Source organism: Marmota monax, unplaced genomic scaffold (genome assembly GCF_021218885.2).
Source record: "Marmota monax isolate L192 unplaced genomic scaffold, Marmota_monax_Labrador192_F-V1.1 WCK01_AAM20220418_F8-fsc00196, whole genome shotgun sequence".
NCBI classification, from domain to species: domain Eukaryota; kingdom Metazoa; phylum Chordata; class Mammalia; order Rodentia; family Sciuridae; genus Marmota; species Marmota monax.
The window spans coordinates 176,261-248,349 of record NW_026694390.1 but is presented as its reverse complement, the minus strand read 5'-3'; the positions used below and the strand labels follow the sequence as shown (position 1 = coordinate 248,349).

Below are 72,089 nucleotides of genomic sequence, written 5' to 3'. Positions count from 1 at the left end.
TCTAATAATGCTAAACAGATTAGCAGTTGCTAGGGCAGGGAGTGGGGTGTGACCATAAAGGGGTAAAACAAGGGAGATCTTTGTGCTAGTAGAAGAGCTCTTTATCGTGTTTGTGATGGTAGTTACAAGAATCTAATCTAAATAGAATTATACCCAAACATTGTACTAATGTAAAATTTCTGGTTTTGTTATACTATAATTATGTAAAATGTAGCTATTGCTTGAAATTGGCCACACTGGGACTTTTTAATTCTCTGTGACTTCCAGTGAGTCCATAATTTTAAAAAAAATTATCTGTTTCCTACATACTAGGTGTCATCATAACCCCCTGCAATTATAATCCAGGCAGAAGCCCACTTCTGGCATCCCAAAGTTCTTTCTGTTTTATCAATGACATACAACATAAACTGTTTCTTGTTATGCTTATTTTGTTATATGTCTGAGTTCCTAAGCTTGTCTCCAAGTTCACTGTTGAAAGGAAAGTGTCCACAACACTCGGAGCAACCAAAAGATCTTTATTGCAGCAGTGCAACAAAGAGAAAGGAAAGAAGGAAAGAGAGAGAGAGAAAAGAGAAGAGATGAACAGGGAGAGAGCAAGAGCAAAAGAGAGACAGAGAGCGCGCGTAAGAAAGATAAAGAGCAAGAGAGAGAGAGCAAGAGAGAAAGAGCAAGAGAGAGAGGGAGAGAGAGGGGGGCCTGGCAGGAGGGAGTTTTTATAGCCCAAATCTAATGGGGCCTCTGGGTCTGCAAGCTGCCTTGTTGACCCAAGGGGGGGTTAAGTGTTCAGCCTTGAGCAGGGTTGAATGTTCAGACTTGAGGCAAACAGGTGATAAAGGACCAGATAGAGGGGGGTTTGAGTGCATGGGCTATCTTGCAGCCAACATCTGTTCAGCCTGCCCTGCAGACAACACAGTTCAGCCTGCTCTGCACCCAACAACTGTGGTAAGGATTTCAGTCTTGCCTGCCAGATTTCAGAGCTGTTATCAGAGTGGTTGTTTAATGCATGTGAATTTAATGTGTGCGGTGAGACAGTGGGGACTGTGAGACTGTGGTGCCAATGGCTCCTGTGCAGCTGAGCTTCAAGTGAGGGAGGGGACAGATAATTACACTCTCTAGGGAGGTAATTGGGGAATGGGTGAGTCAGTCCTGAGAAACAATTTGCCCTGAGGCCTCAAGATTCCCTACATAGTCCTTTTGGGTATGCTCTGAATGTAAGGTCCTGACCACTCTTTGCTAGTACTGTTTCTCAGGGTTGTGTTTTAGCAGCAACCTTGGAGGATAAAAAGTGCCTATAAAAAGAGCTGGGGATGTAGCTCAGTGGTAAAGTGCTTGCCTTGCATGCACAAGGCTCTGAGTTTGATTCCCAGCAAGGGGAGAAAAAAAAAGTGGTTAACCTTCACCCCCAAGAAAAAGCAGGCTTGCATGAATTAATATTGTTAAACTCTCTGAGTTAAACTCACACTGAGCTTAGTGCTCCTCAGCTTCCATACAAGTCCATTATCTACCAGGATCCCTCTATCTTGCCCCCTTGGGACTTGGGAAGTTCTTGCAGCTGTGGCCTCTGTCTCTAACTCATGAGTCTTGTCAGCTTCCATGAAAACTTGACAAGCTCATTTGTTAGACTGCAACTGACATAAAATTCTAGGCCCTGTTAGAGTGGTTTTTCCTGAGTAGCAGCATGCTGTTCTTAGTTTTAGGCTCTAAACAGAAAGTCAGTATCTCAGGTGGTTCTGAAGGCCTTCCTGAAGGTACCTTGTTCCCCTTGATGATAAACTGTCCCCTAACTTCATAGCCACCTGGCCTCTTCCTGTGGCCTTTGAGTGATGAACTCATACCACAAGAGGTCTTTTAGGGACAAACTCAGGCCAGGTCACTGCCAAATGATGGACTTCTCTAGATCTCATTCATACCCTGTCATTTCATTATCCCTGTGCTTGAAAGTTATCATCAGTATCAACTCCATCTGTTTACTTCTTCACAGGACTGCCAGTTGAGAAGACTCCATGGGGGCGGGGAAAAGTATAGGAGGCAGAAGACAGCCCCCTGCCTTCTGAGAACATTGAATTCATTCAAACACTTCAGATGTTAATTGAAGAAGTCTGCAAAGTGAATTGTTAATTGTTTTGGGAGCACCAAAAAAAATAAATAAATAAAAAAAAATAAGACCAAGAAGCTGAGCCTAGAAGAAGCAAGAGGATTTGTAGTTATATTTAGAGTTAGGTTGAAGTTTAAACCACTTAGGAGCAGCATTTGTGACCTCTTGGAAAATCAATTTTCATAATCTGTAATATGGAGTAGTACTGGAGTATATACCTCAAGGGCTATTGTAATAATTTGGAAAAAGCATTGAGCAGGTTGTTCCAGGTAACTAAATTTCTACCCTCTCTTAAAATTCATGGGCCTGGCCAGGCATTGCAGCAATCCCTAGTACCACAGGGAAAAAAAAAAAAAAAAAAAAAAAGGAATCAGCCATGGAAGGAAGAGGAGGGGAGGGGAGCTAGTGATAGACTCAGATTAAGGGAACAGAAATCAGAGCAAAGGACCCCAGGAGACGGCATTAGAAGGCAAGAGTCTCTGTGGCCTTCCGAACTCAATTCTAAAATTATTTGGATGCCACTGAAAGGGTAAAGTTTCTAAGATGCAAAGCCTGAGTTAAAATGTAAAGGACCAGGCATTGTAAACCTGCTTCTAAACTGCAAAGCATGGGTTAAATTCCTGATGCAGTTAAGACAAGACCCTACTGGCCATTTAGTTGATTTATAGCCTAGGACCCTGTGCAACTAGTCACGTAAGCATACAGGGCCCAAACCAATCAGTTTAAATGTAACCCCCTCCTTAGGAATGACCTATCACTCCAGCTCGCCCTGTTCCCGCCAATGAATGTACTAATCAAGTCTAGGAGTTGTTGTTTGATTTTCCCTCGGTGTAAGGTGATTTGTTAAAGGAGACTGTGATGTATGCAAAGCCCCCGTCCTCCCCAAAAAGTGTACTTAAGCATTGTTCAACCCCTGCTCTGGGCTCTGGGCTGCTCTCTCCTCTTGAGTGGGCACGGAGCCCCAGCATGCTGGAATCTCAATAAATCCCCTTCTGCTTATTGCATGAGTGGTCTCTTGGTGGTCTCTTCCTCCGGTGTTAGCTGGGCCCTTACACCACTCAGATAAAACACTTAATTTTAGTCTTAAATTCAACAAATGCTTTATTGTTTTAATCATTACAACAAATATTCTTGTTGTTCAAATATTGTCACTACATCCAAGGTCACCGGTGGTCAAATATTGTAGGGACTCCGTTCATTGGCCTTGATTTGGCATCTTTGGGCAAAGGTGAAGATAAAATGAGAGAGTAGGTTTTGAGGGTTTTCCTATGGATCAAGGTGATTGGAATCACCCCAATTCTTAGGTGCTACAAGCTGATTATAGCTCACTTTTGGAGTAGGCCTTTTTTGTGTCCCCAGGATCCTTTGTCAAAGCCAAATCCACAGACTCTTGGATGCTCTTTGCTGCCCTGAGCCCTGATTTGATAGCTGTGTCAATCCAGCCATGGGGCAGGGCTGTGTGTTCACCAGCAAAGTGGACCCGCCCTTCTGGATGGCTGAGCTCCTGTGCATAGTCCACATATTGGTAGGGAGGGAAGGAGGTGAACGCTCCCATGGAATAGGGGTCTTGGCTCCAGTGCTTGACCGTGGAAGAGGGGCAGGGCCTGGAGCTCTTCTTTGGGGCGGTCATGGACAGCAGCTAGGTCATCCAAGATGATATCTACCACCTGGGCATCATCCATGGCAGCGAAGAACATGGAATCATCATGCACAGTATAGGAAGCCAGGATGACACCTGTGCCATTGGGTAAGATGCGACTGGGATAGTGGATAAAGTGGGTGGGGCGGTCGGTGCTAGACTTGCCACCGAATATGCCTTCTTGCTCCCAGAAACGCTGTGTGCAGGCCAGGATCACTTTGGTGGCGCTGGTGTAGTGGACTGAACGTAATGAATTCTCCTTGTTGAGAGAGAGGGGTGGCCGAAAACGGAGGAGCCGGGCAGCCTTGCCAGTGCTGGCCACCACCACAAAATCGGCAGTCAGACGTGACCTGGGCTGCAGAGGGTCAGCTGTCCTGAAAGTGACATGGACATGGTCTCTAGATATCTCTACTTCCTCTGCTGGTGAATGAAACAAGACTGTCCCTGGCAAGAGGGCATCAAGAAGAGCCTGAGGGAGTTGGTCAAAGCCTCTGATGATTTCATAGAACCTGAGAATGAGAAAGCAAAAGGAGGAAAGAGAAACAAGTAGTTGGACAAGGCATGCAGAGGACAGGTCATTTGGACTGGACAGAGGTGAGTTCCCTAATGGACTGTACCGGTCATGTGTTAGGGAGATTTAACAGTTGGCAAAAGGATTAACAGCAGGCAGAATGTCAGCTTTAGGGAACTAGACAAAAGTGTTGCTTTGCGTTGATCAATCAGAAAAATGTAACCCTCTGAGCCTCTATAGCCCCTTACTCTTTGTTACTTTCCTCTGGTCCCCTTGGTGGTCACCTCCATGGAAGATGCCTGGTCTCGTGGCTGACAAAGACCCAGGATTCTTACGTATGGATTCAACCCCTTCCATGATGTCCTTACAGAGTGCAGCACAGGGTAGCCTTAAAGACTGCAGCCTAAACGCCACCAAGAACCTTCACTTGACCTTGATCTGTCTTCAGACTTCCTCACCTTCCTCTCTCCCCCTATGGCAGCTGTTGGCTTGAATTTAAATTGATTAATTCTGAATAAAAATGATGAGGGGAAGTGGGAGGATGCAGGTGGGGAAAGAAGAGGTCTGTAATCCATCAGGGCTCTCCCAGGCTTAGTTCTCCTCTGGCAAATGTCAGTACCTGTTTCGTCTGAAATGGGTCACAGAACCCCAAGTGAGAGTAAATCTCAGTTCATTTGATCTTCATTAGCTACAGATCACATAGCCAGTTACCCAGGGTGACTAGGGTCTGAGTTTGGTAGCCCTGATTATCTTTCAGATCTGAAAGATAGCAAGTTCCTCTTGCATGAACCTCTAAAGTAGGACTGAGGTCATGCTCTTTGTCACAGAAGAATAGGTAAGGGCCAGAGTAAAGCAGATCTATTGGCTCCTAAGAGCCCCTTAGCTAGAGGTTCTCAAAGTGGACTCCCAAGTCAGATAGCAACGGCATCACTGGAATATGTCAGAAATGCATGTTCTTTTGTCTCAGCGAAGGTTCATTGACTTTGGAAGTGATGCCCCATGTTTAAGAAGCACCCTCCCTCTGGTGGTTCTGAGGGGCACTGGAGTTGGGAAACCCCTGCCTCCCCTCCTGTCACTCCCACTTTTCTTGGAGTTATCACCTGATTTATCTTGTCCTTCCTTCTACCCCTGTCCTCACTAGTAACTGGCCACCCAGTGCCCATTCTCTCCCCCCATTTCCCACTGAGATTCCTGAGAGAAGATGATCAGGTCACGCAGAGTTTCTATGAAGGACTCGTAGTAGAAAGAGTCTGTGTTCATCAGGTCCCCGATCATCTGCACTGCCCCATGACTCAGGTTCCCCACCTTGATCAGGTACTCCTGGGATCACATTCAGGAAAAGAAGGCAACCAGGTCAGAATGTTTAGGGAACTGACATGAGAGGAACAGAACTGGACAGGGTGGAATGACAGAAGTGCACTCAGCTGGGTCCCAGGTGCCTGGTTTGCACACAGGGCTCTGAGGACAATGCTCCAAATGGTCTCCACAGTCCTAATAACAGGGACAAATAGCTAACGTTTGGTATGGATTTTAACCTACAGACCCTCTTCCAAGCCCTTTACATGTATAATCCTCTTATATAATCCAAAGAAGCCCTATTTTACAGATGGGAAAGCTGAGGTCCAGTCTTCATGTCCATCTGTAACTGTATGGGGCCTAGACTGGCCTCTCTTTTCTACCCAAAACACCAAGCCAGGAGGAAGGTGAATACCAAGTATTGCTTCTCATCCTGCCCTGACCCTCTACTCCTACCCATTACCTGGCTGTCCTGGCCCCTGCACCAGAAAGTGACTATGAGGTTCTACTTCTAGTATATCCATTGGCCTGTGATTGTGCCCTGTGGTTTGCCCCTGCTCCTTTCTCCCAGGCAAGTCCTGGACATGGCAATCTGGCTGGAAAAGTTTCACCAATCAGGGTGGCTGATCAGATATCACAGGACTTTGACCACCCAACTTCTGAAGCACCCAGTTCTGAAAGGCAAACCGCCACCTCTATTGGAGCAGTCAGCCATGAATGGTTAGGATCTCCTCATAACCATTCAGCTTCCTCCTCAGCTGTCCAAATTTATGCACCCCCTTGCCCTCTTTGCTCCCATCTCGGGAACAATCACTAGAGGCCAACTATCCTCCCCTAGCCAATCACATAGGTGCTCCCTTTCCAGTTAACTGCCTCCAGCTTCTCCATGCCAATAGCCTCCGATTGAGGCACATCTGAAACCTTCCCCTTGTGGCTGTGTGTGTGTGTGTGTGTGTGTGTGTGTGATGTGAGGATTGAACCCAGGGCCTAGCACATGTCAGGCAAGTGTTCTTCCTCTGAGCTATTCCTCCAGCCCCAGTCATCTCTTTTTGCACTATAGCCATGAGTACATCAATGATGGACCACGTATAGGACAGTGGTCCCAAGAAAGTATATAGCCTTGTGACATTGTAGCCATCTTTGTGTAACTAAGCATTATGATTTTTACTGAACTATGTCATCATCTAAGGATGCACTTCTGCGACGTTATCCCCCTCATTAAGCAACACATAACTGTATAAGGGATTTCCCATACCTCTACCTGCCTTTGACTCTCTGCAAAAATGCAAGTGATGGTGGCAACTTCCTTGAAATAGCATGCTCTGACTTGCTATATCTTTGACCTTTATCCTTGGGGTGGTCTTTTTTAAAATTTTCTTTCTTCCCTCCCTTCCTACCTTCCTCTCCACTCTCTCCTGTCCTAATGGAGCTTACATTCAAGTAAAGGATAGAGATTATAAAAAAGATAAACAAGTAAGGTGCAGTGTAGTAAGTACTAGGGTGGGTCGTCCCACTGGGGTGGTTTCTGGGTAGCTGTGACAGGGTGGCATGGTTAGCCATGGTTAGAGGGGAGCTTCAGGACTGACCTTGGTGGAGAAGGAGTCATACTTCTCCAGAATCTGGCTGCAGGTATTGTTCTTCAGCTCCTCCACCAGCTTGGCATGGAAGAAGTGTCGGGACCCCTCGCCGGCAAGGGAAAACACGACACAGGATTCTTCTTTCAGCAGTTTATTCAGGCCTTGATTCAAGTATCATCTTCTAGTGACCCCCGCCGAGCGCCCAAGCACAGCCTAATAAAGCCTCCCGCATAGCAATCCCAAGCTGCCACGTGGATCTCTCTCATAGGGTGGTAAGGGATTGCATGCCAACTCTCCAAAAAAGGAGTTGTTTATCACAGGCCACAGTGGAAGCCGGTGCCATCTTCTAATAGCGGCCACGGTCTATAAGAATGGCTCACCACAGTTCCCCCTTCTATTTTATAAAACAATGTAGGCGAAAGTAGAGGTCCTATCCCACTGTGCAGAAGTGGCTGCAATGTATGGTTCAGTCCTAAGGAGGGCCCTTCCCTAGACCTGGTCCCATATCAGCCGACGCCTTTTTTCGTAGGGCGGGGCGTGGACGTCAAACCCGCATGCAATAGGACATGCTTTCCTTGAGGTCCGTTGAGGGATCACTCAAGTGCAGTGCCTTGCCTCGCATCCTGCATCGTGATGACGGTGAGAAGTAGGATAACACAAGTAGCCTGGTAGTAATGACAAAATTTAAGTTGGCAACACAATCCCTAAACCCCAGAGGAAGGTAAAGAGTCTGTAGCCGAGAAGAAAGACCAGTCCTGAAACCCATCTGCGTGCAATGGTAACAAGACCTGCAGAGTGCAAGGGCTATTCAGCACTGGGAGAGAATAAGGAAGAGGACATGCCAATCCCAGTGCAATGTGAAACTAACTTGGGGTGCAATGGCCATGCCCAGAAATCACTGTTTAAGATGTGCAAGCCAGATTTGTGGAGAAATGCCATTTTTTAAGGCCACAAGAGCCTGTACAATCATAGCCTTTTCTTGTGCATGGCGAATTTTAAGGCGACAGAGAAGCCACAAACAAAGCACAACACTGAAGCAACACATAGCACCAAAAATGCCCACTCCCACCCATTCCTTAAAAAAGGAAAAGGCAGAGGATAGCCAACTGGTGAATTGACCCAAAGTCACTGGTTCGACACAGGTGCTATACAAAACAGCAATCTGAGTTAGTTGAGACTGGATCAAGTTTTCTGCTTCCATGGACCAGGTTCCGGATAGATATTCCCCGATGATGCAGGAGGCATTTCTGGAATCATAAAATCTGACAGAGGTTATACATAAATGTGCACGTTGATCAATACAACCCAAATGTACTAGGTCTGACAATTCCTCAATCTGAGCTTGGAGGAGATCCACCCTTTGATTAATGGCCAAAATTCCTGATAAAATATGTTGATTGATTTTACTTTGAGACTCTAAAATGCTGGAAGTTTGTTGGATGACCTGATTAACCATGGCCGCAGTTTGTACTTGGCTGGCCATGGCTACTCCAGCTGTAACTGCTGCAGCAGCAGACACTGCCACAGCTGTCACTATAGCTGCCGTAATTCCAAAATCTCTACGGGCTCTAATCAGTTCAACAATAGGAAAAGACTCTGGATCTGCAGTAACCGGGATCGGGACAAAGGTTGGAATTTTCATAATCACTGCCGTAGTCCAGGAGCCATTCCAACACTCAGACAAATAACAGGTAATATTAGAACAATTAAGCATCCCCTGTGATGTATCATTAGCCAAAAGAAACAGGAACGGAGATTGGAGACAGACTGCTGCGGAGGGTAATGTAGCATTAGATAATTGTGAATTATTTGCAGTAATTTTAAGCCTCCTACCTCACTCCGAGTCTTGGGTACTGCCAGAAACATTAAACAGCCAACTTTGGACTCCTAATATTTCCCTGGGGAAACACAAGCGCGGACTAGACTAGCCCAATCTGAGGGAGTCATGCAAAATCTAGTAAGTCCCTCCACCTGAGTGAGAGTGAAAGCGGCATCTATGCCATAAGTGCGGACAGATTCTGCCAAGGTTTTAATTATCTTAAAGTCTAAAGGCTCATGATATCTTCCCCTGTTATTGTCCTGAAATACAGGGTATGCAAGTCCCATATCTGTATTAACTGTCCTCCAAACTTGTGCATGAAAAGATCTCCTGGAACCTTGGTTCCCCCCCACATACGGAGGTGGGGCAATCGGCACCATATCTTCTTCTAGATATTCTACCTCCTCCTCCTCAGAGTTTTGTTGACCGATGTTAACTCCCTTCCCCTTCTTACAGTAGGCCTGCGTGCCCTGTGTCTCCTTTTTCTTCTTTTTCATTTTTATCTTATGTAGTTGTTGTAACAATATATCAAGGTCCTCAGAACTCTCTGAGTCGCTTGTGTTCTCAGGCGTTTTTAATTTGGTCAAGTCTGGGTAGAGCCTTCTCCTATTTTTATCTTCAGGCTCTTTTGCCTTCTCACTACTGTTACTTTTAATACTCTCTGCCACTTCACTACATGATCCTTCAGATTTTTCCTCATGCAGTTGCTCAAGAATAGCTTGACCCTCACTCACAGCTTCCTGGCATTTACCATCTGTTATACATCCTCTAACTAACTTCCAAAGTGGTATAACGCCACCCTCTAAGGTGCCTTGCTCACGAGCGAAATCTAGATCTTTCCCTAATTTTTCCCAACTAGGAATCGTAAGACTCCCTGAAAAAGCAAACCAAGGAGCCGCTATATCAGCTTCTCTTAAAAACATCTGCAAAGTACTCTGCTTTATCTTAAGTCCTTTTGAATGTAACAACCCATCTAGGGCCAACAAAATTGGGCTTGAAGAGGTAGCGCCCATAATGTTTTTAGAGCTATAAAGAAAGTGAAAGTACAAAAGTCCCCGCTCTCTTCCTTTTACAGGGGAGCATTCCGTTCTATGAATTCCCCGCTCTCTTCCTTTTACAGGGGAGCGTCCCTTTTTCCCGCTCTCTCTCTCTTTACAGAGAGAGCGCCCCGCTATTTGCTTGCAGATTCCCACTTTACCTGGGAACTTACCGGTGCACCACCCTGACTGCTGAAAGTTCTGGATCCTGGGTTCGAGGAATATAATTCCCCGTACGGGCCACCAATTGTTGTGACCCCTCGCCGGCAAGGGAAAACATGACACAGGATTCTTCTTTCAGCAGTTTATTCAGGCCTTGATTCAAGTATCATCTTCTAGTGACCCCCCGCCGAGCGCCCAAGCACAGCCTAATAAAGCCTCCTTCATAGCAATCCCAAGCTGCCATGTGGATCTCTCTCATAGGGTGGTAAGGGATTGCATGCCAACTCTCCAAAAAAGGAGTTGTTTATCACAGGCCACAGTGGAAGCCGGCGCCATCTTCTAATGGCGGCCACGGTCTATAAGAATGGCTCACCACAAAGAAGGAGGAGGGGAGGACATTTTAGTGAAGGTCAGTTCCACACACACCCTAGACCCTGCTCCCACATACCCCCATGTTCCATGCTTGGCACTTGCTTCCACTCATCCTGGGTGTGTCTGAGGCATTCTTTATATTAGTCCTGAATGCAACACTCAGTCCTTCAGCTGGACTGGGACGCTTGAGGGTGGAAACATTATCCCCTGTCTTGGACATATTCTGAGGTGTATAAAGCTGGAGCCAGGCTCCCTGTCAGCCTTGGAGCCCCCAGAATTGGGGAAGTCTATCTCCTTGTCCTTGTCTGAGGACATTTCTGCAGGCCTCTGGGGCCACTGTGAATGGTGTGGATGCCTAAGGGCTTGGTCCCACTGAGCTGTTAAGTGATACTGGATGAGGTCCAAGAGCTGCGGAGTGCATGCTGAGCTTAGCAGGATATCACTCCAGCAAAGGCAGGGCATCTGGACAGAGGCCTCCTGTGGAAGCTATGTCCCAGAGCTCAGCTGTCACACTGAGGTCCTTTTGGGACACAGATCAGGAAAGAAAAAGGCACTGTCAGTGCTGAGTAAACATTGGTCAGTTAGAAAAAGGTGTGCAGGTATTCCAGACAGGCCCATCATTGATTTTCCTCCTTGACCACATATCAATAATGATGACAATTATAATTCAAGATTGGCCATATGCCTTGCAAAGTTCTTATCACTTTATATGCATTTTCTCACTTAATCTTCACAACCAGGCTGGGAGAGAGGCTCTAGCCTTATGATTGTTTTATAGAAGTTGGAACAGAGAGATGGCAAGCATCTTGTCCAGGGTCACACAGTACATTCAAATAGAGTCCAGCTTGTAGGTCTCTCTCTGCCTTAAACCTAGATCTGCCATGATGATCTCAAAGGCAGCTAGCTTTGCACATGTTTGTACATGTGAAGACCTTTGGGATCTGAAAATGCACAATGACTGCTGAGATGGGAGGTCACGGGAGGGAGGCAAGGTTGACAGACCAAGCTAGTGGAGCCCTCCTGCACATGGGCCTGGGGTCCACGGAGAGAAACTTTAGGAAGTTTGCACAAGATGTCTTTGAAGAAGGTGATGGCCTGCATGGAGGTCACTGATTCCTACTTTGGCTTACCTTTCTGAATGCTTCATCAAAGAGCTGGTCACCTGTCTTCCCCACCTCATCTGCTTTGACTGAGTACCCTAGCAGGCTGGGGTTAGCCTGCACAATCCCCGTGCACTGCCGCACTCCATTGATCAGCACCCAGGTCTGGTTGTTGGAGGGGAAAAACTCCTTGAGGGTCAGCCCCAATTTCCTGATAAACTCATGACAGAGCCTGTGGAGTGAGTCAGAGACTGATCCAGGATGAGGAAGCAACCAGTCTTCCCTGCTCCCTGTGCTCACGTCCTGCCCCTACTGGATTCCCTGGGGCCCTCTCTGACCTCCCTGCACAGAAGGAATGCTAGGCTACCTAGTTGCTATGCCAAGTTGCTATGCCAAGCTATGGCTATGTGACCAAGAGGAAACTGGGTACCCATTCTTGTGGTCACAACACAACAGGCTGGCCCTCTTTGCTGGCTGAGATCTCTCTCACTTTGTTTGAGGCTTGTAGTCTTCAGACTTTTAGGTGTGGCCCCTCCAGGTCCAGGAGATACTATGAAGATGTGTAGAGGGAGTGTCCCCTGGATTTATCCTCCCTAGAGGCTGTGTGTATCATGAGTCTTCCAGTCTGCATTCTCCTTATTCCTGCTCACCCACCCCTTCAGGATGGCCCTCCCGAAGTGGGCTCCCACAAGACACCACTTTCTCCCAGAAGGATGTTCATATTTCTATCGTTAGCAGGCCTCACAGACTGCCTTTTGACTTTCCTAGGTGTTCTCCTATCCCAATTATCTTTTGTGATCCTCATCAGGTGCAGTTATGTCTGTTCTCTATATTAGAACATTGAGGCTGGGAGAGGTTTCGAGGTAGCTGTGGAGCTATGAAATGAGTTGGCATAGGTCCTGTCCTTGTTGTTAGCAGCCTATATCCTGGTCTTCCCCATCCACCCCCACTTCTCTCAATCATACCTGTGGTTGATGGGGATCCTCATGGCACCCAACTCTATGTACAACTGTGTTCCAGGAACTCTATGGGTCTCAATTCTGCCACCTACACGCCCTGAAGCCTCCAGGACAGTCACCTAGAAAGATAAGTATTTATAGAAATCAACTAGGCCAGCCGTGTCCCCGCCATACAACCCCCTCTTCCTCCCTCCAGGCAGGCCCAGATTTGCCTCTTTCTGAAGTGTGTCTCTGTCACAGATACAGACCAATTGCTCTCCTACCCCTTCCATCCCAGCCTGGAGTCCTAGACTTAGTCTTTGGCTCCAGTTCCACTGGGCTATCCACCACCTGCAGCCACCTCCCTGCTCAGAGCCCAAGATCCCTATGAGGTACTCTCCCAAGCACCATTGTGTACCTGGTGGACAGCATCCTGAAAAATCTTGGCAGCTGTGAGTCCAGCCATGCCTTCCCCAATCACCACTATCTGTTTCTTTTCAGCTGTCTGCCCCAGCCCGTCTTGAGCCAGCTGTAGTAGTTCTTCATACTGGGGGTCTTCAAAGCATTTGACAAGGTCGTCATGGAAGGCCTGGGTACTCGCGCCCAGCAAAGACAGAAGGGCCAGAGCCAGAAAGCCTGGGAACATAGTTGTGAAGATGGCAGTCAGGCAAATAGCTGGGGACCAAGGAAGCCAGCCTTAATCCTTGATCAGTGGAGGATCATATCACTGAACCTGTAATGCAACATCCTGGGAATTCCTGTTTCATTCCTCCCTACCAGAGTGTGCATTAGCCATGGACCCTCCCATTCTTGCTTTCCATGGGGAGATCAATGCCCTCCATTCAGGGAGAGACACAGGCTGCATATCTCCACCATGCAGCCTGCGCATTGGTTTCATTAATGAGGTTCTTGGCATAAAAGTTAGCTAGCAGAGATCGAAATAAAACACACAGACTCAGTTACCTTTTTCTATGACGAGGTCCGAGACGGCTACCCTCTGTGGCTCCAACCTCGAACCACCCATAGGGCAGCAAGGATTACTCAGGGCTAGCAGAAGAGAGAGAGCGAGCACGCCAGGGAGTAGCCTTTTATTGGGGAACAAGAAATTCAGGGGATAATTCCATCCAATGAAGGTTGAGGGGGGCCGCACTTCAAGGTTAGGGTCAGTGATTGGGCCCCTGGGGTCAGTGGTCAGTCACACCCCCACACGGATGGGTTCTCTCATCAGGAGAGGGCCGGGAAAGTTCTGACACAGCCAGAAGCCTCAGACCCAAACGGGGAGTCGCCCAGTCACGCGTGAGGATGGCTCTCCACATATTCCCCCTTTCTATTCTTAAAAATGAGGCGGCGGTTCACTCTTTGGAGTTTCTGTATTCTTGTTCCGAAGACTCGCCATCCTATAATTACAACACAAAAGAGAATTAACAGCAAAGAGAATAATCCAATAATGTACCAGGCCGAGTGTTTAAGAATATTTCCAGGGTTGAATCCATTCAACTCCTTCAATATTTGGTTTGCCAAAGAAGAAGGATCTGAAAAATCAGCTCTACTATTTTGAATGTCTTGGATATGGTGATGAAGTTCCAGAATATCCAAGCTATTATTACTATTTTGCCAAATACCTAACAAATGGTTTTTAACCTTCTCCCAATCCCAGAGAGAAGCATTGTACTTGGCAGCTGTAACACAAACATACTTATAATTAGCATGGCATTTAAGCCTTTCCTTAAATTTTAGGGCTGAAAGTTCATTACCTATGTCTATAACAGTCACCTCTAGGGTGTTTAATTTAGTTTCAATCCTTTCATCAATATTTACTTGATTACGCAGAGCCTTGTAAGTATTTTGAGCTAAATTATTAAGAAATTTTGCATGCTGAATATTTTGAGACAATGTCAGAGACGCAGAGACAGTTGAGGCAATAAAGGAGACTAGCGCCAAAACACCAACAATTAAAACTCCAATAGCACGTTTAGGTCTTGCTAACTGGGCATGAATTTGCTGCAAGACTTGTAAACAAGTATCAGCATACCATGGCTCTGAAATATTAGCAGGCAATAAAACAAAAGAGGGCTGATGTAGGATCATCACTCCTTTTCCTCCATTATACCTAGTAATACAATTGGTTAGGTTACATTTATTACAAGTAACAATATATCTGTCATCTATCCATTTAACTTTTACATTTCCAATAATTAAAACATAAGGAGATTGGACACAGGCTCGTAAGCCATAGCAAGATCCCTCTTTACATTTCTTGCCAACAAATTTTGGTAAAGGTTTGTCTGTAAAATGTAAGAATTCTGAGGCAGCAATTAAATGCCAAACATCCTTTTGAACACCACCTTCACTATAAGTTAAAATATTACTAACAAATCCTGCAGGAGTCATAGCAGAATTTCTTCATAATTGTCTCTTATCAATTTTTGAAGACCAGTCTAAAATATACCCACTATCTTTAGACACCTTATGTTGTACAGGAAAGGTATTTACACAATCTATCCATCTAGGAAGGGTGCCAATCGCAATTGTAGAACTATTTGGACAGTGGTGTATCTGTGGAGGTTTTGCAGAAATGACTGGCTTGTTATGGGAAAGTCCCATCTTAATTACTGATCTAGTATAAGGTCTTAAGTCCCCATAAATAGAGTTATTTGTCAGTCTAGGTCTACCAATCGCTGTCTTTTCTTCGAATGATACTTTCAGACAGCCAGCATGTTTATCGTGTGACCAACACAAAGGTAATTGGGCACTGTAGCCAGAATAATTAAATCTAGTCACATGATTGGGAGTAATATGAGTGTCTGTAAATCCTCCCATCATGAATGAGTCATTAGTAAATACTGGAATAGATTCTCCAGTCCACACAGCTGGGTTTACCAGGGGTGGATCTGGGAAATATGTCCAGTAAGTGTCTACTTGATCCCCCTTTACCTGACAGCCCAGCAGGGCAATTACTGTTGCTACCATCATCACTGGGGTCCTGTTCTCTCCTAGGTGTCGAAGTATTCGGGAAGCCTGGGTTGTTAGCTTCTTCACATCTTCCCATGAAATCAGCTTTTCGGCTGGGTCAATCTGGTCTTTCATCATCCTTTTCCGATATCTCCTCCTTCTGGATAGGGGCTCCTCCGGGTCGATCCTCAGTTGCTTGAATCTGGGTTCTATCTCTTCCATGTCTGAAAGCATGTTCAGGTACCCAAATAGGATGAAAAGAGCTTTCTGGGAAAATACAAGCATGACCTCTGCCCCACATAAGCACCGGATCTGGGCCTTTCCACTGACCAGTCTGTAAATCTTTCCACAAAACTCTGCCTAAAGGGCCTGTTACTGAGGGAGACATTTGCCTCTCAGCAGCAGTGTGACCTTCTGCATCACAGTTTAAAAAATTTAAAACAAACAAAGCACGATTAAGGCTATTTTGGGGAGTCACAACCCTATAACCCCCTTTTAATTTTGTAATTGAAGCTTAATAGATAAATGAGCTCGTTCCACAATGGCTTGGCCTTGGGGGTTATAAGGAATTCCTGTTTTATGATTAATTTTAAACTCTTGGCAAAATTGTTGAAAAGAAGAGCTTACATAAGCTGGAGCATCATCTGTTTTAATCTGCATAGGGCACCCTAGAACAGAAAAAGCTACTAGGCAATGAGAAATTACATGTTGAGTATTTTCCTTAGTACGTGCTGTGGCAAAAATAAATCTAGAATAAGTGTCCACTATGACATGTACATAACACTGCTTACCAAATTGAGGAATATGAGTTACATCCATTTGCCATATTTGATTTGGTTTTAATCCATGGGGATTTACCCCTGATGGCAGAGATGGAGTGTGAATAACACACTTAGGGCATTGGCTTACAATCTGACGAGCTTGTTCTCTAGTAATATTAAATTTTTTACATAAGCTAGAAGCATTTTGATGATGCAAGGAATGGGAAGCTAGTGTACAGTCATATGAGAACATCTGTTGACAAAAAGTTACTAATTTATCAATCTTGTCATTACCTGAAACTAAGGGTCCTGGAAGATTAGTATGAGCCCATATGTGCCCTATGAAACATGGGTACTTTTGCATTAGCACTGCCTTTTATAAATTATGAAATAATTTAAATAACTTCTGTAATGAAGTATACCCAATAACTGAAGTCTCAATGTTTTTAGTAACTCCGACTGCATATAAGCTGTCAGAATAAATATTAATAGGCTCATTAGAAAAGTAATTTAAGGCACAAATCAGAGCTTGAAGCTCTGCTCTTTGGGCAGAAGTATAAGAAGTTTGTATTACCTCTGTGTGAACACGACTATGAAAACCTGCTTTACCTGAGTTAGAACCATCCATGAACACCGATAAAGCTTCATCTGTGGGATGTGCACGTACAATCTTTGGAAAAATAAGTGACGTTAATGATGCAAATTGTATAATCTTATCACGAGGATAATGGCTATCTATCTGGCCAGGAAAATCAGCAAAGGCTATCTGCCATGAGCTAGAAGTTTGAAAAAGCCAATTAGTCTGCTGAAGAGAAAATGGAATGATTATGATATCAGGCTCAGATCCAATTAATTGTAAAATCTTAGTTCTGCCCTTAATTACTAATTGAGCTATAGAATCATGAAAAGGGATTAATGTTTTTTGAGGGGAGTGGGATAAATAAATCCACCCAATAACTCCTAATCTTTGCCATATGGCTCCTGTTGGGGTATGCTCAGTTGGAAATATTAACAAATACACTATTTCTTTAGGATCAACTCTAGTAAGCTGTGCATTTTTAATTGCACGTTCAACTCTCCTTAAGGCCGTTCTAGCCTCTAAGGTCAGCTGGTGTGGAGAGGTTGGAGAGGGATTTCCTTGTAATATCTGAAATAAAGGACTTAACTCAGAAGTAGTTAGTTTTAAGGATGGCCTCAGCCAATTAATATCTCTTAAAAGCCTTGAAAATCATTAGGGGTTTGTACGGAAACTGCTTGTTTCGCTCCGGTAAAATTAAAGATGGCGGCCCCCATGGTCGGCGCGATGACGTCACATTGCGCGACCATCACCTACTTCCTCATTCTCGGCCCGGGGCGGGCCGACCGGAAGTTTGTGTTCTGGCCAGGCGGAAATGATGACAAGAAGGTGGGCTCATCCGCACCATCTTGATTCGCCATGTGAGGTTAAGTCCTGCAATATCTATTATCACCAGTAGATGGAGCCCTGAACTTAAAATTGCGCATGTGACACTCTCGTGCAAAATGATTATTTCTCCCGCAAAAGTAACATTTTTCGCGGGGTTTTTGTACTAAATCCTGTGGTTTCAAAGTTTCCTTTAGTGCCGCGGCTAGCGCTACTGTCTGCAAATGGGTAGAGTCTATGTCAGAACATAAGCGAATAAACTCGGAAAATGTCCCTTTTTTATGGTGTGGCCTAAGAACATCTTGACAATACTTATTTGCATTTTCAAATGCCAATTGCCTAACAATGAACTCACTCGCTCCTGAGTCCCCGATTGACCTGTTTGCAGCCTGGTACAATTGGGCTACGAAATCTGAGTAAGGTTCACTTGCACCTTGCCTGATTTTGGTAAGAACTAAATTGGATTGGTCCTTAGGGACAATCTGCCTCCAGGCACATTTCGCACAATCAGTTATTTGATTGTATACTACAAATTCATAATTTAACTGTCTTTCTATGTGAGTAAATTCACCTGTCCCTAGAAACATTTCTACTGGCGTTTCTATATCCTGTCTTTTGTTCTTTTCTGCCTGTTCAGTACAAAAATCAGTCCAATAAGTTCTCCAGAGTAAGAAATCTCCCCCACTCAGACAGGATCTGGCTAAAGAAATCCAATCACTAGGAGGAAGGGGCTGTGAGCAAATATTTTTTATCAGGCTCTGTATGAAAGGCGAATTTGGACCATACGTCTCACATGCATTTTTTAGTTCCTTAATGGTTTTAAACGGGATTACAGCATGAACTCTAACTCTCTGATCTTGCTCATTAACTTGCTCAAAAACTGGAAAAAGTTGAAAACCGCTAGTATCCTCCCCATCTTCCTGTGCTTTCTTAATACTTCACTGGAACGGGGTAAGAAAAGTCATTGTTAATCCAGCATACCTGTTAAATTTTGTCCTTTTAGCAGGCACTGGCCGAATTCGAATAGCCTGGGCAGGCAGTGTTAAACGCAGCCTGTTAAGATTTCTCTGTAAGTCCTGAATTTCAACGTCTGATTCTTTTCCCTCAGACTGTGATTCATGGTCAGACTCTGCACTGTCGCCATTTTGAAATTGGGCTTCTAAGCCATGTGGCTGAGAAGAACTCTGAGCCCCTCTAGGAATCTCTTCTGGATTCTCCTCTCCAGGAAGATCCTCTACCTCTTCCGGAGGGCTTTTTAGGATTTTGGAGGTTTCTCCTCTATGATATTCATCCCTAGAATCTCCTTGCGGGCTAGCCTGGTCTTGCAAGTTTAAGGTCACATTCCTAACCTTTGGTTTGGCCCCTAGGGTCTTTGTTTTTAAATGGCTTAATGGAAAGGGAATTAACTTAGCCTCAGGCGGATTTTCCATTTGAATAGACTTAATAGCCCTCTGCAAGCCTTTTAACAGGTCTTCAGGGGGCCATGAACTTTGGCCCATATACTCAAAAAGACAAACTTCCAGAGCTGTCCAAGTTTTCTGAATACTTTCTATGCCTCCAGGTAGTTCATTAGAGAGATAAACCTTTTGTAACTTTCTTCCTAATTTCTCTCAAGTAGATAAATTTGGAGACTCTTGTTCACAAAACCAAGGACAATATTCGCCTACAATCTTTAAGAATTGTAATAACTGAGCTTTCTTTATCTGTTTTCCTTTCTGATTAATTATACTGTCTAAAATAGTCAGATACATTTCCTTATCCGTAGAAGTTGAATTTCCCATTTTAATTAATTTAACGTCTCTTTCCTTCAATATCTCCAGGTACTTTTGTGACTCTAAATTGTCACCACTTCCTTTATCTTATCTTTATAGCACGCTCCCACTCAATCTAACTAATCTAGAATGCCCCCCTCGTGGGTGCCAATTCCACCATGCGGCCTGCGCATTGGTTTCATTAATGAGGTTCTTGGCATAAAAGTTAGCTAGCAGAGATCGAAATAAAACACACAGACTCAGTTACCTATTTCTATGACCAGGTCTGAGACGGCTCCCCTCTCTGGCTCCAACCTCAAACCACCCATAGGGCAGCAAGGATTACTCAGGGCTAGCAGGAGAGAGAGAGAGTGAGCACACCAGGGAGTAGCCTTTTATTGGGGAACAAGAAATTCAGGGGATAATTCCATCCAATGAAGGTTGAGGGGGGCCACACTCCAAGGTCAGGGTCAGTGATTGGGCCCCCGGGTCAGTGGTCAGTAACACCTCCACATGGACGGGTTCTCTCATCAGGAGAGGACTGGGAAAATTCTGACACAGCCAGAAGCCTCAGACCCAAACAGGGAGTCACCCAGTCACGCGTGAGAATGGCTCTCCACACATATCTGTCCCTGAGGACCTGCCATCACCTCAGCCAGCTGGACTTCCATGTAGGAGGCCAAGCCCTCCGCTGAATAGATGACAGGTGAGATAGCTCTACCCTTCCCATTGGGTTTCCCTATCTCCTCCTTGGGGTTGATAAAATGTTTGTTACAATGGGAAGACCTTAATTCACAGCAGCTATGGAAGGATGGGGTAAGGATGGAGAGTCTGAAGACATTGTTTAATAAACTTACTTTCTCTGAGGTGTGCATGGTAGGCTACCAGCTTTCCAAGACCCAGAGGAACATCCTGGGGTCATCTCTTAGAGATCACCAAGGGTTATTGAGGTTAAAGAATTTTCTAGACTGAGCCTCCATTTCCACACTTGTCTTCCATTTTATTCTGGCTCTGTTCTGAGAGAGATGTGCCATAACTTCCCCCTAGGGTCCTATAAAAGGTGTATGTCTTATGATTGTTTTGTTCCTATTTTCAAAACTATTTATCTGTGTTATGGGCTGAATTGCATATTCCCAAAATTCATATGTTGAAGCCTTAATCTCTAGTACTTCATAATAGTGACTCTATTTATAGATGGAAGACCTTAACAGTTGATTAAGGTAAAAGGAGGCTGTTAGGATAGATCCTATTCCAATCTGATTGATGTCTTTATAAGAAGAGGAAATTTGGACACAGAAAGAGACACCAGGGATGTGTACACAGAGGAAATAACTTGTGGGGGCACAATGAGAAGATAGTTATCAGGAAGCCAAAGAGAGGTCTTAAATCAAACCTGCTGATGCCTTGATCTGGGACAGCCAGACACCAGAATCATGGGAAAATAAATTTCTCTTATTTAAGCCACTCAGTCTGTGGTATTTTATTATGGCAACCTGAGCTGACTAATATAGTCTATTCCTCTTCTCCCCTCCTTGTGGAGAAGAAAAGATGATTGGTTCTTACCCAACTCTCTCAGGTCAGATAGCCACAGACTTTGGAAGAAAATTTGTATTCATTTTTCTTCTTAAAATTTTTTTGGTGCTAGGTATCAAAGCCAGGGCCTTGCAAATGCTAGGCAAGTGCTCTATCAACTGAACTATATCCCCACCCATATTTGCTTTTCATGTAAATCCACACAAGGAATGTGTGAATGTCCCCTGAACTTCAAACTCAGGATTTTTATTTAATTTGGGCTATCCTTCTTTCTTGGTTTGCCATAGGATTGGTATTCACATTACAGAAAATAAAGGCACAGAGGGACCCATCATTTGTCTCCTTCTGGGTATAATTTCTCACTCTCCCATTTCATTTCAATCATCACCATTAAGTTTGTGTGGTCCTGCTGATTCTTGCACGGAGTATGTTAGATAATTGCTAACGTCTTGTCTTCTCCATCTTGAAACAGAAATCAATCCCTACTGCACAGAGTGTGCCTCCTGAGAAGCACCTAATGTATTTGTGGAATACAGGGATGGTAGAAAAACTAATGGATGGAAAGATAGGGGCACAAATAAATGAGTGCATGGATGGACAGTGGGATAGACAGTGAGAAGGATGCATGCACAGAGAGGCTTTGGGCCTCTAGCCTCTGTATTTCATCACAGATTCCAGCTGGTGGGCAGTGCCCATCCTGGACTTGTGCTCTCTAGTCCTTGAGACCACCATTTAAAAAATATTTATTTTTTGGTTCTTTTCAATTATATATCCATTTTGCTATGATTATGTAAACATGGAGTATATGTTACTCTAGTTTGAATCCCAGTCTTAAGGATGGACATGGTGGTGAGATTCACTGTGTTGTTTTTACACATGTACGTGGGAAAACTATGTCAGATTCATTCTACTGTCTCCTTTGCTCATCTCCCCTCCCTTCCCTCAATTCCTCTTTGTCTACTGCTCTTCTAGTCTTTCCCTCACTCCTCCTTCTATTGTGGGTTAGCATCCACCTATCAGAGAAAACATTCCCCCTTTTTTTTGTGGGGATCCTTCTGTCCACCTTTCCCCTGTCTCTGGCCGAGGACTTCACCTGCTTCTCCAGCTTCCTTCTGTGAACCTGTGTGTTTGGCTTTCTCATTCCTTTTACTCCATCCACACACATGCACACTTCTCAGAATTCAGCCTCTCTCCACCCTCAGGAATCGTACATCTTTTCTTTCTTCAAGGAATGGGAATAGGGCTTATTCCTTGTCTCTTTCTTTGAAAAGAGAGTAGAATCTGACTCATTCTGAATTCCCAAGTTTTGGTCTTTTTCCCCCCTTGGGATGTTTATAATTATTTCATTACTTACTTATTTGTGGTACTTACTGATTGAATACAGGGCCTCTCACATGGTAGGCAGGTGCTGTACCACTGAGTTACATACCTAGTCTTCCAAAAACATTTTTATTGTTATTATTTATTAATTAATTTATTTTATGGTACTGAGGATTGAACCCAGGACCTCACATATGCTATGCAAGGACTCTGCCACTGAACTATATCCTTAACCCTTCCAAATTAAAAAAAATTAATTTTTTATTTTGCCAAGTTGCCCAGGCTGGCCTCTAATTTAGAATCCTGTAGCTTCAGCTTCCTGAATAGCTGGGATTACTGGCATGTGCCACATACAGTCTATTTTATTTTTTGATTAATATATATTGATTTTACATATTCATAGGATTCAGTGTGATGATTCCCACACATGCATACATGCACTGCTCATTTCAACAGCATCTCTATATGACTTGAAAATGGTACTTGAAATTGTCAGCAATTCCATTCTTTAAGGAAACCATAGATTCATGGCTGGACCTTCTTGGAAACACAAATGCTTTGAGGTGTTTTCTCAAAGGTCGGGGGGAAGTTTCCATGGAGAAAGCCCCCTCTTCTGTCAGTTGCTTTGCCCTGTAGAGTCAGCTCTGCAGAGTCAGCTCATTAGGGCAGACGGCTCCTCCTTGGCCATAGAGAACAGAACAGAGCATCTTTGCTTGAGGAGCTATCAAAACAATCCAGAATAGCCTTGATTTCACACAGAAGAAACCAGACCCAGAAATCCATGGAGACACACAGGTATTTACTATTTGCAAAGAGAAACCAACACCAGACCCACAGCCCTAGCACCCCTCCACATGCCTCCTGAGTGAATCAACAACCTGCCTTAAAGAATTGCTGTGTTCTGTTTTGAAGGTGGGGGGACTACTAAGCAGCCCAGATGCCTGCTCTGAGAGTTAAAAATCAGATATTTCCTGTTCACTCTGAATAGAAGCTGTGCACAATTATTACATGTCAATTAAAAAGAAAAAAACCTCCATAATTTCTGACCTTTTGTCCCCTATTGGTTTGGAAAGCAGGATCACCAGAGCAGGTTAATGGGAGATAAGAATGGAAGACTGGGAGGAAGAGGGATGGCCCAGAATCCTGGCCTTGTGGGCTCCCTCTGGGTACTCACAGAAGCTCAGCATGGTTCTCAGTTCCCCAGGATCTGGAGCTGGATCAGGTCCTGATAGGGCTCTGAGGATTGTCTGAAAGATGTGAACAGAGTTAGAGATATATTTATGGCCTGTTTCTGCCTCTCAACTTCTTAGTTCCTACCCTTAAGTCACAATACCCACTGGAAGCCTGCCAGGGAGGAGGCTCTGGACAAGAGAGGCTTGGGTCCTGGGGGAAATACGCATAATCTAGTGCTCTTCTTATCTCCACTTACCAGATCTGCCCACCTTGCCTCCCACTACTCTGTCAAATGGCCCTTACTCTGTCAGTTTCCTTGGCTAGAAACCCTAAGGTAGGTTTGAGTCCTCCTTTCCTAAGTCTCTGTGTTCAGGGTTTCCAGCTTCCTTAAGCTCTGCCTTCCCAGGGCACTTACCATAGTACCCATTCTTTGCTTAGGTTCCCTCTCCCACCTAGCTTGTGGGGTTCTCTCCCTCTGCCCCTTCACAGTCACTGCAGCTGGGCCCTTCTTTGCCTTGGCCACTGCTAGAGTGACAGTTGTAAATGCAAATCAGGTTTGGCAGCTCCCTCTCTCCCTCTCTTTTTAATATTTTTTGTAGTGGGGATTGAACACAGGGCCACATGCATGTTAAAGCAAGAACTCTACCACTGAGCTACCCCCTCAACCCCAAATTTGCTCCTGGAAACCTTTGATACTTTTATTTATTCTGCTGGCTAAAGAATAACCTATCAAAGAACTTGTTACTTTAGCAAGGATGCCTATTGGTGTGCTGGGTAGGCAGTGGTGCCTCAGTGAATACTCTCTCAATGAACACATAAAGGAGGTGTGAGGTTTGGTACCCAACACTGTGGCCAGCAGGGACTCTGGTTTCCAAATTGACAACCTCCAGAAGACAGCCTATCCCATCCTCTTCTCCCACATTTATCTCTTCATAAACTTGTCTTCTTGGCCAACCCCTCACGGTGCTTCAGGATGTTTACAACAGAGATTTCTCTACCTGGGACTTAATTAGTCCTATGCTTCCTGCTCCCAAGTGCATTTTATCCCCACCCACCCAACTTCCAGGAATCCGGTCTTTTCCTTGTAGCCTTTAGGGAACTGTCACTTTCCTCCTTTACCATGCCCTTTGGAGGGTGGTGAGGGTTTGGGCTGTCAGGGGTGTGGCAAGGGCATGCAGAGACTGGAATAGTCTGGGCTGGAGAGAAGGGGTAGGGCTTGAGCTGGTAGAAAGTGGAGGTGGGTGAGGGGGAGTAAATGTGTTAAGGCATAAGCACTAGCTGCTGTCACCCAGTCTTGCTGTCTGCCCTCTGAATCCCAGGGCTGTGAAGGAGTTCCTTAAGCTTGGCCATACTCAGCAATGAGCTAGCAAAGCTATTCAGCAGGAATGCTGGCATCCAGTTTTAGGCCTTTCCAATTCCTTCTAGAAGTGCTCCAACTCTATCACCTCTCTTATGCACAGTAACCAGACTGGACAGATCCTCAATGAGCTGGGTATATTTAGAGACAGGCATAGCACCAGCCAACAAGTAGGTCAGCCCTGTCACCTCTTAAGCAGACAGTACTTGTTGGGAGTCTCCCTGAGAACTCCCCGGGCCTTTCAAACATGGCGGTGGGCAAATTGCCAGTGGGCGGCTAAAACTCCCTGGGACTTTCAGATAAGGAGCCCCTAATGCAACATGGCAGCAGGCAAGTTGCCAGTGGGTGGATAACAAGTTGTTTTGAAAATCTTCTAATTGGCCTTCCCATCTTCTGTACTCGTGGACAGTTCATGCTCCCCACGAACCTTATGCAGGGTGGACGTGCGTGCACCATATGTGATGACCTGATCTTTACTATGATTGGCCCTGGGAGCTTCCTGGTTTAAGATAACTGACTCTCACTTTCTATATAAGGTAGCAGCAGTTTGCAGTAAAGCGCTTCATCTTTGTCACTGCTATCTGTGTGTGTGCATTTTAATCTCCAACGACGAACCTTGGCCTTTCATTGGTGCCGAGACCCGGGAGGGGAAATTCCTCATTCTGAGGACCCCCTCTCTCAAGATTCGCGGTCCTCGTTCACCTTTTTGAGCACTGCTACATTCCACCCAACACTGGCCCTCCAATAGGTAACTCCTTCTGATCAACAACCGGTGAGTCCCCCTCCCCCTCTTTGGCAATCCATCTCCAAACGGCTATATGCAAAGGCTTTGGCTGTGAACGTCCAGCAAGGCCCTTGATGCCTAGTTTGGAGGAGAGAACGCACCCCACCACAACTTTCACAGTTACGATGGACTCTCTGGATGCCCATTTCATGGTTGATGAGCTATAAGGGACAGAAGAATAGGCACTCCCTGATTCTCTTTATCTCCTTCTCCTCTCCTGGAAAAACCCTGACGTCAGGTGGCCTGTGACTCCTGGCCTTCAGAAGGTCTTGCTGATTGGGCTATTGGGTGACAACTCATTTGCCCTCCCGACCCTCGCTCTCCCGAGTCTCTTTGGCTGACTTCTCCTTTCGGGGACACCTGTAGGAAACTCAACCAAATTCTGTTCCAGTCCAGGCCATTCACCTCTTCTCTTCCTGCCGAGAGTCATCATGGGAGCCTCTTCTTCCCTCCCCACTGATTCCCCTCTCAAATGCCTCCTGGCTAACCTTAACTGGTTGTCCCTCACTCCTGACTTCAAACCCAAACTCCTCATCAAATTCAGTACATAGAATTGGCTATATTACCAATTAGAGGGGTCTCTAGATCCTCAAATTCTGCATGACCTTTTTAACTTCTGCAAGTGCTCAAAAGGGTGGAAGGAGATTCCCCTATGTGGAGGTATTTTCCTTCCTTCGCTTCCACCCTGAACTATGCTTCTCCAATAGATCCTCACCCTCAGCCTTCTGTCCCAGACTCTCTGCTGTCACTCCCACCTCAGCAACCTTATTTCTCCCTTCCAATTACTAGATCAAAAACCCAAACCTCCGCCAGTTCTAAGACCATTGCCCCCTTGCTGAGGTAGCAGGTACTGAGGTACCCCTCAACCCACTCACTCCTCTCCTGTCAGTGCCCACACCGGGTCCCACCAGATCCTCTTTCCAGCTAACCTAAAGCTCAAACCAGCTGAGGAGAGCCCTCAGACCCCTATTCAAGATCTGGTGAAAATGGCCTTTAAAGTTGCTTGGTCATCACTGAAAACAGGTTACTAAGAATTTAATGTCCCTCACAGGCTTTTTGGGATACTTACTCCCATCTTCCCCTCTGCTCTACCTGTTCTACTTCTCAAGTTTTCATTGCTAGGGAAAATCCCCAACACCTTTCCCATCATTCCTTTACATCTCTTCTTCCTCATTCTCAGATCCACAAGAGCTGCTCTCAGCCCCGCCTTCCTGTCTTCCCCCTCCCTACCCAGGCCCACAGAAAAGTCTTAACTGACCTTCTCCAGAAGTCTTCACCATAGCTGATTTTAGGGATTTCAGCAAAAGAATCCCTATAAAAGAGTTCAGTGTAGATAAACTTTCTCTTTTCATGTTGCCCTGTTCTACTTGGCCACTGGCTGGAAAAGTCAGCACTCCAAAAGCTAGACACCCCCTTACTAGTTTTTCACAAAATATGTGAACAAGGCCTCTGGCCTTGAGCTGGGCTTCACAGAGATGGCTACATTTCTAAGATAAGGAAGTTACCAACTGGGCTCCATGGGAACAGCTGGCAGGGGGAGGAAAGAAAGGGAAGAAAAAGCTCCCCCCCTCCCAGGTGTCCTTGAAAAGTTAACTTGCCCAGAACAGAAAAAACAAACAAACAAAACAAAACTGCTTTTTGTGAACTTCTGCAGACTGTGAACTTCTGAGCCCCTCCCCTTACATGCTGGATGCAAAATTCTGAAACTACCTAACCTTGGGGTTCAGGGATTAATTGATTACAACAGAAGCAGTGCCCTCTGAATCCAGTTGCAACCAAATAGGACTGTTTCCCTATCTTCGGTGCTATCTTAGGTGCCTTGCTTTGTCTGTCCCTACAACAGTATAATTCCATATACTTAAACATTGTTTATGTTTTCATGAAATGGTCAACAGATGTGATTAATTGTGTACTGCAAAACGCAAAAGTACTTTGCTACTTTTCTACAAAAGGTTAAAAGCTTTCAGCCTTTCTTTAATTCATGTTTAGATGTGATATTATATTGTATTGCCTAGTATTCATGTGAACTTGAGCAACAATTTATTTAAGCTTTGTAAAATGATATTTAAAAAGTGAATATCAGCTTCAGAACTATAGCACTTAAGATTTATGAAGAGCCCTGCCTTACCTGAGATAAAGCTGTGCCTCCCATCTTACTACATGTAAGAATGACTCCAAAGTAGGCCCGACTTCAGGTAAAGCCCAGTACTCTTAATTTAAAGTGAAACTGACTTTGCTGGATGTTTATGATCAAGATTTAAAAGGGCCAAGAAAACCAATATTTGGCTCTGGCCCTCTGAGTCAGTCTAAATCCAGGGAACAGGGAACTTCTCTAAAGAGCTTTGCAACTCTGGGCCACATAACCTCCTGATCAGGGAGATTAATGAGACCACTGGAGAATGAAAAGCCAATCCGTGCATTTGCTGTGAATAGGAGGGTCATTGGAGACAGTATACATCCCTGACGCTTTCAAGGGAAGCCACATGGTCAAGCAAGACCTGGACCCATCCTAGCGCAAATGGCACTAGCACAACTAAGAAGCTGCTCTCAAGTTCCCCCACAAGCGACCCCTATGGGAACTCAGCTGACTCTTAAAAATAGATAGAAACAAAATCAATTTTGACCAGCTTGATCTTAAACACCTACTAAAAACAATTAAGCCAAAAAGTCATTCCTAGGAGTAATGAAAGACAAGAACAGCTAGAAAAGAGGAGACAGCAACTAGCCAACAGTCTCCATGGGGAATGTTCAGTCACGTATGGCCTTGGCTCCTCCCCCTCGCAGGACCCCTATTAGTCCTCTTTATGTTTCTCCTAATAGGACCACTAATAGGACCAAGTCTGTTAAACTGCCTACAGAAGTTCCTGCAGGATCAGATATATAGATTCACCAACCAGACAGTCAATCAACTACTTCTTTAAGACTACCAGCCCTGGTGCCCAAGTTGGAGACCTATGACTCATGACCAACTCCTCTGGCTCCAGAGACTCTGTGCCCATCTAAAACCCTCTATAACCCCTTTTTCCAGTTTTCACAACCCCTCTTTCACTTCATAGGAATGAGAACTACTCTCCAGCAGGTCCACTCTGCTTATTCTGTCTGCTCTACAGCATCCCCACAAGGAAGCATCAAACATAAACTCCCCACACCTCAGATGAGGAGCCACTAGCCAAGCAAAGACTGGTAGATCAACTTCACTCATGTGCCTAGGCACAAAAAGCTTCGCTACCTACTTACTTTGGTTGATACTTTTTCAGGTTGGATAGAAGCCTTCCCTACATCCATGGAAACTGCTGACACTGTTGCCTCCATCCTCATTGAGCAGATCATTCCCAGGTTCGAACTTCCTGCCTCCGTCCAGTCAGACAACAGTCCTTCCTTCACTTCTCAGGTTGTTCAACTAGTCTCCAAAGGCCTCAACATCACTTGGAAGCTCCACATCTCCTACCAAACCCAATCCTTGGGTAAAGTTGAAAGGCCTAATGGCATTCTCAAGGATCATCTCACTAAACTTGCTATTGAACTTAGTCTCTTCTGGCCCAATCTCCTGCTGTTGGCCCTCACCTGAATTCAGGCAGCCCCAAGGGCCCCCTGAGGCCTTAGCCCCTTTGAGCAACTCTATGGGTGCCCTTTCTTAACCACCCAAAGCTTTTCAATCACTTCTCCTCCCCCTGTGTCCTACCTGCCCTATCTCACACTTCTACACAAACTCCTAAGGGAACACGCAGACTGGTGCCTTCCTGTGCCATTCATTGCTTTAATCCCAACACAACCAACCAACAAGCAGAATTTATAGCTGCCTCAAGAGCATGTGAACTAGCAAGAGGGAAAAAGCTTTCTCTATACACCAATGAAAGGCCAAGTAGTTGTCGGAGATTAAAATGCACACACACAGATAGCAGTGACAAAGATGAAGCACTTTATTACAAACTGCTGCTAGCTTATACAGAAAGTGAGAGTCAGTTATCTTAAACCAGGAAGCTCCCAGGGCCAATCATAGTAAAGGTCAGGTCATCACTTATGGTGCACCCACGTCTGCCCTGCATAAGATTCATAGGGACCACGAACTGTCCACGAGTAAGGAAGACAGGAGGGCCAGTTAGAAGGTTTTCAAAACAACTTGTTATCCGCCCACTGGCAACTTGCCCGCCACCATGTTGCATTAGGGGCTCCTTATCTGAAAGGCCCAGGGAGTTCTAGCTGCCCACTAGCAATTTCCCACCGCCATGTTTGAAAGGCCCAGGAGTTCTCAGGGAGACTCCCAACAGTACTCTGCTCATCTCCAAAGATCCCTGGGCATAATGTTGAACAAAAGACACCAGAAAAATGACACCTACTTGTTACTCTCCTTACATGATGTTTAAACACAGGAAGAACTAACCAGTGGGGATAAAAGTGATAACAGGGCTTATCTTTTGGAAGCATTTCCTGGAATGGAGCATAGCAGAACTTTCCAAGAGTAATGGAAATCATTTTACCTGAGCAGTAGTTAATCTCAAGTGTTTCACCAATTAAGATGTCTGTGTTGTAGTCAATGTAAATTACTCCTGTATAAAAATTCAAAACCATAAAAAGGCACCCGCCCCATGCTAAATTGTTTTTTTTTCTAGGTTAAAAAACCAAAAAAAAAAAAAAATGAAGGAGAGAGACAAGAGAGGAGATAGAAGATAAATACAATAACTATATAGTATGTCAGATGGTGAAAAGCATTCTGGAAAAAGTAAAGTGGGCAGGGAGCTGGGCAGGACGGTGGATCCCAGAGCAAAAGGGGGAGCCAGAGGCCAAGGAGTCAGAGGCTGCTGGGGATTTGGGCTCACATGTGTTGAGAGCCTTCTTGGGCTGTGCCTTGCCTGCCTTGCTTCTAGGAACTGATTAAGGCCTGAGAAGCCCTAAGCACTGATAGGTGGAATTCTAAGTAAAACATGGCTAAACTCCTATAGATGAAAGTCTACAAAGTTCTTTTTTAGTTTGTTTATTTATTTATTTATTTATTTATTTATTTTTAAAATCCAATATTAAATTGCTGGGGAAACCTCATTCTCTTGTGGGGGGTGTTTTTTTGTGGCCAGGGCCTGGGATGGGAGTTTGACCTCACTCTTACTATTCCAGCTCTGATGATTTTACTCACCCCACATCCCACACACCTGGAAGCAGGTCCTCTTATTACTGTTGTTTCTTGATGAGGAAAATAAGACTTACAGGAATGGGGAACTTGCTAAGATGGCCCAAATCACATCACAAGTGTGTGTCAGAAATGAGACACACATGAGCTTCCTTTTGGCTTTTCCTGGCTTCTGAAAATGTGTCAAACACTGGGGGTGGGGTGGGGTGGTGGGGACTCTGGCAGGGCCACAGAACCAGAAGAAATAAGTCAAACATCTTGTTCAACCTCTGGTGCTGAGGTTGCAACACAGCCTGACGCACAAGCACGCATTAAGGCTCAGTGAGCAAGTCAGCTTTCAAGGGTGGGCTGTTGGGATGGAGCTGCCTCAGAAACTTCTGGCTGCAAGGTAGGCACCCTCCAGGAAGGTGGGAAATGGCTGCTACAAGTGTGTCCTGAGGACCTGTGTTTTGACTGAGGGGCACTAGCTATGTATGTTAGTGCTGCTGGCTCTCCCAGTCACTGGTGTGTTGGTGGAGGTGAGTCCACTCGGGGCCTCGCCCAATCAAGCCTCTGTTCTCTGATCCACTCAGAGCAGAGCCTGGAGCAAGGCTGCATGTAGAAGTGTTGTCCAAGTGAGGGCCTGACCAGACCACTGGCATGTGGCTGGGAGACTGTCCTGGGGGACCCTATCCTAGGGGTCCTGTTTTGGAAAATCTTGTCCTGGTGGCCTTGTCCTAGGAGATCCTGTTCTGGGGGGCCTGTCCTAGGGGGCCTGTCTAGGAGAGATTGTCCTGGGGGAGCCTGTTTTGGGAGCCTGCCCAAGGAGGCTTGTCTTAGGGCAGCCTGACTTGCTTGTCCTCTGATGGGAGGGAAAAGAGCTTGGAGAAGGGAACTCTCTTGAGGACTCTGATCTCCCCAAAATCATCCCCATGGGTGAATCTGTTTACTGTAGGAGAACTGGTGGAGGTGGGAAGAGAATGGGAGGAGGAGAAGAAGGATGCAGGAGCAGGAAGGAGCAGGGTACTGAGTTAGTAAAGGGGGAGACCTCAAGCAAGTTCCCTGCCTGGCAGCCCTTTGAGGACCTGCCATTAGCCCCCAGCTTGCCTTCCTCTTTGTGTACCTTGTCTGTCTCCTCCACAGCCACTCCTTGGGGTAGGTGAGAATCACCGAGAGCCCTGTCTTCTCATGTTCCTCTGCATCATATACACAAAAAGCAATTGTCACTAATCCTTGCCCTGGCTCCTTCCTTTTGGCACTGCTGCCCTGCCCTGCCCTCCACAGAGGTATCAAGTGTGTGAAGTGAGGCCCAACAATGGGACTATGTGGGTCACGGTACCCCAAGCACACCGCCACTGCCTTTGCCTCTCCACTTGAGGACTCTACCCACTTTCTACTGCAAGAACAGTAGGGGACCTCAAAAAACTTAATGGAGGTGGGAGTTGGGGTGAAGCATGCAGAGCAGGAAGGAGGAAGAGAGAACAGGGACCCAGGAGAACAGATTGCTACCCATAAAACATAGTGGGGCAGACACAACTTACACTTCCAGACCACACCTCCTCCCCACACACATACACCCTTCTTCTCTGGGCTACTCTAGGACCATCTTACCTTTATGAGAAGATGAAATGACAAGAGGCAGAGAGAAGGGACCCTCCTTGGATCACAGAAGTGGGGGCTTACTCCACCCCAATCCTCATGCCATCCTTTCTCACTGGCACCCTGTCTGATTCCTCACCAAGAAAACAGCTCTATGGATGATGTGGCCAATGGGGGTCCTGGTCCAGGTGGAGAAGGACTGGACCTCAGGCACACATACCTCCTTCTGGGAAGGCAGGACAATTAGAGGAAAGAAAAGAGTCTTTGCATGTTTATCCTAAAAGTTTGTGCTGTGACAAAATATAGGGATCGAGACACCTGGGAGCTTGCCTGGGGCCTGTAGCACCCATGTCTACAAAGCCAGGGCTTGAGCCAAGTCATGGGTGTCTGGGAGGGTAGGTGTAGATCAGAGTCCTGGATAAGGACTTTCCTGTTGTGCTCCTCATAGTCAACCTATGGTCTGGATCTTCATGCAGTTGAGTTTCCTGATCTCTCCCCTGATTTCCAGATCTTTGCTGACAGGTCCTACCAGAGAAGTTTGGGGAAGAGAAAGGAAGCGGGTGGGATTTAGATTGTGCTGTTAATCCAAACCAAATGCCAGTGCCTCTGTACCAGACATCCAATAAGATGTTCTCATCCTGATGCAATTGTTGGCCTGGTTCAAGAGAGTGGACCAATCTTTGGCTCATCAGGATCAGATAGCTTGGGCCTGAGTAGATGTGTGCCTACGCTCAGTTTCTACCTCCCACCTTCTCTGTGACTCAGCTACTGGGCGCTGTTTCCCAGCATCCTAACGGAAGTGGACCTGAGTGACCAGGTATGGTCTCATCCATGTCTCCTCTCTGCACCTTTAAACCTGGTCTTCCTTCTTTCTAGAGCTACACATGGAGAGAAAGTTCTAGCATGACCAGAAGTCTTTAGGTGTCCTCTGGGAGGATGAGAGAAGCACACTAGAGGTTCTGCTGCTGTTAGTGGTGCTCATAGCAACAGCCTGCTCTGCCTTGGCCATGTGTCTCCTGGCTGCTGTCTTCCTTCTGGAGGTCTGTCTCTTCTACCCTTTCATCCCACCTGTCCATCTGGGACATAGTATTGTTCTCTAGTGGTGGGTGGGGTGTTGGAAGCAGTGACTTTTGTCCTTCAACATTTTTATTTATTTTATTAAAATACACACACACATAAATTTTCTTTTTTGGTACTAGGATGAAAGGCTGGTTCTTTTTTTTTAATATTTATTTATTTTTTTAGTTTTCAGTGGACACAACATCTTTGTTTGTATGTGGTGCTGAGGATCGAACCCGGGCCGCACGCATGCCAGGTGAGTGTGCTACCGCTTGAGCCACATCCCCAGCCCGAAAGGCTGGTTCAACATATGAAAATCAATAAATTTAACACATCACATAAATAGACTTAAAGATAAAAACCACATGATTATCTCAACACACACAGAGAAAGCATTTGACAAAATACAGTATGCATTCATGTTTAAAATATTAAAAAATCTAGGGAGAGAAGAAACATAACTCAACATCATAAAAGCTACATATAACAAACTCAAGCCAACATTATTCTAAATGGAAAAAAATCGAAGCATTCTTTCTAAAAACAGGAACAAAACAGGGATGCCCCCTTTCACCACTTGTATTCAACATGGTCCTTGAAACCCTAGCCAGAGAAGTTATGCAAAAGAAAGAAATTAAAGGGACTCAAATAGGAAAAGAAGAGCTAAAGTATCCCTACTTGCCTATGACATGATCATATATTTAGAAGACTCAAAAAACTCCACCAGAAAACTTTTAGAGTTCATGAACGAATTCAGCAAAGTAGCAGGATATAAAATTAACACCCATAAATCAATTGTGTTCCTAAATTAGCCAAAAATTAGGAAAACTATCTCATTCACAATAGCCTCAAAAGTAAAATAGTTAGGTATCAATCTAACAAAAGAGGTGAAAGATCTCTATAAGGAAAACTACTAAACGCTAAAGAAAGAAATTGAAGAAGATCTTAGAAGATGGAAAGATCTCCCAAGTTCTTAATATTATCAAAATGGCCATAATACCAAAAGTGCTATACACTTTAATGCAATTCCTATTAAAATCCCAATGATATTATTTATAGAAATAGAAAAAGCAGTCATGAAATTCATTTGGAAAGATAAGAGACCCAGAGTAGCCAGAGCAATCCTTAGCAAGAAAAGTGAAGCTGAAGGCATCACAATACCAGACTTAAATTATTCTACAGACCAATAGTAACAAAAACAGCAAGGTATTGGAACCAAAACAGACATGTACAACAATGGAACAGAATATAAGGCACAAAGACAAACCCACATAAATACAGTTATCCCCTGCTAGACAAAAGTGTCAAAAATATACATTGGATAGCCTCTTTAATAAATGGTGCTGGGAAAACTAGAAATTCCTTTGTTGCAGAATGATCTCTCTCATCCTCCAAAAATCTGAAAGTAGATCAAAGCCATTAGACCATAAACCCTGCGTCTACCAGAAAAAAAATAAAATAAAAGTAGGCCCAACACTCTATCATGTTAGCTTAGGAACCAACTTCCTCAACAAGACTCCTAAAGTACAAGAAGTAAAATCTACGATCATTAAATGGGATGGTATCAAACTAAAAAGCTTCTTCACAGCAAAGGAAACAATCAAGAATGTGAAGAGGGAGCCTACAGAATGGGAGAAAAACTTTGCCACCTGCACTTCAGATACAGCATTAATCTCCAGGATATTAAAAAAACACTCAGAAAACTTAACACCCCCCCCCCCAAATAACATAATTAATAAATGGGCAAAGGAACTGAACAGGTACTTCACAGAAGAAGAAATATGAATGACCATCAAATATATGAAAAATGTTCAATGTCTCTTACAATCAGAGAAATGCAAATCAAAACTATACAGAGATATATGATCTCATTTCATTCAAAATGGCAACAATAACCAATACAAGTAACAATAAGTGTTGGTGACCATGTGGAGAAAACAGTACACTCATCCATTGCTGGAGGGACTACAAATTGATGCAACCACTTTGGAAACAGTATGGAGATTCTTCCCTTGGGTTCTCAGAGGCCCCAGAGCCCTCTGCATGAGCTCCTTTTGGAGATAACATCAGTATATGCTTCCCTGTCTGGACAGGTGCTGGGAGGAGAGGAATAAGAAGTAAGAGATAACAGAGTGACTCACACTCCTCAGGGTTATTAGAAAGATAATAATTTTTCCATCTTGGCATCTAGTCTTTTCACCTGGCCTCAGATACCTTCCTCTGGAACAGGTCAAAGGACTGATTAACAAAGGGAACACAAAAAAGTTCTCATCCTTGGGTTTGGGGTGCTGGAAACAGAATTGAAGGAGGTTGTGCCCTCTTTTCTGGACTTACTCCCTCCTTCCCTTCCTCACTCCTTCATTACAGTTAAGCAAATTGTCAACAAAATGCCAGCCCCTTGTGCTGTTTTAGATTTCATTTAAAATGAGGTTCAACTGAAGAACAGAAAGGAATGGAGAAGAAAATGTACGCTGCCTACTTCCCAGACTTGGAGACACAGGGTCAATTAGTGTTTATCAAATGACTAAAAAGAAAAAGATGAAATTCCTGCCCCCAAGTGGTCCCTATTAGCTTACATTAAATAGGTGTTTGGAATGATCTTGAACATTCAATTGATCCCTCATTCACACTCACTCCTTCTGTTACTTAGAAATACGCCTGCGTGCCAGTGGAGCCATCAAAGCCCTGCGGTAAACAAAGTAGACAAAGATAGTGGCCTTGTGGACTTACCACTAGTGTGAATGAAGACCAAACAAGAGTAAAGAACCTGTTATCCGTTGGATGGTAACTTTGCCAAGTAGAAAAATAAAAGAAGGCAGGGAACAGGGAGCACTGGGTTGTTGCAATTTTAGGTGAAGTGGAAATTTGGAGGGGCACGGCGGAGGGGTGCGGGTATGTGGTAGAGATGTGCAAGTGGTGGAGACGTGAATGTGGTGAAGGCATGTATGGTGGAGGTGTGTTGTAGATGCCATCCTGGTATTTTTCCTCCTCAGGCATGTAGCTGCCTCATGGCAGCAGCTGTCCTCAATTCTTTGTCACTGACCGTGGGTAGGGGCTGTCTGCCCCGTTGGGGCCAGAATAAAGTTTAAGCCTCAGGGCTGCTATAGGGATCATTTTCAAATAGATCAAAGTTCCATTCTCCTGGTTTCCCTCCACTCCTACCCCCCTTGCTTCCTTGTTCAATCAGAGGAAAAGTTCTGGGCCTACCGGGTCCTCCAAGCCCCAACTTGGCTCTGCTCCTGATCTTCCATTCTGCTTCAATCACACTGGCCTCCTGCAGATCACTGAACTTTTGCTCTGGCTGTTCTCTGTGTCCTAAAATGGTCTTCCCACCAGCCCTCGCCTCCTAAATCCCTTGCTCAAGTGTTGCCTTCTCACTTACCTTACCTCTCACCTCTGGTCTGCTTTATTTCTTCCGCAGTACTGTCACCTTTTAATCATGAGTGGTATGTGTCACAGGAAAGCAGGGAGCTGAAACTCCAAACTTCAGTTCTTGTGTTCCTATGAAAGAAGATTTAAAGTCAGACACCAAAAGCCATGCAAGAGGACTTTATTAAGTAGAAGTGAGGTGAAAGTTAAGTAAAAATGAAGTAAGGCTCAAGCAAAGAGCATTCTCAAGAGAGAGAGAGAGAGAGTGGGCCTCTCCGAGAAGAGAAAGACAAAGGAGACAACATTGTCTCCTAATTTTTTACTGTTTGGTGTTTACCAGCAACCTTCACCAATCAGGTGTTCAAGTCCTCCTTCCCATGGGGCAGTGGACTTTTTGACAGTAGTTGGTCCTCTCCAGAACTGTCTTGGTGGCCAATCTTTTTAGGGGGGCTTCATTTACAAGTCAATCCCATGCTAATGTGGGCACTGGGTCAGTAGCTGGTCAGAATTTCCTTAGTGCACCTGTGCTACTAAAGAAGCCCTCCTTTCCAGAGAAATGAAGCCAAAATATAGCCATAATTTCTGGCTTCACACTAATCTCCACGAACTCTGTCAAGGGTTAGTCCCATTAATCCTTTTCTCTTGCTGAGTTTTCCAAATAGCTTCTTTATTTTTGTTTATTTTCTACAGATTAACTGCCACCATTTGCTTTCTTTTCCACTTTGAAAGTAATTTAAAGAAGATACTAAAGTAATTTAAAGAACACTTTTGACCTTGCTATGCATTTCACTGCTCATTATTACCTACTATGTAACAGTAAGGAGAAAAAGGAGGCAAATCATAGATAAGGAAAGTTTGACTAAATTGGGATATAGGTTAAGCCTTGAAATATGAGGCAAAACCTTACCCAGCAGAGGGTGGAGAGAACTGAAAGAAAGACATTTCTGGCTGTGTTGAGGATCCAACTTGGGCAGGGGACATTTGGAAGTAGGGGAAGAAAACAATGTGGGGAACATGTAGGGTGAACATTATGACAGAAGCCAGGGTGAGCAAACATCTTGGTTGGTTCTAGGCTGACTGTTTATGTTTTAGCATGGAAAGTCCCTTATTTTGGGAAAGCCCTCTGGGGGACACAAAATGAATTATTGCTCAGTGACTGGTATTTAAGATTGAGAAAGGCTTGGGCTACTCTGGCAAGTGTCCTACACTCTGCAGTATTTTGTATGTTTAGACTTGGCTGAAATGTTTACTAGGTTGTATTTTGCATATCAGTTTTTCCTAGGCTAGACTGTGGATGTCACAAAGGCTGAGATTGACCTCTTTGTCCTGTTTGCCATAGCCTCCCCAGTGCTCAGCATAGTGCCAGGCAAATGCCAGGCATTCAGGAGTTATTTTTTACATGAATGAATAAAATTTTAATAGACATTTCTTTAGATTCTACTGAAAAAAATCTGCTGTGCATTTTTGAGATATTGTTGTCCCAAATGAACAAATATTTTGGACAAAAATTATATTTCTAGTGGGAGGCTGTCTTGAAGACCACTATATATTGTTATATGACAAATGGCTGAATAGTAATGCTTTGGCTGATGAAGATAACTTACCCATCTTGAACAAGTGTCATGAGTACTTTTTATTTTTTATTTTTTTAACAGTTATGGAGCTATGGCTTGGAGAGGATCGGAGTCATCACTGGTTTCCTAAATCTCTCACCCAGGACCCCAGCATGACTCAAAATTGATGGCTACTTCCTCATTTTTTCTTGACTACAACTTTTTTTATTAACTCATATTAGTTGTGCATATTAATGTGGTTCACAGTGATATTTCCATACCTGCAATGTCCATTGACAAATCCAACCCTGCCCTTTCCCCCACCCACCTCCTAATCTCTGTAATCACTGTTCTACTTTCAGATCAACTTGTTTTTTAGTGTCTACGTACAGGAGAATTTGCAGTTCTTATCTTTCAAAAACATGCTCTTTTTACCTACATGCCCAAATGATTTTTTTTTTAATTTAACAACTTTACTACTGTATATCTTGGTATTATTTTAGGTCAATATACTTAAAGTTTATTGTGTACTCTTTCAAAATATAGATAAAAATCTTTTTAAAAAATTTTTTTATTAGTTGCTCAAAACTAATAAATGATCTTGACATATCATATATCATACATTTGATTCAAATGGGGTATGAATTCTTATTTTTCCCACGTGTACAAATTGCAGGATCACATTGAAATCTCTCTTGAAAAATTTTTTGAATATGGTTTTCAGACTATGGTCTGTTTCCTAATTTGTCTTTCTTTATCTATATAGTGGATATTTCTTATCTACTTTTTTTTTGTGGGGGGGACAGTGGTGGGGAGAGCACGAGTGTTCCAGGGATTAACTTAGGGGCACTGGACCACTGAGCCACATCCCCAGCCCTATTTTGAATTTTATTTAGAGACAGGGTCTCACTGAGTTGCTTAGCACCTCACTTTTGCTGAGGCTGGCTTTGAACTCACGATCCTTCTGCCTCAGCCACTGGGATTACAGGAATGCACCACCACACCTGGCTTTATTTATTTTTTATTAGTATTTTTAACTTTGTTTTGAATCTTTTTTGGCTTTTTCCTTATTTATCCATTTTAAAATTTTTCTTTCTTTTCATTTTCTATTTCTCTTTTGAGTTTTTTTTTTTCTTTTACTTTTTTCATTGCTAGGGATTGAGCCCAGGGCCTGATGCCTGCTAGGCAAGCACTCTACCATATGGGGAGCTACACCTCTAGCCCTTTCTTGGGGGAACATAAATGTTATGCTCATTTATTATTATATTCCTTCTAGTTTAGGCTTCTTTTGTGATAACGAATTTTTCATTTATTTTAATTAGTTCCTGAATTTTTCTATTTTTGATTGCTATCATTCTTTTGTACCATATTATTTCTTAATGTCTTTTTGAAAGAAGTTACAGTTTGATCTGTTTTGTGGGCATATTTCCATATGTGAAGGAACTTTATCCCACTCTTTTTTTTTCTCATAATACTGCATGGAATTTAACCTTGATTTAAAAAGTTAGTTTTTCTGTATATTTAAAAGGAGGCTGGTTTAGGATAGTTTTTCTAGCTTCATGGAATTCCTTCTTGTATTGTTATTTTTGTGAAGCATTCAAATAAGTGCTGGCTTCCTCTGTGATTTGTGCTTTATCCCTGATCTTTCAGAGCACAATCAACATTAAAATGGACAAAACCACCCCCAGCTTCATCTGAAAATTGGCTGACTGAATTTTTCAGTAAACAACCTATTGGCAATTTTGTGGTTCTCTTGTTTGTTTGTTGTCAGACACCCCTTTTCTTCACTCCACACAGACCCTGGTCACATAGTGTTCTTGAAACTTAGTATTTGTCATTATACATTGGTATTTTGGGTTTGTGGGGAAACTTGTGACCTGATTTTGTTATAAATATTGTCCATGAGATTCTGCTACCTAGTTGTTCTATCTTGTCTCTATGAGGAGGCTTTACAGGCAATACCAAGTTCTGAGAATTCTCTAGACTTAAAAAAAAAAGGGGATGGGGGAATTAAAAGTACTAGCTATCAAAACAGGTAAATTATTTTATTATCTTGAGGTGATAATAATATTATATTATTTAATATTTCTATTGATATAATTATCTTGAGGTGATAATAATATTATTATATTATTTTATATTTCTAAATATAATATTAAAAGCCAAACATGAAAGAAATTAAAAGGGAAAAATTAACATGTAATAAAGAAAAATTGGAAATCTGTGTAAAAAATAGCAAAAGACAAAGCATAAACAGAAAAATTATGCAAATCATAACCAACAGGTAATGTTCTTAATATTTGTTCTTTTACAAATTAGTCTAATAAATGAACTTCTGATTCATAAAGGAAGAAATAAAATGGAATAAGCACAGAAAATTCAAATTGAAATGGCATACTATTTTATTTTATTTTTTACTATTTTAAATTCAATAACAAATTTGCAAGGTTAAGAAAAATAAACTGGCATAAATTTTTAGGAGGGCAATGTGGTAGTATATGTAAAATTTAAAAGAAACCTATTTCCTCTTACTCAAAGATTATACTTCCAAGAATTTACCTTGGAAAAATAATCATTCAAATGTTACAGAGATGTATATGTAAAGGAAGTTCACAAAAGCATATTTATTAGAGAAACCTGGAAAAAATATAAATATGTTTCATCCACTAGGGTATTTGTTAAATAAATAGTTGTAAGTTGAAATAATAGAATACCTTTCAGCCATTATAAATAGTGATGTAGAACTAAATTTATTGATATAGAAATCAATAATATATTGAATAAAAACCAAAAAAAAAAATTAAAACGTCATAATGTGGTAAATGAACAACAGATTTTGTTTTATATATGAGTGGTGTGTGTTAGTATGCAGGAAAATTTTGGTCGGTTATTTGCAAGAATATGATGCTGGTTACCTGGAGGGTGGGTTGCCTGGGAAAAGGCAGGTGATGAGCAATCTCCTTAACTGCTTTCTTCCTTGCATGAAATTATTTAATAATAAACATGTATTTTAATACATGCGCATGTAGTATGTTTAATAATGAACATGTATTATGTCTATAATCTGAAAAACAATTTCCATTGAAAATTTACAAGGTCAGCTTCTCAAATAATGAGACCTGATTTATCTGTTCCCTCTGTCTGAATTAAAGTATGTAATCTACAATCTGGATGACACAATTTAAGACTTAATTATATGTCTTGGTCATGCCTTACTCACTAATGATTTTGTTAGTGTTACTCAAGCCTCCCCTACATTATACGCAGCTCCCTAGGACTGAAGAATGTCTTTAGGTTTCTTTTGCTTTTGGAAGCAGTATAATGATCAATCACTACTTGTGAAAAACTTAAACACAATTTTACATTCTCCCATAATTCCTTAAAAATGTTAGTCAGCTCCTTCCTCTGGTTGTAAATGTGAAGTAGTCACAAGAGCACTTGTGCTTATTCTTTTGTACCTGCGATGGGCAGAATAATTGCTCCCCAATGAAGTACACATCCTAATACCCATAACCTTTAACTGTGTTTCATAACATGGTAAAAGAGAATTAAGGTTTCACATGGAACAGGGATCCTTATCAACAGACCTTACAAGAGGGAGATTATTTTGAATTATTTGGGTTAATGTCATCACAGGAAGGAGACAGAAGAGCAGTCCTGAGTGATGTGCTGTGAGAACGATTCAGCTTGACATTCAAGGATTTGAAGATGGAGAAGGGCCATGGGAGAGCTAAGGAAAGGAAAAGGCAAAGCAATGTATTTTCTCCTAGAGCCTTCAGAAGGAATGTGGCCCAGCCGACACCTTGGTTTTAGGCTCCCAACACCTGTGTCAGACTTAGGATTTGTAGGACTGTAAGATAAAAAATATGTATTGTTTTAAGCTACTAAATTTGTGTTATTTTGTTACATCAGTCATAGAAAATTATATAGTACCCAACTGAGCTATGAGCATTTTAATTTCCAAACACAGTCTCAGTCCAGAAACAACAACTACAACCACAACCACAATAACAACAAAACCCTTCAAATTAGTCCTGGAACTAATGAAAACACCCTCTTCCATTCAGTGCCATTTGGAGTTGGGGAGGTGGGATCCTTAGGGAGTGAAGATGCTTGATAAGACAACCTTTCCACTCTTTCTACCTCTGTCTCCATCCTGTTCCCTATATATTTGGTAACAGAAGGACCCAGGACCTGTTTGCCTGCCATTTCCTTCCTAAATTCTGCATCTGTGTATTTGGCTTTCACTCAGTGTGCAACTCAGTTCAGAAGGAACCAGAAAGAGTCCCATTTTAATTCCACTACACATGCAAATGGTAGTTCCTAAATAAACATAGTCAGCTCTTGAGATTGTCCTATATGTCAGAGTTGTTATTAGAACACAATGTTTTCATTATATAAAGCAAGATTTCCTACCCTTTCATAGTCTTTCTTAAGAAATTTTGTGCAAATAATGGTTGCCAAAAACCTTGCTGAGCTTACTTTCATTTTGCACCAATTTGCTACATGCCCAAACTGGAAAGTAATGAAGACAGAGTTCTTGGTGTCTATCACATGCCAAATTTCTTCAGGGAGGCTTACATTTTATTAGCATAAAGACAGAGGTTAGTTATCCATACCACAAAGCCTATTACCTGAGGGTACATCTATTAGTAAAATGCTATTATCTTGATCAATCCTAATGTGATCACCTAAATGACTGGGATTTACATACTCTCTTGTGCTGAGAAGTGACGGAGATTGATGATTAAGTACCAAGGAATTTATTCCTGTTAGGCAAGTGGTGGCGACTTAGAACAAAGCAGCCACTTGGGAAAGGAACATCAATCAGGTGCGGCGGGGGCGGGGCGGGGGGACACCTGTCAATCAGCGAGATCTCCTGACTAACGCCTGTCCATCAGCAGGACCCCCTGGCCAATCCTGGAGTTCAGCCAACTCCCCTGACCAACTCCAAAGGGACAAGGGACCCTAAAATCACCTTTTCCTGTCCCAAGCCCTTCCCTTCCAGCCGTAAGCCCCATAAAAGTCCAGTCCAGTCGAGCTTCCACGCTGTTTCTCCTCAGACCCTTCTCCTGTCCACTCTGTGGGTCTGATAGAGTTCCCACCGGGAATGATATCTCAATAAAGCCTCTTCGGCGGCCCTTTTTAAATCTGCCTCTTTTGGTCGCTGCCCTCCTCACCTGATCTGACAATTCCTTTCAGGGATTCTTCAGGGATCATTTCTGCTCCACCTGAAAGTTTAATTTCTTTGAATTCAAGTTACATGGACTCAGTTATCGAGGAAAAGCACTGCTATAGTGGGGAAATTATCTTCTTAGGCATTGAGATGGGTGATAGGGTTGAAGGATCTGGTCTGCATGTTTTGGGAAGTGTATTATATACTTAAAAAATGCCTGGTCCCCCAAAGCACATCCTGGTCTTGCCACTTACTGCTTCTGCTTGTAGAGGCAGCACTTTGTGAATGTAAGCTCTGGCTGTGTTTGCCCCAGCCTGACCTTGTGGGGGTCAGGTTGGCAAGAGTGTTAGCAGGGCCTGTGGGATTGCCACAACAAACCCTTATCACACAAGCCTCTTGGGATCCTCCCTGGAGGGTTTTATAGTAAAGTTTAAAAAAGAAGAAGAAGAAGAAGAAGAAGAAGAAGAAGAAGAAGAAGAAGAAGAAGAAGAAGAAGAAGAAGAAGAAGAAGGAGAAGAAGAAGAAGAAGAAGAAGAAGAAGAAGAAGAAGAAGAAGAAGAAGAAGAAGAAGAAGAAGAAGAAGAAGAACCAAACCCCACCTGATGTTTACTTCCTATGATAATGAAAACAGCCAACAGGGAACTTATAATGAAAGGCTCATTCTTTGCAAAGAGTACATCCATTAATAGAAATGCTATTATCTTGATCAATTCTAATGTGATCATCTAAATGAGTTCTCATCTCTGGAACTAATTACTCTCTTGTGCTGAGAAGTAAGGATTATTGTTGATTTAGTACCAAGGGATTTATTATTTTCAAGAATTCTTCAGGGATCATTTCCTCTCCATCTGAAATTTTGATTTCTTTGAATTCAAATGATATAGACTCAGATATTGAACAAAAAGTGCTGGTAAATGAGGAAATTATCTTCCTGGGCATTGGGAAGGGTGATGGGGGTTGGAGAATCTGGTTTGCATGTTGGGTGAAAAGTATTTATGGAGTTAAAAAAAATGCCCAGCTCCCCCATCCTCGGCCTCAACTCTGTGGTGTGAGGTGGCTTGGCAACCAAATGTGATATAACTTTATATTCATTTTATTTTTAATTAACTTTTTTGAATTATAGTGTGATACTGGTATATCTTATATATGTCATTTGTATATATTTGTATGCATACACATATGGATAGGTGTATACACATGTAAGTGTAGTATTTATTCTGAAAATAAATAAATTTAGACTTACATGAACGCTACAAGAATAATAAACAGCATACCCCACAGTACGTTCTCAGCTTCTCTTGAGGCTACTGTTTTAAATAACCATAGCATAATTTGCAAAACCAGTGAATTAAAATTGATACAATGAAAATAACAAACTATAGGTCTTACTCAAGTTTCATGACCTTCCTCACTAATGTCCAATCCAAGGTCCCACAGTGTATCTGACTGCCATCTCTTCTTTTTTCTTTTGCCTCTCCAATGTTTCCTTAGACTTTGTCTTTTATAACTGGACCCTTCTTGTTAAGAATGCTGCTTACTTCTCTTATTGAATGACCCTCAGTTTGGGTTTGTTGGCTGCTTGCTCATTATTCAATGGAGAACATGCATTTTTGACAAGAATGCTAATGAAGTGATGCTCTGCACTCTTCAGAGCATCGTATCAGGGAGGTGTATACTGTCGATCCATCTTATTAGTGATGATGTTCATCTTGATTGGCAAGGAAAAGAATTTGAATTAGGAGATGATGGGGGAAAAACATGCCACAACCAGCCTGGGTGAGGGGCTGGGCTCTGCTTTGGGAAGTAAGTCTGCTTATTGGCATGCCTTCAGGGGGATTTTTCCCCATAAGGACTTCCCCTACTTGGGTTCTGGCTATGGGAAACCCCTATCCCTCATTACAGTATAGAAAATATGGCTGGCTAGACAGGATTGTTGTGGCTTTGGTTTCATTAGTTCTGTGCTCTAATTCGTTTTCTCTAACACATTTGACCGTGACCTATAATAATAACAAGAAGAATGATAAAAATAAACAACACTTACTGAGCCAGATACTGTTCACTAAATGCTTTCTATTCAGTATTTTTAACTTAATTCTTATGATGTATAAAGAAGATACTATTATTAAGTTCATGATTTTTTAGATAAAGGTATTGAAACAAAATGAAACTAAGAAGTTTATCTAGAGTTGAAACTTCCTAAGAGGTAGTGTCTGGATTTAAGTCTCCTGGCCCCACACACCAATGGCCTCTCACTGCTGAAAGGTGAAAGGACTCATTACACATACAACCACACACCGCCAGCACACGCTATACACTGCATGTACACATCACACACACTTATACACCAAAAGCATGCACACTTATGTACCACATGCATACACATCCACATCAAATATTATGCACGCTACACACCCCTATACAACACATGCCACATACACACATCACATACACTATATATAAACCATACAGATCCACAACCATGTAACACACATCACATAATACTACACATACCCCCACACCACAAACACTCTAGAGACCTACAACCCTATAGCACACACCACACCACATACACTATATACATATATAGCACACACCACACACATATCACATACACATTCACCACACACACACATGCACACACATACCAAATACTATACATTATATATACCACAATAAACATATCATATATATATGTATATATATATATATATATATATATATATATATATACTCACACACTCATGCATATACCCTACACACTCCAGATACAAATCATATGCATATTCATGCACTCTCATTGCTGTATATACAGCAATATACAAACTCACATAAGCAAGAAAAAAGTTGTGCAAATGGATTTATCTCTTCCAGGTGTGATGCTCTGAGATTTTGCCTTGTTTTCTTTGATTTTTTGAAATGCTGGACATTGCTCACTACTTTACTGATTCTCTCCAGGGGAAAAAAACACTGCCCAAGGTCAATGCAACTGAGAGAAACTAGTGCTATTCTCTCCTCTGTGTATCAACACAGGGGCCTGACAGCCTGAGGGTATGCCATGGATATTTCTGAGAAAATCTGTGATTATAGGTGTGGCATATGGGTTACACTTTTTGGATTTCTCCACTGATTTTGAGGATGCTTTGTTCAGAGATTTGATATTTTTCTTGCTCAATAAGAGATATGTACTTTGACAAAGAGTCTTAAGATTATGGTCTAAGACACTTTAAAATAAGTTTTTAAAGAAAATTCTAGCCTCCTATAACCAAAGATTTTATAGCTAATTTGTATATTTTTAGGTGATGACCAACAGATTGAAAACTCCTAAGTCCTTTTTAGTAGAGATTTGACTCAAAGGTTTGGAGCATCTAAATCCTGGACATCCAAATTAAGGCCTTTCTTTTTCCTGGATGGTAATCTCCAAACCTTTCCAATAAACTTCCTGATAAGAATGTCTTTGTTTATCTGTGGACTTGGTCCACCCCAGAAAGTCTATGTTAACAACATGATTTATGATGAAGGCCTTGGGCCATGAAGTGCTGACTTGACCTATGGTGGGGCAGTGGATGGAGGTCAATCACACAGTGGTCAATCAGCTATTTGACCACATCCCAGTAAAATCCTAGGCTCAAGTGAGATTACTTAGTTGACAATAGTCTGTGTGTGCAGTCATGAACAGTTGCTGGGAAAGTGAACACTGTCTATACTGTTGCACTGGAAAAGCACAAGTAGAAGCCTGTATTTGGTCTTTCCTTGGTTCTACATGTGGTTTACCCTTGCTGATTTTATTCTTTCCCTAGCTTCACTGAGGTATTGCTATGGTTTGGATATGAGGTGTCCCCTAAAAGCTCACACGTGAGACAATACAAGAAGGTTCAGAGGAGAAATAATTAGACTATAAGAGTCTTAACCCATCAGTGAATTAATACCCTGATAGGAATTTAACTGAGTGGTAACTGAAGTGGTGGGGTGTGGCTTTGGGGTATATATTTGTATCTGGCAAATGGAGACCTCTCTCTCTGCTTTCTGATCATCATGTGAGCTGATTCCCTCTGCCACACTCTTCAGCCATGATGTCCTGTCTCATCTTGAGCCCTGAGGAATGCAGTCTGTTGTCTATAGATTGAGACTTCTGAAACTATGAGCCCCCAAATGAACTTTTTCTCTCCTAAAATTGTTCTGCAAATACTTTAGTCATAGCAGCAAAAAAGCTGAGTAAAACAGGTATACTTGAAATTTTAAAACTGCCTAATATTTAAGTATATGCTTTGATGAGTTTGGATGTATGTGTACAATTGTGTTACCATCACCATGATCAAGGTGATAAATTTTTCCATCACCTGCAAAAATTTCTTGGTGTTCCTTTTTTTGTTGGTTTTTGATGGTAAGAACACTTAATATGAGATTGATCCTCTTAACAAATGTTTAAGTGTGCAGTACCTTATTATTAATTATAGTCACTTGCCGCAGTCTGGCTGGGCACAAAATAACTGAGCCACCACAAAAGCCTTGTAGATTCAAACAGCAGCTCTTTATTCCCGAACTGTCACCGGCACTCTACACGCACATTCTGGGAAAAATCCACCCTCCACTGGGCTCTGTGTCCCAAATACTCTCAGAACCCCGCGAGAACTCCACGGGAACTGAAGGAGCGGGCGCCTGAGGCAGCAGGATGCGCCCTATTCCCAGCAGGATCCACCTTAAACCTGGAACTGCCCTATTCCCAGCAGGATCCACCCTAAACCCAGATCCACCCTAAACCCGGATCCACCCTGGTCCTTGAGCAGGGTCATCTTTCTCAAACATTCATGCAATGTCACTGCAAATGACCTGGGTCCAAGGCAAGCCCATTTCTACAATGGAGAGTCCTCCCTCTAAGCAACATTGGGTAGGCTGACAAGGAAATTGCCATGCGTCATTCCTACTTGGCTATGGCTCTCAGCAGTCACTATGTTTCATAACATCAAAAAGGAACCTATTTGTCATTTATAACTATAATTTTATATCCACTTATCAACCTATACACGTCATCCTCCTCCCACCCTAGTAATGACCATTCTATTGTCTACTTGTATATACCTGAATCATTTTTAAGCTTTATTGAAGTATGATTAACAAAATTGTACATATTTATAGCATATATTTGATATATATGAACATTGTGATATATATATATGTGTATACACACACACACACACACACACATCGTGAAGTGACTAAATCAATCAAATTAACATGTGCATCACCTCACACATTTATCAGTGTTTTTTGTAGTGAGAACTTTTCAGTTCATTTTATTTAAGTTCTGCTATGGTTTGAATATGGTTTGTCCCCTTTGAAACTCACACTGAAATTTAATCCCCATCATTATTTATTAAAAGATGAGACCAAGTGGAACCTTTAAGAGATTAGAACTGTGTCCTAAATAATGAATTTAACAATTCATTCAATTAATGGATGAACAGGTTAATGGGTTATTTCAAGTTTGGGTCCACTCAAGAGTGGGTCCAAAGCTATTTTGGCTAGGTCTATTGTCTGACTCTCACCATTGTGTTGCTGCCTCTGGATTTTGTCAACACGAAGGCTATAATCAGATGAGGCCCTTTGACCTTGGATCAGAACTATGAACCCAAAATAAACCTTTTCTCTATAGCTTACCCAGCATGTAGTATTGTGGGCAGAAAACAACAACAACAAAACTAAGACACTCTCTTTTCAATATATAATACATTATCATTAAGTGTAGTCACCATGCTGTACAATAGATCTCTATTATTTTGTCTCACTGAAACTTTGTACTTTTTGACAAACTCATCTGCCAACTCTTTCTCCTCCCTTGCAGCCTCTGGCAATCATCATTTTTTTAGATTCTATATATAAGTGAGCTCAGAATGTATTTGTCTTTCTGTGTCAGGCTTGTTTCACTTAGTATTTAGTTGGAGTTTCTGTTACAGGAGGTAAAACAGAACTTTTGGTTGAACCCTTCCTAAAACACACCGAATTGTTCTCAAACCAACGATCATCACTAAGTTGCTCCTTGAACATTTCCTTCCTTCCTTTTTCAGTACTCAATATTGAATGCAAGGCCTCACATCTCTATCACCAAGCTATAGCTCCAGTCCAGATCATTTATTTTCCATAAAATAGAACCCCTGAACTTGGGCCTCTCTAATAGAAGCCAAGAGGATACTCAGGCTGCAGTTCCCAAATTCTAGAGAAAGCCCATTTCTTTATTCAAACATAACTCTATACTTCTTCGTTGAGATTTGTCAGAATTGCCTTAGCTCCCAGACCACATCTGGAAGCCTGGTACCCTGTCCTCTTCCAGACTGGCAGTTGAAGTCTGGACTGAATGCATAGGCAGAAATCCAGCCCCAAGGTATGACCAAACTCATCCATATTGGTGGGGGCGGGCAGGGTGGCTGTAGAAGGGGTTCACCTCCAACCCTGCTCTCCAACCCACTCACCCTCATGTCTGGGAGCTTTCACGTGGGCCTGCTGCTTTAAATATCATTTATACTTTGCTGATTTCAATGCATCTTTTTGCTGGGAACTCCTCCCTAAACTCTGGATAGGTTCAATGGCTTGTATAATAGGCATTTCATATGAAATATGTCAACTGAAATTCTGATCTCTTTTCTCTCCTGGCCTGATCTCTCTGGATAGCATCTTCCCTGTCTTAGCTGACGGCATCACCACAGTTCCATTTGCACAAGCCAAAACATAGAGGCTATTCTGGATTGTGTCTTGTACTCACATCTGTAAATCCTTTCAGCTCTACCTTTAAACTAGAGCTCAAATCTCACCACTTTGCAGCACTACCACTGCTACCCCTGGTTCCACTCACCTTCATCCCTGTCTTGATATGCCTGTAGACTCTTCAGTTCCCTCTCCTCTCCCTGCATCTGCCTTTGGACTTCTTTGTCTATTGTTAACAACAGCTAGAGGGGTTGGGTGTGCAGCTTAGTAGCTAAGTAATACAGTGATTGCCTAGCGTATGTGGCACTGGGTTCTATGCCCAGCACCACAAACAAAATGAACCAAACCCACAATAGCAACCCCACCACCATCACCAAAACCCCAGAACATAGCAGCTGGAAACAGCATCTTCCTCATGTCATCACTTAAAGGTAAGAACACCACATGTTATGGGCTGTAGAACTCCCATTTATTGCCCATGACTGTGGTGTCACACATACAGCATTTTTAATTGTTGGGTAGGTTATGGTTTTGTTATGGGCGTCAAAGGCCTTGATGCAATCAAGTAACTAGAAGCTGAAATTTAATTGAATATTATTCATCAATATCTCAACTATAGGTGATATTTAGTCACTGTCTGATGGACGTGAGACTTTGATATGTAAACCAGCACAGCTTATCACTGAGTTACATCCCAGCCCTTTTTATTTCTTATTTTGAGACAGTCTTGCTAAATTGCCCAGGTTGGCTTTAAACTTGTGATCTTCCTGTCTCAGCCTCCTGGTTAGCTGGAATTACAGACAAGTATCACCACACCCATCCTCTAGTTGCACTTTTATAAGTATTCTAAAAATATGTGTCAATCTCCTAAAGCAAGCTAGTATAAATAAGCTATACCAAGTCTTTTTATAAAGTTTATGCACAGCATAATACACTTAATTTAAATAATTATTCCAATTTTTTCTTTAAAGCTTAGCTTATTTCTTACTAACACAATTTTAAAATAAGCATTTTCCCCGAAAATTCTGGTTTACCAGGCTGAAATTTTCCCAGTTCCTATTCCACTTCTTATTTTCCCTATATTTTGAAATACTTTTCAAAAGATTTGACTTTGAATTATTAATGTGGCTTAATTCAAAGCAATGCGCTGAAAATGTCTAGCTGGGCTCTTCATAACTGCATAAAGATTTAGACTTGTCCCTGACCTTTTGATTATATTTTAATAAAGTACATGTGCAAGTATCTACATTATAGTAAAAATTTGCACTAGATCATAAAGATCTCGAAGAAGCAGGCATCAAGCACACTACGCACATAGCACATTATTTCCTGTTCATCTCACCCCCTCTCTGGCCCCATTTCTTTGATACCCCTAGTTCACTCAGATTCAGCCATGGTGATCCTCACAGCTGGGCTAGGCTTGCTCTTACTTCAGAGCCCTTGGTCGTGCCATCCACTCTGCTTCAAGTATTTTTCCTCTTGAATTCCTCATACATTGCTCTTCATCTTTTGGCTTTCCCTCAAATATACCTTCTCACTGAGGTCTTCTCTGAACAAACTATTCAAAACTGGATTCACTACAGTCTTCTCCCACTCTTCTCTATATACTCTTCACCTACTTTCTCTCCATAGCAATTTCCACTTTCACATACCAGTATATTTTACTTGTGTATTTATTGTCTGTCCCCCACTCCCCTGGAATTTAAGCATAATGATGATAGCAGGGTTTTTCTCTTCCCCTTCCCTGCCGCCTTCTTTTTTGCCCTTTTCTTCCTCACTGTATTAGCAGCAGTGCCCAGAGCAGTGACTGCTACAGAATGGACACTCCTTAAACTCTTCTTGAATGAATAAGTGAATGAGTAAATAAGGCAAAGGTTCTGGGAAAGAAAGCAAGATAGAAAAAACTGCACCACCTTGCCTAAAATAGTTCCCACACCTTCCCAGGGTTCATCCTCTATCCTTTTAATTTGCTTATGTGTGAACTGAACAATGACAAACTTGGATGTGCCCCAAATAACCATGATACACACACACACACACACACACACACAGTTTTTTTTCTGACTCAGGTGTTTTGGAACCACACTTTACAACAACCAAAAACAAACAAACAAACAAAAAAACCACCCAGGTTAAATAGTGGTTGGAAACGCAACAACAAAACCTTCACTACTGGCCCTCTTTTTGGATGTTAACGGATTTGGGCCCTATTTGGGATTTTCGTGTTTAGACAAAGCTTTCCGGGTCAAGGAACTGTTTTCTCTGAAATTCTACACACCTAACGGGCTGCCATGTTTCAGTGCAATGAGAGGTTTGGCCTTCCTGGGGACACTGGAGACTTTTTAGTTGTTATAATTGGAGTCTTGGGAGTGTAGCATGCTACTGGAATTTAGTAGGTAGAAGCCAGGGATGCTCAACTTCCTACAATTAAGGTTATGTTTTTAACAAGCAAAAATGCAGGTATTAACAGGGTCTTCAGAGGAAACACAGGGACTCCCAGTTTTCTGAAATCATACCCACAATGCCCAGGCCAGCCCCTACAATAAAGACCTATCCAGGTAAAAATGTTAAAGACTGTGGAGGATGATAAACCCAAGATCAGCGGTATCCAAATCCTATTTGCATTAAGGTCACCTTCGGGGTTTGGAAGGCACAGATTATTGGGGCCCGCCCACAGTTTCCGATTCCGGGAGGTTTTACTATTTTTAGTTTTGGGCCACAAGTGAGAACTACTGCCCTAGAAAGAAAGAGGTCATGGAGGCCCCCACCCCGAGTAGAAGCTGCGCAAGTTTCTAGGTGAGAACCCGAGGAGAAGCCAGGTGAAAGTTGCCCGAGGATCTAACCCTCTGGGATGAGTAACGCGATGCTGGCCACTGGGTTTCAGAGGCACTTTCAGGTTCTCTCTAGGCGCCTCGGAGGTTCTGCCATCTCTATGATTGCCGGGGCGGGGGCGTGGCCTGCCCGGGGGCGTGGCGTGTAAGGCGGGCTGAGCCCCCGAGCACTCTAGTGCCGGACGTTGCGCGGCCGCGACACCCAAAGCCAAGGCTGGCTCAGAGGTCTTGCTGTGCTTTCCTCGGTGCGTCCAGTACAGTCAGGCGAGGTTCAGGTATGGCCAGCCCAGGTAGGCGTTACCCCGCTTGCACGGCCCGGTTTTTATGCGGGAGTAGCGGAACCTGATGTTGCATTTTCTCAACAGTGCAGTCAGCCTTACTGCTAGTTAGGTGCGGAGAAGTAGGGAACAAACCAGGAGTAGGGAACAAACTAGACGGGAACAATAGGCCACCACGCTGTGAGCTCTGAGGGTCGCAAGGGGGCGCTGTGGCTGCAAGCCGGCGGGGCCGGCTGAGCTTGCAGTGTAGTGGGGTGGGTGTGACTGAGGCGGACTAGGGTGGGATGGAATGTGTGCGGGACCAGGGCGGACCTGGTTCCGACAGTGGAGCGTAGGCCAGGCTGAACTGAAGAGGGTTGCGTTATATGCGGGTTGGACTGGTCTGGGGCAGGCTAAGGGGTTTGGGAGGGGTGCCCTTCAGGGGCCGGCAGCGCGCGCAGACGTGCAGGGGCGGGGCGTTTTGGAATTGATTTGTGTCTGCTTTTCTGTGGGATCGCTGAGGTTTCAGAGAGTCTTTGTTTCCTCTTCTTGCTGTTTCTCTTTTGATACTGAGATAGGGGCAGAGAGCGGTGCTCTTGTCTCAAAAAGGCCCCTCCTGAGCTGTTTTGCACCTGGCTTAGCTTTGAGTCATTTATATTTATAAAATATCTTTAAAAAAGACTGTCGTCTTGAAATATTTTCAGAATTCCAAAAAGTTGCAAAGGTAGTACAAAAGAATTCCCATATGGGTTCACCCAGATCTCCCACTTGTGAGCATCTTTTTAACAGAAAGAACAACAACAACAGCAGAACCATGTCCTATAACATCCAAGCCAGATTTACTTGCATTTAATTATCTTGTCTTCTGGGAGAAATTAACATTTTCAATAGTAGAGCCCACTCCTCTTCTCCCCAAGACCCTTCAGAGTGGTTCTGGCAGCTCCAGGTTTAAAATCAAGGTTCTTTTATCTTTGCTGGTGCTCAGTACAGTTGAAAAGGTCCACCTAGTACTCTGGGCAGTTTTGGCGCAGGTGACCACCCTTTGCTCCACTATGTAGTCTCTGCCTGTAGTTGCCTCTCTGGCTAGCTTCTTGCCCTTTACAGGCTTCTCTATTCCTCCTTCCCTCCTTCCCTCAGATAGTTTCTAAAGACTTCTTCCTTGTCAATCATCTCTTTCAGTGTGCGTTTCCTTCCCTGGTTACCTCTTAAGATTTTGAGCTTTCCACAAATCCTCAGAAAACGCACCAATTTATGACTCCAGGCCAGGCTGTTTCTTGGTCCCAGGCCCACACTGCTGGATGCCATTCTGGGTAATGCCCCAAACATTTTTGTCTCAGTATGTGCCAAGTGCAGCATGTGCTCACCACACCTGGCTGCCTTCTAGAGCTCCCAGCCTCCATGAATTGCACCTCTGTGTTCCAGCCATATAGACCTGAACTCCAGTAGGTGACTCTGACCAGCCTGTCTCCCTTGCCTCTTAAACAGTGATCTATATTTGTTGCTATTACTTTTAAAATCCCACTTGGGCAGGTTCTTTTCTTCTGATAAGCACCACTCAGTTGTATACACAGCAGTTAGAATAAGCTTGTTAAAAATGCAAATTTGATGGTTTTGTATTCTGTCTGTAATTTTATATATATATTAAAAAAAGGCCTTAAAAGGACAGGTTCAGCCTTTTCTTGGACCCTTTTACTCAGATTCCCTACTCTTTTCAGACTGGCATTTCTTTCCCTTCATATTCTTCTGTTCCCTTTGCCTGGGATCCTGTTTCTTGCATACTCGGGGAATTCTTGCTCTTTGTGTAGCTCTCCAGCCAGTCATCCTTTCTCTGGGAAAGTGTTCTTTCATTTCCTTGACAAGTTCCAGTTTTTGTTTTATGTATCCTAATCTCCCCCACCCCGTCTCCTTGGTAACCCTGCCATAGCTGCAGTTTCAGTTTTATACATGTGTGCCTGGCACCTAGTAGATACTTTATGTGCTTGGATGATGGAGAGGTGGGGTACCTAATATGGGTGCCTAACAGCTTCTATCTGGACATTATTCCCTTTTGGAGTTTGCTTAATCTGGGGGTACACTGTCCTTTGTCAGTTCTGTCAGGCAGGGCAAAAGGGATGGAGGGGTTCACATGAGGAGATGGAGGGCTAGGGAGCAATTTGAGAACCACTAAAAGTGAAAATGAGGAAGTGTGGTCTGAGGACCACAGAAAGGGAGATGGGTTTCCTGCCTAGCTGTCGCTTTCCCAGCCAGCTGAATCCACTGTATTAGAATCTCCACTGATAGACATTTCCTGTGTATGGTTTCAGAGAATCTTTAAGAAGTATGCTTTGGTTAGCTATTTCCTAAATAGCTATCTCAAAGCCAGAAAGTGAAGATGAAGATGAAGATGAAGGCCTACAGCAGGATGCTGCTGGGGTGCCCTGGAGTGTGACTGTTATTTCCGGGGCACTATTAGTTTGTTTATTGGGGCCTACTGCATGCCAGAAGCCATATTGACTTCTGAGGATCCAGATGGGCTTAATTCTCAGATGGGTCATTTTAGTCATATTGTGATAAAAACTGGGATAGAAGAATCCTTTACTGAAAGCTTGGTGGATGGAGAAAGGTATTGCAGGGTCATCTAAGCTGAGGTGGTGGCTGTGAGTGCCTTGATCTTATTCTAGAGCCTGATTTGATTGTGACCTGGGGAAATTGGAGCCCTCTGTGTAGATGTTAGCGAGTGAATGAGGCCCACTGAGGGCATGGCAGAGGAAGAGGTGATGAGCTGCCAGAGGCAGAGCGACTGTGAAATGGTAACATAGGTCACGTTTCCTGCCCCAAACCTGGCTGAACTTGGGGAAAAGGTCACAGTGTTTGACTTTCATCAGACTTGTACCAAAGCACCTCTTAATCATGTAGGGTATTTCTGTAGCAAAATGTGTCGATAGCTATAATTGGTTAAGGAAATACAGATTATAGAGAACCTCAGATCAATTCAGGTTTGCTGCAACAGTTTGTGGCAAACTTTTGAAAATGTTTAGTTTTCAGAATTTTTGACTATTTTAATTGCAAGGGGTGTTGTGGTTCTTAACCCATTGCTAATACTCTGTGAAGCCATGTCTTTTTTGTGTACTTTATACACATTCATGCACGTTTTCACAAGAGAATGACAGCAGATGACCATTTCATAGGTGAGGAGATAAGGGCACAGAGAAGGTAAATGACTTGGCAAGGTTGCACAGCTTTATCTCTGATGGTTCCATATTCCACATTCTTACCAGGCTTCAGGCTTGGGAGTGGACAGGGTGGGGGAATTTGAAGGACCAAGACTTTCTCACACACATGGCATTTACCTGCATGTCTCTCTTGCCAGCCATCATTGGTACCAAAGAAAGTCAGAACAGAAGAGACTGGAGCTCTGTAGACACTGTGGTCACATACCCAGATTCACTGAGGGCCTGTGGGGACTAGAGGCTGTGATTCCTGGAACTTAAAGTCTAGTCTGATAATGAGCTTTTCTCATAAGTCTTAAAGGAATTTAAGTGTGATGTCAAGTGGACCAGAGGTAGCAGTCAGGGGCATCTTGTGAGGCCAGGATGTGGGCTAGTTGGCCTTTGAGAAAGTTTGGGTAAACAATTTCAGAAGGCTTCTATAAGGACATTCTTCATAAAGGACACAGGTAACTGTTCATTTTTTTTTTTTTCCTTCTAGCTGTGCAAGATGTATGTGCTCTGGAATACCACAGATGGACGTCTGCCTGCCAGTCCTTCATCTCTACAGAGCAGTACTCCTCCTGTGGGGCACTGAGTGGCTTTGCCAGATAGTTTGTATTTCTTTGCCAGGGTCCCCGTGCCTGTTCGTGTTTGTGTATGTGAATGGTACATACCAAAGCATGGAACAAGAACAAAGTAAAGATTAATAAGCAAGTCTGAATATCCTACTCAGTTTAAGAAATAGAACACTACCAAAGTTTTAGATACCTCCAAGTGTCTGCGATAATTGCATCGTTTCTCTTCAGAGGTAACCACTGTCCTGAAGTCCCTCTTAATCATGTCCTTGATTCTCTTGATAGTTTGGCCAGGGGAGATCCTGTTGCTTTGCTTATTAAGATGTAATTTTTTTAAAAAATGACCTTCATTGTCTTACAGGTTCTTAGACTCTGAATAAAGATAGTCTCGCCTTCCCGGTTCATCATGGCTTCACCCTCAAGGTAGGAGTGCTTTTGAATGAAATGCTTTTAAAAGTATTTACTCCTCTCTGTTTTGAAAGGCCAACCTAGTGACATTTTTAGCCTTTAGTCCTTCTGGCTTCACTAAACAGTTGGTGTTTAGAAAGCATGAGGGAGGAGAGGAGAGACAAGGAGAAGAACAGAAGAGATGAGACAGACGAGGAAGTATATGTGGTACAAACTGGGCGTGTGGCAGCAGCACATACGCTTGATATAAAACGCAATTTTACTTTCCTCATCTTTCAAGGTAAAGACCACAGATGGTGGTTGCCCATGAAGCTGCCTTAGTCTCTGCCTGCTTTCCCATGGCCATAGGGAAGAGTCTGGTACAGAACCTACAGGATCTGGGGGTGAGCAGGAGCTCAGGTAGCAAGTGAGACTGGTAGAGGCCCTGTCCTGACAGGCCTGGATCTGCCCCTGGGAGCTGGGTGAAGCTGGGGTAGAGATGACATGGAGATGGCCACATCCCCCCAAACTTGTCTCAGTCCAGGGTCCACAGGAAGGGCTTTTGGTTTTCTCTCCCTTCAGGCTGGTCTGTCTTCCTAGTCCACACAAAGCTCAGATGGGTGAAAAACTTACTTTTCTAGAAGTCAGCTTGGAGGAGGTGAAGTTACCATATAGGAAGAGATACTGGAGTGAATCTCTAATGCAACCTGGACTCCAGAGTTCATGTGCAGGTCTACATGGAAATAGGCTCCATGGTAAATGCTGCATCTTTCCTCTGGGGTGGAGGGTCCTCATTGTGGGACCTGGAAAGACACAGGGCCGCAACAGGAGCATCCATGCCCACCCTCCCACCAAGTCTATTCTCACAGTTGATGCTTTTATAACCTAGATGTGACTCTTTGCTGTCCTGCTCCATCCCCCTTGGGGTTTCCTGGGATAACTGAATACCACCAAAAGTCCTGGCCTGGGCCTGTGGGGCCTGGTTCCCACTGCTTCTGCTCTGTCCTCACTGTAACTTCAGCTTCAGGGCCTTGTGCCTGTCATTCTTTCTTTTTTCCTGAGACATCCTGTCTCTAGCGATCTGCAGGGATAACTCCCTCATTTGTTCAGGTCTCTTGCTTCTGAGCCTTCATTCTCTTTTTTTTTTTTTTTAAAGACAATTTTTTAATATTTATTTTTCAGTTTTCGGTGGACACAACGTCTTTATTTATTTTTATGTGGTGCTGAGGATCGAACCCAGCGCCCTGCGCATGCCAGGCGAGCGCGTTACCACTTGAGCCACATCCCCAGCCCCATTCTCTTTTCTATTTAAAATAGCACCCCTGGTCTCAGTCCTTTATCCAAGGATGGCATTTGTTGCTACCTGTGTAGCTACTTGCTATCTGTCTCCTCCAGTTAGAACTAAGTGCAGTTTGAAAGTAGAGTTTTCCTACTCTGAGCCTCTGGCCAGTGCCATTAAATATAAGGAACTCTTGTCATCTCTTTGTTACCTATGTCCACAGGGTGAGAGTTTGAATGGCAGGGAGGTTTTCATGTTTTCCAAATCTGTTCAGCTCCTAAATTGCAGTTAGCGTGCAGCAAGATGATCAGTGAGAGAGCCATTTGGAAATCTGAGTCAGTTCAGTTCTTGAATTTGGGAAATGAAGTTCAACTAGGGAGAGTTTGAGAATTTGGGAAGTGAGGGAATCTTGTTTGTCAGATGAATCAGACACAGGGAAGATATAGGTAGGTCAAACATGAGGGCAGAGCTTCTGGGGCCACTGAGTCCAAATCTGAGGGGACAGCCTGGGTGTCACTCCAACTGGAATTCCAATTGGCAGTTGACTGTTATCTGGGGTAAAGACATTGGTACCTGGATTTATTAGTAGAGGGGATCCTCTACTTGGAACACTATAAGGGAAAGGGATTACATAATGCCTCTTTAGAGTGCCTCTCATAATTAAAATACTTCTGCACTTAAAGGTGTAATCTCTATTAACTGGAAAGTTTATCTACCTGGTGTTGTACCTGGTGGATCCAAATCTGTGAGGCTGTTTAATGTAAGGTGCCTCCCAGTGGGCTCCTCTTTCCAGCTGAAGTTTTGCCTGTCCAGAGTAGCCCCTCCCTGACTGTCTTTTGTCATTGCAGAGTTGACACTGCTAGAAGAGGTGCCCGCTCAAAGGTGAAGTCCACTAAGCTGCTTGAGGTTCTGAATGCTTTGGAGGAGGAAGAGTCTGGCAACAACAGGGAGGAGATTTTCATTGCGCCTCCCGACAATGCTGCAGGGGACTTCACAGATGAGGATTCTGGGGATGAAGATGGCCGGCGAGGTGCTCAACTGCCTAGCAGTATGCTTCATGCGTCCGTTGTGTCTGAGGACTCTGGCACTGGGGAGGATAATGATGACCTGGAGCTGCAGCCAGCCAAGAAGAGGCAGAAGGCAGTAATGGAACCTCAGCGTGTCTGGACCAAGAGAGATATTCGACCAGAGTTTGGCAGTTGGACAGCATCTGATCCGCACATTGAAGACCTCAAAAGCCAGGAACTAAGTCCCGTAGGCCTCTTTGAATTGTTTTTTGATGAAGGAACAATTAATTTCATTGTTAATGAAACCAATCGTTATGCTTGGCAGAAGAGTGTCAACCTGGGTCTCACAGCCCAGGAATTGAAGTGTGTTTTGGGCATTTTGATTTTAAGTGGGTATATCTCCTATCCAAGGAGAAGGATGTTTTGGGAAACCTCTCCTGACTCACATCATCATCTTGTGGCTGATGCAATTAGAAGGGACAGATTTGAACTGATCTTCTCATACCTCCATTTTGCAGATAACAGTGAACTTGATGAAAGTGATAGGTTTGCCAAGGTCAGGCCCCTTATCGTCAGGATGAACTGCAATTTCCAGAAGCATGCTCCCTTGGAAGAGTTCTATAGCTTCGGTGAGTCCATGTGTGAATACTTCGGGCACCGGGGATCCAAGCAGCTGCACTCAGGGAAACCTGTGAGACTTGGCTACAAAATATGGTGTGGGACAACCAGCAGAGGGTACTTGGTGTGGTTTGAACCTTCACAAGGCACATTATTCACCAAGCCAGACAAGGGCTTGGATCTCGGAGGCAGTATGGTCATAAAATTTGTGGATGCGCTTCAGGAGCGTGGCTTTCTGCCATACCACATATTTTTTGACAAGGTTTTTACAAGTGTGAAATTGATGTCCATTTTGAGGAAAAAGGGGGTGAAGGCCACAGGAACTGTTCGTGAGTACAGGATTGAGCGATGTCCCCTCAAAGATCCCAAAGAGTTGAGAAAAATGAAGAGAGGCTCATTTGATTACAAAGTTGACGAGAGCGAGGAGATCATTGTGTGCCGCTGGCATGACAGCAGCATGGTCAACATCTGCTCCAATGCTGTGGGCATAGAGCCTGTGAGGCTGACTAGCCGTCACTCAGGAGCAACCAAAACACGAACTCAGGTCCACCAGCCATCACTGGTGAAGCTGTATCAGGAGAAGGTGGGGGGCGTTGGCAGGATGGATCAGAATATTGCCAAGTACAAGGTGAAGATCCGGGGCATGAAGTGGTACTCGAGCTTCATTGGCTATGTTATTGATGCTGCCCTCAACAATGCATGGCAGCTGCACAGGATCTGCTGCCAGGATGCACAGGTGGACCTCCTTGCCTTCCGGAGATATGTTGCCTGTGTGTATCTGGAGAGCAATGCTGACATGTCCTCACAAGGGAGGAGAAGCAGGCGTCTGGAAACTGAGAGCCGCTTTGATATGATTGGGCACTGGATTATCCACCAGGACAAGAGGACCCGATGTGCCCTCTGCCACTCACAGACCAACACCCGGTGTGAGAAGTGCCAGAAGGGCGTCCATGCCAAGTGTTTTAGGGAGTACCACACCCGGTGATGGCAAAGGTGTGCTTGTTTTGGTTTATAATGGGGTGTCTACAGATAATTACATCCAGTAGTTAGAGCACTTCTGTTTTATTTGTGTAGGAAAAAGGACCTGAATTCTCAATGACTTGGTTTTGTATTTTCTCCTTATCCCCATTATTATTATCTTTTTTATTATTTGTATATGCCTACATGTAATATAAATTAGTGTTTATGTTAGTAATCATGAATGTTTGCAAATCTGTATTTTGTACCATTATTTATTTAAACTTATCCAAATAAATAAAAATCTTGCTTCGGGGTATGTTTAAGTTCTGACAAGAATGATCAAAGAGGCCAGTTGCGGGAGCGCACACCTGTAATCACCCATAATCACAGTGATTAGGGAGGCTAAGGCAGGAGGATTGAGAGTAAATAAAATACAAAATAGGGCTGGAGATGTGGCTTAGTAGTTGAGTGCCCCTGGGTTCAATCCCTGTACTTCTCACCACATAAAAAGAATAATCAAAGAAAAACTGTATGAATGACACAAAGTTTTGCTATTGTATGCCATGGTTTGTAATCTAAAATATAGGCCATAGTACATATTTCTTAAATTATTTATTTCATATTACTTAAGACTGTCCAGGGATAGTTAATTCACTTTGCATTTATTCAGAGTGCTAGAGTTTCAGAGTTCATATTTTCTTGATAAAAATATTTCCCTAATGTACATATATATGGAATCTATTTTTATAACCAACACATCATAGGATGTTCAGCATAATTTGTTAAGAGCCATATGTATTTTCCACTTATTTAAATTCCAAATTTATAAATTCCTGAGCTTAGGGCGAACTCATTGAAGTAAGGAAACATTTTTATGTTGGAAAACCTGGTGTGTATTCCAGAATATTAAAAGATATACATGTAAAAATTGTGCATAGAAGTAAGTTCAAGAGCAAGTTGAGTATGTTTTCTTTGGGAAAGAAAATAGCAGTACAAACGAAAAAAGTACCCAACAATAGATTCAACTGTATAGAAGTATAAAATTTACATTCATTAATTAAATGCAAAGAAATTGAGAAAATATGTTCCAAGTTATTGCATTTATAATAATATCCACAGTGAATAAGGACCTCATAAACACGTAGATGGCAAGAGAAAAATGTGTAGTGTTGTATAAAAAGACAAGTGATGGAAATGAGAAATGAACAGAGAAGATCTATAAGGGACTGTGCTGGTGACAGTGAAAAGCAAAGAAAAGCAATTGCCAGTTACCCCACTCCCTCATCAAATGCATTTGTCTTAAGTAATTACTGATGGTGTGGATGGGGAAAGGTGGCAGCCCCGTGCAGTACCTGAGGAGGTATAAATCTATATCACCTTTTCAAAAATTGATTTTTTAATACATGACAGTGGAATGTACTACAATTCTTATTACACATATAAAGAATAATTTTTCATATCTCTGGTTGTATATAAGGTATGTTGACACCAATTCATGTCTTTATACATGTACTTTAGATAATGATGTCCATCACATTCCATCATCATTGCTAACCCCATGCCCCCTCTTTTCACCTCCCACCCCTCTGCCCTATCTAGAGTTCGTCTATTCCTCCCATGCCCCTCCTCCCTACCCTACTACGAGTTAGTCACCTTATATCAGAGAAAACATTCTGCATTTGCTTTTTTGGGATTGGCTAACTTCACTTAGGATTATCTTCTCCAACTACGTCCATTTACCTGCAAATGCCATGATTTTATTTTCTTTTATTGCCAAGTAATATTCCATTGTGTATATATGCCACATTTTTTTTTTACCCATTCATCTACTGAAGGGGTTCTAGATAGGTTCCAAAGCTGAGCTATTGTGAATTGTGCTGCTATAAACATTGATGAGGCTGTGTCCCTGTAGTATGCTGTTTTTAAGTCCTTTGGGTATAGACTGAGGAGAAGGATAGCTGGGTCACATGGTGGTTCCATTCCCAGATTTCCAAGGAATCTCCATACTACTTTCCAATTTGCAGTCCCATCAGCAATATATGAGTGTGCCTTTATTCCCCACACCCTCGCCAGTACTTATGGTTGTTTGTCTTCATAATAGCTGCCATTCTTACTGGAGTGAGATGATATCTTAAAAATTTGTTCCCAAGATGTAGGCTCTCTATTCACGTCACAGATTGTTTCTTTTGCTGAGAAGAACATTTTTAATTTGAGTTCATCTCTTTTATTGATTGTTGGTTTTAATTCTTGTGCTATACGAGTCTTATTAAGGAAGTTGGGGCCTAATCCCACACGATGAAGATTAGGGTCTACTTTTTCTTCTAGTAGATGCAGAGTCTCTGGTTTAATTCCTACGCTCTTGATCCACTTTGAGTTGAGTTTTTGGCATGGTGAAAGATAGGGGTTTAATTTCATTTTGTTACATATGGATTTCCAGTTTTCCCCGCACCATTTGTTGAAAAGGCTATCTTTTCTCCAATGCATGTTTTTGGCACCTTTGTCTAATATAATTGTAATTTTGTGGGTTAGTCTCTGTGTCCTTTATTCTGTACCATTGGTCTACCAGTCTGTTTTGGTGCCAATACCATGCTATTTTTGTTACTATTGCTTTGTAGTGTAGTTTAAAGTCTGGTAGAGTGATGCTACCTGCTTCACTCTTCCTGGTAAGCATTGCTTTAGCTATTCTGGGTCTTTTATTTTTCGAGATGAATTTCATGATTGCTTTTTTCTATTTCTATGAGGAATGCCATGGGGATTTTGATCAGAATTGCACTAAATCTGTATAGTGCTTTTGGTAGTGTAGTCATTTTGATAATATTAATTCTGCCTATCCAAGAGCAAGGTAGATCTTTCTATCTTCTAAGGTTTTCTTTGATTTCTTTCTTTAGGGTTCTGTAGTTTTCATTGTATAGATCTTTTACCTCTTTCATTAAGTTGATTCAAAGTATGTTTTTTAAGAGGCTACTGTAAATAGGGTAGTTTTCCTCATTTCTCTCTCAGAGGATTTGTCACTGATATTCAGTAATGCCTTTGATTTATGGGTGTTGATTTTATATCCTGATACTTTACTAAGTTTATTTAGTACTAGGTATAGAATCAAATCATCCGCAAATAGTACTAATTTAAGTTTCTCTTTTCCTATAATTATTCCTTTAATTTTTCATCTCTCTAATTGTTCTGCCCAGTGTTTCAAGAACTATGTAAAATATAAGTGGTGAAAGAAGGCATCCCTATATTGTTCCAGCTTTTAGAGGGAATGTCTTTGATTTTTCTCCATTTATAATGATGTTAGCATAGATATCCTTTATGATGTTGAGATATATTCCTGTTGTCCTTAGTTTTTCTAGTGTTTTGAACATAAAGGGGTGCTTTACTTTGTCAAATACTTTTTCTGCATCTATTGAGATGATCATATGATCCTTGTTTGAGTCTATTGATGTGATGAATTACATTTATTGATTTCCTTATGTTGAACTAACCTTGCATCACTGGTATGAATCCCACTTGATCATGGTGCACTAAATTTTTGATATGTTTTTGTATTTGATTTGCCAGAATTTTATTGAGAATTTTTGCATCTATGTTCATTAGAGATATTGGTCTAAAGTTTTCTTTGTATCTTTGCCTGGTTTTGGGATAAGGGTGATATTGGCCTCATAGAATGAGTTTGGAAGTGCTGCCTCTTTTTCTATTTCCTGAAATAAATTGAAGAGTATTTGTATTAGTTCTTCTTTAAAGGTCTTGTAGAACTTGGCTGTGTATCCATCCGTTCCTGGGCTTTTCTTGGTTGGTAGATTTCTGATGGCGTCTTCTATTTCATCACTATATTGGTCTGTTTAAATTGTGTATATCTTCCTGACTCAATCTGGGCAAATCTTGTGACTTAAGAAACTTGTGATGCCTTCAATGTCTTCTATTTTATTGGAGTATAATATTTCAAAATATCTTCTGTATTTCTGTAGTGTCTGTTGTGATATTACCTTTTTCATCACATATGCTGGTAATTTGAGTTTTTTCTCTCCTTTTTTTCATTAGCATAGCTAAGGATCTGTCAATTTTATTTATTTTTTAAAGAACCAACTTTTTATTTTGACAATTTTTTCAATTGTTTCTTTTGTTTCGATTTCATCTCTAATTTTAATAATTTCTTGCCTTTTACTGCTTTTGCTGTTGATTTGTCCTTCTTTTTAATAGGGCTTTGAGATGTAATGTGAGGTCATTTATTTGTTGACTTTTTCTTCTTTTAAGGAATAAATTCCATGCAATGAACTTTCCTCTTAGTACTGCTTTCATGGTGTCCTAGAGATTTTGATATGTTGTGTGTATGTTCTCATTTACCTCTAAGAATTTTTTATTCTCCTCCTTGATGTCTTGTGCAACCCATTGTTCTTTCAGTAGCATATTGTTTAGTCTCCAGGTGTTGGAGTAATTTTTATTTTTTATTTTGTCATTGATTTTCAATTTTATTTCATTATGATCTGATAAAATACATGGTAGTGTCTCTACTTTTTTATATTTGCTAAGAGTTGCCCTGTGGCATAGTATATGGTCTATTTTGAGAAGGATCCATGTGCTGCTGAGAAGACAGTGTATCTGCTTGATGCAGGTTGAAATATTCTGTATATATCAGTTAAATCTAAGTTATTGATTGTGTTATTGAGCTCTATATTTTCCTTATTCAACTTTTGTTTGGAAGATCTATCCAGTGGTGAGAGAAGTATGTAAAAGTCACCCAAAATTATTGTGTTCTGGTCAATAATCTCAAGTCCTTGAACTTGAGAAGAGTTTGTTTGATGAACATAGCTGCACCATTGTTTGGGGCATATTTATTTATAATTGTTATGTCTTGTTGGTGTATGGTTCCTTTGAGCAGTATGTAATGTTCATCTTTATCCCTTTTAATTAACTTTGGCTTGAAGTCTACTTCATTTAATATGAGTAACCCCTGCTTGCTTCCGCAGTCCATGTGAGTGGTATGATTTTTTCCAACCTTTCACCTTCAGTCTGTATATGTCTTTTCCTATTAGATGAGACTCCTGGAGGCAGCATTTTTTTTTAATCCAATCTGCTAGGCTATATCTTTTGATTGATGAGTTTAAGTCATTAACATTCAGGGTTGTTTTTGAGACATGGTTTGTATTCCCAGCCATATTTGTTTATTTTTGTTATTTAACTTGGTTTGATTTTCTTCTTTGATTAGTATTTCTTTTAGGGTATTACCTCCCTCTGCTGATTTTCATTGTTATTTTTCATTTCCTCTTCATGGAATATTTTTCCAAGGATGTTTTGTAGTGCTGGTTTTCTAGCTATAAATTCTTTTAACTTTTGTTTATAATGGAAGGTTTTCATTTCATCTTCAAATCTAAAGCTTAATTTTGCTGTATACAAGATTCTTGGTTGGCACCCATTTTTTTTTCAGAGCTTGATAAATGTTGTTCCAGGATCTTCTAGATTTCAGGGTTTGTGTTGAAAATTCTGCTGTTATCCTAATTGGTTTTCCCCTACATGTGATCTGTTTTCTTTCTCTTGTGGCTTTTAAAATTACCTTCTTATTCTGTATGTTGGACATTTTTATTATAATGTGCCTTGGTGTGGATCTGTTGTAATTTTGTACATTTGGCATCCTGTAGTCTTCTTGAATTTGAATTTCCAGTTCATTTGTTTTTTGATATTATTTCATGAATAGATTACTCATTCCTTTGGTTTGGACCTCTATGCCTTCCTCTATCCCAATAACTCTTAAATTTGGTCTTTTTATGCTATCCCATATTTATTGAATGTTCTGCTCATGGTTTTTTACCATTATCACTCTGTGGTATATGTTCTTTTTAAGATTATATATTTTGTCTTCATTTTCTGATGTCCTATCTTCCAAGTGGTCTACTCTGTTGGTGACGCTTTCCTTTGTGCTCTTAATTTGTTTTATTGTTTCTTTCATTTCAAGGATTTCTTTTTATTTTTTTAGAACCTCTATCTCCCTGTTGAGAAGATCTTTTGTTTATGTAGCTCCTTGTCAAAGTGATCTTTCACTGCCTGTATTTTCTCTCTTATATCCTCCTTGAGTTCACAGAACATTTTATCCTTGTACATCCTGAACTCCTTATCTGTCATTTCTTCTGCTGTGGCTGCCAATGATTCTAATGATGTGGTGTCTTGATTTGTTTGGGGCACTTTCTTCCCTTGTCTTTTTATGTTGCTCGTGTGTCTTCTTTTTCAGCTCTATGGGTCTAGAGTGTTATTGTTTTTACCTTATAGGTTTGTAGTGCTCTTGTAGGGTTCCAAGGCCTTTCCTTTGTGGGGAAGGACAATGTTAACAGATCCCAATATCAACAATATACCACCTATGAACAATTGTTGTTATTAAGACATTTACAGTTTAGTCTCAATGTACAGAAATGTTGGATACAATTATTATCGAAAATAAAATCAGTAGTTTTGTAAAAAGGTTTATAGTTTCTGATGGTGGATAATGAACTGAGGATAGGGTGTAGGACAATATGCTGAAGAGGTAGGATGTGAGGATATAGAGTTAATATATCATAGGAAGTGTGAAAGAGAAATCTAATGAAGAGGGTTAGTAGCAAGAGAATAGAAAGGAAGTAAAAGGGGAGGCCAGTAGTGGGAAGACAGTAGAGTACATAAAACAAACACACATGTATTTAGAAAAATACAGGATGTTAAAATAGTAAAATTTGGAGGGGGGAAAGAAAAATGAAAGAAGAAAAAGGAAAAGATAAACAAAAGGCCATATACAACACAACTATATTATGTTATTCAGATGACTCAGTCCTCAAAATCCTATTTCATGCAAAATTCTTGGTTTCACATATGTTGGGGGTGTGAGGGCCAGAGGATAGAGGGGTAGAAGAGAAAAATTTAAAAAAAACTCAAAAGAAGAAACCAGGTTGTTGCTAGTTTTAGAGATCTGTATCTTTCCTGCTTCTCTTCTCATACAATAGGTGGGGTTGTCTGTTGTAAGCTGGTTTCTATGCCCTCAGGATGGTGGAGGTAACCAGGGTGGGAAGGCTGGTCATGGCACAGGGCACCTGGAAGTAGGGAGTGGCACCGCCAGTTCCTGAGGAAGACTGCACCTCACAAGTCTCTTTATGGGAGTGCTCGTATGGCTTGAGTGCCCAATACTATCTCCCTATCTTGCCTGGAGATTTCTCAGTTCCTGGTCCCTCTGTCAGGCTCCAAACTTTAGCCCCATCTTCATCTCCCTTAGAAGTTCTCAATTGAGAAACCTCTCACACTGGACTCCCATGGGTGGCTCCCTGGTTGCGCTGCATACCTGTGTTGGGCAGCTACTGTGTTGGGTTACCACTGCTGGGGAGAGGGGGAGGTTGGAAAATTGGTACCTGGCTGCTGGAAATCTGATCTGGGAACTCTCCCCCCCCCCCAATATGGTGAGAATGTTGAGCCAAGATGGAGGCAGTCTGCTTTTAGCATCGGGGTGTCTGGTGGAATTGTAGGTAGCAGCTGAGTGATCTGCATGGGAGCAGTGGTGGGGGGGCGGTCTTGGAGATCTGCAGATGTGTTAATAGGTGATTCTGCTAAGGCGCTCTGGAACCCTGTGTGGCTATAACCTCAGACTTTAGGTGTTGGGAGCCAGGAGTCCTACTTGAATGCAGGGCATTCTGCTAGAATGCTGAGGCCTGGATCCCTGTGTGGGGTCACAGCGCTGGTGATTTCTGCAGCTGTATAGAGGTCTTCTAATACTCTCAGAGATGTATTCCAACTAGGTGAGATCTGAATCATGGAGCAACACTGAATGCTGCCTCCATCAGCCCCACCATCTTCCTTCCTTCTATATCACCTTTTTGAAGGCATTTGAATAAAGTCTGCTCTAAAATCTTAAGATTTTTTATACTTACAGATTAAGCAAATATTTGGTCTGTTGTGATATAAATAAATAAGGAAAAGGAATAGACCCTCCACTAATTAGACACCAGTTAATAAATGTAGGAGGAAAGTAGAAAGTGGAAATAAAACACTACATAATTTGGCAAAAACCACAGCATAATTTTGCAGGCAAGAATATCAGTGGATACTATACTTACTGAAAAAAAATACGTCCTCACAAGATACCCATCAGTTACAAATGCAAAAAGCAGTAACCTCAGGAGAAACAGGCAGATAACCTCAATAAAACTTAAAGTTAATACCACCTTTATAGTGGTATTCACCTGTGTCTCCTCTGTTTCCTGTCTTCCCACAACATGGCATGCGCAACATGAATTCCACATCCAGAGTAAGCAGACAATCCCAGATTGAGGGACATTTCAAAAAACAGTTAACTAATGCCCCTTGAGAGTATCAAGGCCATGAAAGACAATGAGAACTGTCAAAATTAGATGAGACCAAGGAAGTATGCCAAAATGTAATGTGTGATACTAGCTCCAGATCCACCAAAAAGTTTTCATTGTCTATTTAGTGGAAAAGATGGTAAAACCTGAGTAAAAGTCTGTAGATGAGTTTACAGAATTTTAGAAATATTGATTTCTTGACTTTAATAATTGTGATCCTGTAAGAGGTATACATCTGTGGAAGATTGGTAAAGGGATTTATTTTTGTAATTTTAAAATAACTTTAAAATGAACATTAGGAAAATTAGGATATCTAGTCTGGGCACTTTTAAATATTTGTCATATCAAGAAGTTTGTTGCGGAGCAAATTCTATACCAGTTTTCTCCAGCATCATGATGATCAGGAATATTAGTGGATACTTGCCAGGTATTTTTACTCTAATGATGGTCCAAGCGAATGAAGTTAGGTGTTGTGGAAACCTCCTAAAGTCTGCAAAGCTTCTAGAAGTTACTGAATGGTCAATTATGACTACTTTCTCATGGGTTAAAAAAATATTACCCCTGAGATAAACGAATAGACCCAGGTTGTAAGGATATAGGATCGTGGCCAGTTTTTCCCAGGCTACTAACAGAAGCCAGAACTAATATTCAGTAGAAAACTGTGTAGATAATAAGAAGCATCATAGCTGGCTCTCAAGGCCAGATGATCTTCCTTGTAGACATAAAAGCAGACATAAAAGCCAAAGCTGTGGGAGATCACCAGACATACAAATGGGGAAATAGTTGGACATATTGTCTATCTCATCTACTGTAGTACTACAGGACTGTTGATGATTCTTTTAATTGCAAATGATATGAATGTTGTTCAGATTATTCTGTATAGCCTTTCAACTATCTTTCTAGTAACTAATACATTAGGTATCACTAAAAAAACTTAGTCTATATTGATGGCAGATTATGGAAGCCTGGACAAAATTATACAATGAAAATGACTGTCTATAGGACTTTAAATGTGCTAGACAACTATTTTTTTTAAATGGTGGCAAACAGAAGAGTGTGCCAATATAATCATTTTAAGTATACAGTTCAGTAGTCACATCACTGTGCAATAGATCTCCAGAGAATTTTTTATCTTGCAAAACAGAAACTTCACTGACAATTCCCCATTTTCCCTTCAGCTATTGAAACCACCATTCCACTTTCTGCTTCTATGGGGTTACTGTAGGTATCTCATATCAGTAGAATCAGTAGTAGTTTTCTCTTTGTGATTGGCTTATTTCACTTAGGTTCATCCATGTTGTAGCATAGGACAGTATTTCATTGTTTTTTAAGGACTAAATAGTCTATTGTATGTACATAAAGAATTTTGTTACCCACATTTGGGTGGTTTCCTCCTTTTGGCTATTGTAATAATGCTGTAATGAACATGTGTAAGTAAGTATTTTTTCCAGATTTTGCTTTCAGTTCTTTTGGATATATATTCATTAGTGGTATTACTAGATCACATTGTCATTTCTATTTTAAAAGATTTTGAGGGGTTGGGGATATGGCTCAGTGGTAGAGAACTTGCCTAATAATATGTGAGGCATTAGGTTTGATCCCCAGCATCACAAAAATTCTTTTTCTTCTATTCTGTTTTCCATTGCAACTATACCATTTTACATTCCCATCAATAAAACACTCCACCATGCAGCCTGCGCAATGGTTTCATTAATGAGGTTCTTGGCATAAAGTTAGCTAGAAGAGATTGAAATAAAACACACAGACTCAGTTACCTTATTTCTATTGCCAGGTCCGAGACGGCTCCCCTCTCTGGCTCCAACCTCTAACCGCCCAGCAGGGCAGCAAGGATTACTCAGGGCTAGCAGGAGAGAGAGAGAGTGAACACGCCAGGGAGTAGCCTTTTATTGGGGAACAAGAAATTCAGGGGATAATTCCATCCAATGAAGGTTGAGGGGGGACTGCACTCCAAGGTCAGGGTCAGTGATTGGGCCCCCGGGGTCAGTGGTCAGTCACACCCCCACACGGACAGGTTCTCTCATCAGGAAAGGGCCGGGAAAATTCCGACACAGCCAGAAGCCTCAGACCCTTAACGGGAGCCGCCCAGTCACATGTCAGGATGGCTTCCCACAAAACACAAGGGCTGTAATTTCTCCATATCCTCACCAGCACTTGTTATTTTCTGTTTTTAATTGATATGAAGTGATAGCTTATTGTAGTTTTGACTTGCATTTCTCTGATTGGTGATGTTGAGCATTTTTTTTTATTATTTTGTTGGCCATTGGCATACCTCCTTAGGGAAATGTCCATTTAGTCCATTGCCCATTTGCTAATCAATTTTATTTTGTTATTGTGTTGTAGGAATTCTTTATATATTCTGCTATTTTTACAAGTTAGTTACACAATGTAAAAATATCTTCTCCCATTGCCTTTTCACTCTATTCATTAGTTCTTTTGATGCATGGAAAATTTTAAGTTTGATGTAGGTTCCTTTGTCTAGTTTTTGGTTTTGTTCTGTGCATTTCATCTCATATTCAAGAAATCATTGC

General features: G+C 42.4%; 1 protein-coding gene and 1 pseudogene across 2 annotated transcripts; one reads left to right on the top strand and one right to left on the bottom strand.

Annotated features, from left to right (window-relative positions):
* Positions 1–3,317: 3,317 nt before the first annotated feature.
* LOC124109400 (L-amino-acid oxidase-like) lies at positions 3,318–13,349 on the bottom strand (annotated as a pseudogene).
* A 39,773-nt stretch (positions 13,350–53,122) lies between these two features.
* On the top strand, positions 53,123–61,550 carry Pgbd2 (piggyBac transposable element derived 2). Of its 2 annotated transcripts, none has more exons than XM_046468107.2 (4): positions 53,123–53,238; positions 56,908–57,216; positions 57,345–57,406; positions 59,498–61,550. In XM_046468107.2, the coding sequence occupies exons 3-4, from the start codon at positions 57,390–57,392 to the stop codon at positions 61,257–61,259; spliced, it is 1,779 nt and encodes a 592-aa protein (XP_046324063.1). In that variant the 5' UTR covers positions 53,123–53,238; positions 56,908–57,216; positions 57,345–57,389; the 3' UTR covers positions 61,260–61,550. The 2 variants fall into 2 exon arrangements, with proteins under 2 accessions (XP_046324063.1, XP_046324064.1); XM_046468108.1 differs by having other exon boundaries at positions 53,142–53,253.
* The last annotated feature ends 10,539 nt before the right edge of the window (positions 61,551–72,089 follow it).